Source organism: Panthera leo, chromosome B1, assembly GCF_018350215.1.
Source record: "Panthera leo isolate Ple1 chromosome B1, P.leo_Ple1_pat1.1, whole genome shotgun sequence".
Taxonomy (NCBI): domain Eukaryota; kingdom Metazoa; phylum Chordata; class Mammalia; order Carnivora; family Felidae; genus Panthera; species Panthera leo.
This window is the reverse complement of record NC_056682.1, coordinates 175,929,940-176,002,028: the sequence shown is the minus strand read 5'-3', so window position 1 is coordinate 176,002,028 and position 72,089 is coordinate 175,929,940.

Sequence of the window (72,089 nt, the reverse complement as noted above, 5' to 3'; positions counted from 1 at the left end):
GTTAATTATACTTAACTTAAAAAATTAAAAACGATGTCTACTGAATTAAAAAAAAAGTATGGGAACAGTGTTTCAACAAACAAATATCAAGAAAAATATAGAAATTAAAAAAACAGAAATTCTGGAGTTGAAAATTTCAATAACTACAATGAAAAATTCACTAGAGGAGGTCAACTGAAAATTTGATCAGGCAGGGAAAAAAAAAATATCAGTGGAGTTGACGATAGCTCAATTGAAATTATTCATTCTGAAAATTGGAAAATACTAAGCAATCCACAAAAAACAGAGCTAACAAGTGAGTTCAGCAATTTCCCAGAATATATCATTAGTATACTAAAACTAGTTGTATTTCTACACATTACCCATAAATAATTGAAATTAAAACTGATAATTCTATTTATGCCATCAAAATAATTACATACTCAGGAATAAATAAATCAAATTAAGCATTTACTTGTAAGCTTAAAACTACAAAACATCATTGAAAGAAATTAAAGAACATGTAACGAAATGGGGAGACTTACCACATTTATGACTGGAAAACTTCATATTGTTTAATGGCAAGATAATCCCCCAAACTGCTCTACAAATTTAATACAATGTGATACTAGATTGAGGATAAACACATCGATCAATGAAGTAAAATTGAAAGTCCAGAAATAAACACTTACATTCATAGGCAATGAGTTTTCAACAAAGGTGCCAAGATAACTCAATGGGGAATAGAGTTATGTTTTCAACAAATGACATTGAGACAACTGGATATCCATATGCAAGGAATAAATTTTGACTCTTATATCACACCATGTAAGAAATTAACTAAAAATGATTATCAGTAGGGATTTGCAGTGGGGAGGGAGATATATAGGCAGAGTACAGAGAATTCTTAGGTCAGTGAAATTACTCTGTATAATATTATAATAACGGACACAAATATTATATATTTGTCCAAATCCACAGAATGGACAGGAAGAGTGAATTCGAAGGTAAACTATGGATTTGGGTGATAAAGATGTGTCAATATAACAAAATGTACCATTGAAGTAAGTGATGCTGAAAATAGAGGAGGCTAATACAGGGGGTATACAGGAAATCTCTCCCTTCCTTCCTTCCTTCCTTCCTTCCTTCCTTCCTTCCTTCCTTCCTTTCTTCTTTCTTTCTTTCTTTCTTTCTTTCTTTCTTTCTTTCTTTCTTTCTTTCTTTCTTTTTTGCTACAAACCTAAAATTTCTCTAAAATTGTCTTAAAATGAGATTACATATAACATATGATGCTACTTCTTTTTGTTTGCTTGTTTCTAAGGAATAAAACCATACACAATTTTAGAAACGTTGGAATTTGGTTTTCCCCCTTATTAATTACCTGTGGAAACTTGAAAATTTCTAGCAATCTCCTTGGGATTCATTATTTTCACAGAAAAGAAAAAGTGAATTCAAATGTCTAAAAATTATCTCAGACCAAATAATATCTTTGTTCTGTCTCTCCTCAGAGCAATCGCAAATATGTATGTTTTTCTGTTTTTGTTTGTTTATTCTTGTTTTGTTTTGTTTTGTTTTGTTTTGTTGGCCTTTTAAGGAAGCTTGACTGCATTCTCCTACAAATGGACAGTAAAAGTTTGTATGGAGGTTCTAACAGAAGTGCAGTTACTAATACATCCTTGACCAAAGATTGATTCTTCTCTACAGGGGGATGTTGTCCTCTTTGGCCCAACATACAACTTCACCGGGAATACACATGAGCAGAGAGTAAAAGGGGACACCAGCCTAGCCAGCCAGGTCAGCTGAACCAATCCTAGAGATCAATGGAGTGACAGATGTGACAGGCTGCCCTCACATACAAGCCTCATTCTTTAAAAAGTCCCAGAATCCCAACCCCACCTATATAAACAAGGGAAAGATGATTTTTCATTCTTTTCGTTTCCATTTTTTTTTTCCTGTCCTATTAGATGACCTTACCTCCTGTTTGACTTCACAAAGTTTGTGCTTCTTGGTGAGTATCCCATATTCTGGACTTCTTTTTTTTTTTTTTTTTTTTTGCCATATCTTTCCCATTAATATGATATTGTTTTATGTCAGATCCCCTATAATTAACTGAAATATTAATCATATGACTTCTATCTTAATGTCTAGCACACCAGAGTTGAACTTTTCTATGCATGTGTCTCTAATGTCATCCTTCCATGACCTGTGGTGCCAAAATGGAACTCTTGAAACTCATATTTCCCCAAAACATCCATTATACATTTCTGTTTCCTTTGTTCACATTTCTCATACACCTGTCATGTGTTTCAAAAAAATTTTTTTTTTAACTTTTATTTATTTTTGAGACAGAGAGAGACAGAGCATGAACGGGGGAGGGACAGAGAGAGAGGGAGACACAGAATCGGAAGCATGCTCCAGGCTCTGAGCCATCAGCCCAGAGCCCGACGCGGGGCTCGAACTCACGGACCGTGAGATCGTGACCTGAGCCGAAGTCGGACGCCCAACCGACTGAGCCACCCAGGCGCCCCAAAATTATGGGTTATCTTTATTTTTAAAAATTTTTTTTTAATGTTTATTTATTTTTGAGAGAGAGAGAGAGAGAGGAGGGGTGGGGGCAGACAGAGAAGGAGACACAGAATCTGAAAGAGGCTCCAGGCTCTGAGCTGTCAGCACAGAGCCCGACGCGGGGCTTGAACTCACAGACCGCGAGATCATGACCTGAGCCGAAGTCAGGCACTCAACCAACTGAGCCACCCAGGCACCCCACCTGTCATGTGTTTCAATATGTCATGCTTTCACACTTTCAAGACTCAGCTGTAAGGTCTTTCCTCGTCTTCACAGATAGATATAAATGACATTGTGTTTCTTAAATCCCACTTTATATAGTGGCATATGTTTTCGTGCCACTATAATATATTTTATAAGCTTATATCCCTGTGTTTAGATTCTAGACACTTGGTATTGGTATTGGGTCATGTAAATAGTTGGCTTCTTAGCACCTGGCATTAATAGACATATAGCAAATATGTTTATGTTTATGAATAAATGAAATAGTTAAATTAGAAAGCAATTGGGTATGCTAAGTTATTCTAAAGATATATTAATAATGTACCTAACCATTTATTTGTTGCTTATATTGCTATAGATACCTGTGAGGTGTAAAATGTGTGCCGTGATAGAATGGGAGGTGCTGAAGGTAAGTAAGAGGAAAGATCACAGGCTTACCTCTGAAGTGTTAATGACTTAAATAAGCACGAAAAATCAGGGAGAATCCATTGTTATGATAACAACTATGAAACATGTTACAGAAAAAAAAATATACCAGCACATGAACTCTAAGATTAGAAGGAAAAAACAATAATAGGAGAAGAATTTACAGCTTAATTGGGAATCTATTTTTAACACAACTACTTTTGTCTAGCTAATATTAGACACAATCGATCGTCTCTTGTGATCATTTCATATTGAATTTCAACTCTTAGATGTCAATGCATGCATTTTGCAAACTAGTTGGGAAGTAGCAAACAAAAGTGGCTTTGTTCTGTGTAAGAATATAACCACAGATATTCAATTAACAGCCACCAGTTTTGCCACAAACACTGAAGAAATATCTATTTTCTGCACCCAGAGTATAACTTTGGGTAGCTCTGAAAAGACCAGTTGTACTATAACATAGAGTTTTTATGTTTCAGTGTATCTTCAAAATGCCCTTTCTTCAGGTGTCATCCGCTTTTTGATTTTTCTGCTGAAATAAAAACAGTTTTAGAAATCCTGATATCTCACATGTGTACATATTGACATTTCAAGTTCAAGATACATCAATGCATCTACCTTGAAAGCCGCAGAAGGTTTTGAAATAGGAGATATTTAAGTATGACAGTCAGTTGCCCTCTGAACCTGTGAATATCACTTTGGGTCTGGGCAATGATTGTACAATGTTAGACAAATATTTACATGAACTGTGTTGGATCCATTTTATTATTTATGCTTTGCTATTTGATTTTTTACCTATAACCCAAAGAACATCATGCATTATTAAAATCTTCTTGTACAGCTTTATAGATACTAGATAGAATATACTTTCTCCACAAGTGTTGTGATCATCTGACCTCTTCTATTAAATTGTTGGCTTACTCTTTCCTAAAAAAGTTATTTCAAACAGCTAGAGTAACTTTTGATGTTCTGATATACTTTTCTCCCTGAGGGAAAGCAATATCCAGAAGTATAAGAGAGTTTTGAAAATTGTGGACCAAGAAAGCTCTGCAGGGTATGTGGACAGAGAAATTAAGTGACTTCCCTATTCTTCACTCCCCAGTACAAGTGCCCTGTATGGTCACAGAGGGACCTATTAGTAGACAGACACAGTCTCTTCTTGGAGGTCCTACTGGTGTCCATTAGCTGGATGCTGAAAGGCTACAAAGTTATTTATTTGTTTTTACCCAAAGTCTGTTTCTGTCATGTCTACTGTTACCATTTCTCAGAGCAAGTCCATGCTACCTTTTAGCAGTTAGCCATTTGTGTGACATTGTTTTCTACAGGGGACCCCAGAGGGTTCACCATGCTTAAAGATATCCTTCACATGTAGCATTTGTTCATGTATGTGTGGAGTGTACCCCCAAGCAGTTTCCAGTTATGTTCCCTTATACTCCAGCATCAGAGGCATGGGTTTCAGTGTTGGGAAACACAGCTGCATATAATACCAACCCAGTCAACTGAATCAAAACTAAAAGACATCGCTGCTATAGAATATAGTTACTTTCAATTTTTCAAAATATTTAAGGAATTATTAGTATGCTGATTAATTTTCAATCATCCTCATTTTTTTGTTTTTAGAGAGGGAGAGGGAAAGGTCAGGGGAGAGGGGATCTTAAGCAGGCTCCACACTCAGTGCAGAGCCTGATGCAAGGTTTGAGCCCATGACCCTGGGATCATGACCTGAGGTGAAGTCAAGGGTGGGATGCTCAATCAACTAAGCCATCCAGGTGCCCATCCTCAGTTTTTATCCTACCAGATCCTAAGTCAGAAATAACAAGGTGCAATATTGAATCAACATAAATAAGGATAAAGCTGATATCACATGTATATAAATAATGCAGAACTTACCACAAATAATCTTTGCTTCACATTATATACGGATAAAACATTTAATTTCTTTTACTCTGCCATTTTATGCAACCAAAATATATGTATTAAGGACCAGTTCTGTGATAATCACTATTCTAGACACTTGGAACACCTTAATTAACAAACCAAGAAGTTATGAAGATTAAATTCTAAGTGAGGAGACATAAAACAAACAAATGAAACATATAAATTGCATAGTAGTTAGACAATGATAAGTGTTCAGGGATAAAATGGAGCCAAGTTAAGAGTCATGAGACTGCTTGGTGGGGTAAAATGAAAGGTAAAATTTGGGTCAAGGCTATATAGAAATGAATCAATAGCCAGTAGATATCTCAAGAGGAAATATTTCAAGCACAGCAAAAGCCAGTGCCAAGTCCCTAAATTAGGAGCAAGCCTGATGTTTTCCTGAAAGAATAAGAGAGGCACTATCGCTGGATTAGGAGAGCAGTGGGCCAGACTGCATGGATCCTTGAAGACAGTTGCTAGAACTTGGCCTTTTGCTCTGAGTAATGGGGACAAACTGCATGATTTTGAACAAAGAAATTCTATGGTTTCACCTCATTTCTAAATGGAATACCACAGTCTCTGTGTTGAAAATAGGGGACAACAGGATACCAGTTGGTTGAATATTGTGTTAATGTAGGTACTAGAAGATGTGAGTGTGAACAATGATGGTAAAAGGGAGAAAAAGCAGCAAAACTCTGGATATATTAGTAGTTATAGCCAATTTGCTATATGGATTATATTTTAAAATGTATTATATCAAGAAATCTATCGGCAAAGAGTTTTTTGTTTTCTTTTTGTCATATAACACTTCAACAGAATTTGGAATTTAAAATATTCAGTGAAGATAATAGTACTCTACTATCTCACATTCCCTCTGTTGGAAACAATCTTTGCCAAATCTTTATTGTATTTTTCTCTCATTATCAGACCTCAATTCTAATATTACATCCTCAGAGATGGCTTTCCTAACCAGTCTGTTCGGAGGGTCGTTTTCCATCACTCTTATTTCCTCTTAGTCCACTGTCTTTTCTTCCCTTTATAGTGTATATTACTATTTTTTTTAATTTTTATTTCATGATTATGATGTTTTGACAATTTTTTAAAATTATTTTCTTAATTACCAAATCCCCAAAGTTTCAAATAGTGTCTACCATATAGTAAATTATGAATGAATATCTTAAACAAATATATTTCTAAATTTCTAAACCAACCTATTTTTCTTAGCCTTTTATCCTATTTATAGATCTTTATATTATATAATAACTATATATATAACTGGTGCTAACTCTATATATAATAAACTGCTATATCTGTGCTTTCCGAACATTGTCTGAGTTCTGATTTGCAACTATATTCAAAACCATTTTCAAAGCTGCTGCATTCTACAGCAGCTAGGCAAATAATTCAAGTAGAAAATAATAATCTGAATATATTTCTTACAGAGTAGACTTAATAAATAATCATGAGATGTTAGTAGTATTTTATTTTCTGTGAGCACTATGTTTTGGCAAGGTTTATTGTCGGGCTTTCTAAATATGTTACACGGTACTTCTTGGTGTAATCCTTTTTATATCACATAAATAATAGCATTCATCAGGCCAACCTTTTCAATGACAAATATTTACTGTAAAATATACCTTAAAAGAGCTAAGAGCAAATAAATCTGAAAACAAAATATCATGCTAAAAAAAATCCTTTGATGGGACATGTAAGTCATACAAAGATTTTAAACATTTTTCTTATTTTTTATTGAAGTCTAGTTTACATAGTGTGAAGTATAGAGACTTGACACTTACTGTTTCATTATTTTTAGTGAATGAAAACTCTGTGCAACCCACATTGCTATCCTGTCACCGTATTGTTGAATGTCGTTTCTTGAATTTTCTAAGCGTTTTTCTTTCTTTTTTTTTTATGAAGTCAGAGTTTATTTCTATTTCAAATACTTACGCATCTTTAAAATGTCTAAAGTCCCAAGGACATCCAGGTTTAAGATGACATTACAGTCGTGGTGACCAGTGGTTCACCCATTCATTGCTAAGGCCTCAGAAGCATCCTGCACGATTCTATGCCTCAAAAATTTTTCTTGTATGAAAGGTGATGTCTCCTTTGCTTGACACAAACACATCAGCTAGTGACAAAGAAAACAATATTGGGAACACTAACTGTCGTTGCAAGGGAGAAAGGCAGGTGATCAGAGAACAAAACCATCAAAACTTTGCTGAGGGGCAATATTACTGCAGTAAAGAATACAAGTATATGTGGAATCTCCATGAAAAACTGTCCTGCTTTATCTGTGAAACGAGGTCCTCCAATTATTGGTTTGAAAACCTGGGAGCATGGTGAGTTTCAGTATTAAATGCAACTTTTTTTTTTCCCTGCAACACCTTCAAGGATGAAAATCATTACCTGGATTTTATACCAAAGTTAAAAACCCTCAGTAAAATGTTTCAGCTATCAATTTTTTTCTGGGTTTGTGGCAGTTTCTTGGTGTATATTGTTTAACCCCTAGTGGCCGCTCATGTAGAAAGCTGTGGATATTGGGGCGCCTGGGTGGCTCAGTCGGTTAAGCATCCGACTTCAGCTCAGGTCACGATCTCGCGGTCTGTGAGTTCGAGCCCCACGTCGGGCTCTGGGCTGATGGCTCAGAGCCTGGGGCCTGCTTCCAGTTCTGTGTCTCCCTCTCTCTCTGACCCTCCCCTGTTCATGCTCTGTCTCTCTCTGTCTCAAAAATAAATAAACGTTAAAAAAATTATAAAAAAGAAAGCTGTGGATATTAAAAAAAAATAACAACTCTTGATATAAATATATGCCTTAGTGATATTATATATCTTAATGATATATAATATTAGAGAACTAGAATTCTGAAGAACTAAATATTTTATTTTTGAATAGAAAATTGTTGTAGTAGATGATTTAATTTGGATATCATAGGTTTCTTAAAATGAAAATATTTATTTATCTATTTGGATAACTTGAAGGAAAAAGGCCAGCTAAAGATGTGTGGTCCAAAGTCCTAGAAAATAATACAGCAATTAGTTTTCTTTTTTTTTTAAAGTTTATTTATTTATTTTGAGAGAGAGGGAGGGGGGGAGAAAGAGAGAGAGAGAGGGAGTCGGTGGGGGGGAGGGGCAGAGAGAGGGACAGAGAAAGCATCCCAAGCAGGCTCCACACTGTCAAAGCAGAACCTGATATGGGGCTTGAACTCTCGAACTGTGAGATCATGACTTGAGCTGAAATCAAGAGTGGGACACTGGGGTGCCTGCGTGTCTCAGTTGGTTAAGCATACAACTTCAGATCAGGTCATGATCTCACAGCTCCTGAGTTTGAGCCCTGCATCCGACTCTGTGCTGACAGCTCAGAGTCTGGAGCCTGCTTCGGATTCTGTGTGTCCCTCTCTCTCTGCTCCTCCCCTGCTAATGCCCTGTCTCTCTCAAAAATAAAATAAACATTAAAAAAAAAAAAAAAAAAAAGAGTTGGACGCTTAACAGACTGAGCCACCCAGGAGCCCCTCTTTCTTTGATGAGAACAGATGAACAAAAACACTGACTTTCCCTGCCCTGAAAACATTGCTAAAGCTTATAAATAATGACACACTTAGCAATTATTGAAATTTACTTTTCATGAACCAATTTCTGCAATATTCATTTCTATTTTGATATATCTTCAACTCACCTGGTCAGTGTCCATGAGTCTATTCATTCTATTCTTATAAAGCATATTTTTGGATTCTTTATCTGCACTTTTGTGTAGAGGTCAGCTTAAACTATTGTGAACTTTAGAGGTTTGGGAATTGTAGAAAACTGTATACTTGATTTAAGTTGATGAACTTCTAGAAGGATTTTAGTCATCATCTTGTACTTGACAGTGGCCTCCTGAAGCTTCTAGAACTTTTGAAATAATACCATATATTCTAACGTTTACACAAATCAATATAGCCAAAGAAACTAAGTCAAAAACACAAGAAAACATAAGGAAAAGCTCTTGACAAATAATTGAAAATATGCAAACTCTGCTGGACTAGATTTGTGCGTGTCTGTGCGTGAGCGTGCATCTCCATAGACCTAACAAATTCTGCTAAATATTAACAGTATCGTAAGTTTTTCAAAGTAAACAGGAAAAAATGAATAAAAAAAACCCTCAATGTTGTCACAGAAATATGAGAAAATAATGGTCTTTTACTAAAAAAAAAAAAAAAAGGCAACTTAAAATACTTCCAGATATGTATAATATGAAGTAATAAAAAGTAATAGTAAAGAAATTGCATGGCCAAATCACCAAGGGAAATAAAATTTAAAAGATGACAGTAACACACAAAGCTGCAAAAGGAAAGTTAATCTCTATGTGCTCTCTAAGCCCTCATTTTTGGCGGTCTGCAAGATATCTCTACTTGAATATCCTGCTGACACTTAAACTTTACATATCTATAGCCAAGCTCATTATTTTCTCTATCTTCTCTGTGTTCCTATCACTGTCAATATCATCATTATACTCCTGGCTCTCCAGGCTATTAAATATATAGTCATCTTTGATTTCATCTTTTCCTTAGTCAGCCATATCCCATCTATCAAAAATCTTCTTCCAAAGCATTTCTTCAAATTTAGTACCTACTTTCAGTTATTATAGTCAGAACCTTTTACCATGTCATAACCGCTCTTCAAGAATAACCACTATAAAATTGCTTTTGCTGTCAAATTATATCTCCTTTTATTTGGCCAAATAATACAGCAAAAATAATTTTAATCTGGTACTACTGAAGTCTAAATGTAGTTCTACTGTATACCTTTAATCAAATTAAAACCATAGTTAACTGAAAACAAATCAAAACCATAATAAATGTCTCCAGGTTTCAGTTTAGGTCTCCTCATACATTTTCTTCTTGCATAATTCTGTGCTCTCCCCAAACCTCAACTAACTACTTGCATAGTGATGACAACAAAATGTATCTTCCTTACAGATAAGAGCCAGCAGTTGGTCTTTGTTATCACAGTCTTTTAAACTATGTACATATCATACTCAACCTTTTAAGTTAGACATTATTATTGTGTATATTATGGAGAAGAGAAATAAAGGCCCAACCTGATTGAATTAATATGTGGCAGAGACCGGATACAGAGTCAGACATGATGATTCAAGAGTCCACAGCTTATTAACAATGTGCTCTTCTCCCTTTCCTTTAGTCAAATAAACCTATAGCTAGTTTCTGACAGATCATCTGCATTTGATTGTCCCATGTTAACTTCTAAATACCTTTATTCAGAAAAGATTTATCTTCACAGACACCCTATGTCAAATGCTCTCACCTGTTAAGCCGAAGGACACTAGAACAACATTCCCTTGATTTACCTTATAGCTCTAAGATTTAATAGCTCTGCAATTTTAGGCAAGTTTTAGGAATATCTCAATGCCTCAAATTCTTCAACAATACATCTCTTCATTCAGAAAGTCACAAGTACGGATTAAATAGAATATTTAAACAGGGAAGCAAACAAAAACTCTTACTTTTATTTTTCTCAATGTAATTTATTTTCCCATCCCTTCCTCCCTCCCTCCCATCTTCCTTCTTGTTTTCTTCCTTTTATCCTTATTACTACTTTTTAAAAAAGTTTATTTGTTTTGAGATAAATACACGTGTGTGCAAGCGGAGGAGACGCAGCGAGAGGGAGAGAATCCCAAGCAGGCTCCGGGCTGCCACACACAGTATAACGAGAGGGCTTCGTCTCCCAAAATACCAGATCAAGACCTGAGCTGAACCAAGAGTCAGTCCCTTAATCCACTGTGCCAGCCAGTCTCCCCTTTTATTATTACCTTTTCATATATGGGCCTAAAAGGATGTTTATAATATTAAGTCTTATCCAAAATGTCACTTTGGCAACAAAAGTCTTTGCAGCTTGCTAGATTATAATAAGGGACGGTTCTCAAACTAGTCACGATTGACATTTTCCTTTTTAATAATAGCATACTGATATATAACTAATGCAAAACTTCCCAGTTTGAAATGTACAATTCGGTCTTTTTAGTGTATTCACAGAGTTGTACATTAATCCCTCCTACTTAACTGGAAAACATTTACATCACAACATAAAGAAATCCCATACCCGTTAGCAGTTACTCCTCATATCCTACTACCCATTGCTTCCAGGAAATGCTAACATGCTTACTATTGGTATGCATTTGCCAATTCCGAATATATCATATCAGTAGGATTATATAATATGTAGCCCTTTGTATCTGGTTTCTTTCACTTAAAACATTGTTTCCAAGATTCATCCATGTTGTAATATATATCAGTATTTAAGTTATATCTGTATTTAAAATGTTTAAACTTTAATTAAATTTATATTATTTATTTATTTTTATTTATTTTTATTTTTTTTTTTATTTCTGAGACAAAGACAGAGCATGAGTGCGAGAGGGGCAGAAAGAGAAGGAGACACAGAATCAGAAGCAGGCTCCAGGCTCTGAGCTGTCAGCACAGAGCCTGACGCAGGGATCTAACTCAGAAACCATGAGATCGTGACCTGAGCTGAAGTCGGTCACTCAACCGACTGAGCCACCCAGGCGCCCCTAATTAAATTTAATAAATACATAGGGATATTTCACAAATTGTTTATCCATTTACACACTGATAAACATCCAATTGTTTCCACTTTTGACTATTGTCAATAATGTTGCTATGAAACATTAATGTAGAAGTTTTAATATAAACCTATGTTTTTATTTATCTCAGGTATATTCCCTGGAGGGGGATTGTAGGGTCACACAGTAGTGCTATTTTTAATATCTTGAATTTAGAAACATCTTGACAAACAGTTTTGAAAAGTGAACACACAATTGTACATATCCACAGGCAAGCTCTGAGAGCTCAATTTCTTCAAATCCTCATCAATACTGAAATTTTTATTCCGTTTTATTAAGTCTTAAGAGCCCTTTATATATTCTGGATATATGGCTCTCATCAGATATAAAATTTGTAAAACTTTCTCCTATTATGTATGTTCTTTCACTTTTTTGTGTCCTCGAAAATACCAATGTTTTAATTTTGATGAAATCTAACATATAATTTTTCTTTGATATCCTGAGCTTTTTTCATATTTAAGAATGAACTGATTAATCCAGTATCAAGAAGATGTATTCTTATATTTTCTTTTAAAATATATACTTTTTAGTGTAACATTATATAGTTTTTAATAGAACTTTAGCTTTTTCTATTGTGTACATGATTCACTTTGTGTTAATCTTTGTATATGAATGCAACTTCATTGCATTACATGTGCATATCCAGCTGTCCGATTTGTTGAAAACATTATTCCTACACATTGAATTGTCTTGGCACTCTTGTACACAATCATTTGTCCATAAACCTTAGGGTTTTTAGTCTAGTCTCTCAATTTTATTCCTTTGATCTATATATCTATCCATATGCCAGTTCTACATGGCCTTGATTACTGTATCTTTGTATTAAATTTTAAGTTTTGTATTAAAATCAGGAAGTATGAATTTTCCAGCAATTTGTTTTTCAAGATGGCTTAGTCTATTATTAATTTCTGTATAAATTTTAGGATTAACTTTTCAATTCTGCAAAAATGGAAGTTGGGGATGTGGTAAGATTTGCGTGCAATTTGTAGATCAACTTGGGGACTACTGCCATCCTCACTCTATTAAGTTTTCTAGTCCATGAACATGGGACTTCTTTCCATTTATATAGCTCTTTAATTTCTTTTGCATGTTATAGTTTTCAGCATAAATGTCTTGTATTTTTTTTGTTACATTTATTCATAAGTATCTTATCCTTTCATGCTGCTATAAGTGAAATTATTTAATTAATTTCAATTTTTTTTGGAATTAATTACACGATTGTTCATTCTTAGTGTAAAAAAGTACAACTGAATTTTATATACTGATTTTATCCTACAATCATACTGAACATTAATAACTCTGTCTTTTGTAGATTCCTTAGGATTTTCTGTATATTAAGTCATGTCATCTGAAAGTATAGTTTTATTTCATCCTTGGAATCTGAATGTCTATCCTTTGTTTTGTTTTATTTCCCTGACTAGAAGTTGGGACAGCAGATATTGTTTTATTCCTGGTATTAGAGGGAAAACTCTCAGCCTTTCAGTATTAAGTGTATTAGCTAAAGACCTTTCATAGATGATGAACTGTACCTTATTGACAAAGTTCACATTAATTCTAATTTGGTGTTTTTATCATGACAGGTATTGGATTTTGTCAAATGTATTTTTTCTGCATAAAAATAATCATGTGTTTTATCATTCATTCTACTAACATGCTATATTCCACAAATCGATTTCTGTAAATTAAACCAATCTTGCATTGCTAGCAAAAATCCTATTAGTTCTGGTTTGACAACATTTTGCTGAGGATCTTTGAATCTATGCTCATAAGAGATATTTATCTGACACTGCCTTTCCTTGCAATGTCTTTGCTTACTTGTCTCAGGAATATTGACCTCATAGCATGAGGTAGGAAGTGTTCCCTTCTTTGTTTTTGAATTAGTATGTGAAGAAGCTGTTGATTTTGTTTGGTAGAATTTACAAATAAAGCTATAAGGGACAGCTTTTTTTTCTTTGTGGAAAGGTTTTGACTACGAATTCAATCTCCATTCCTGTTATAAGTCTTTTCAAATTTTGTATTTCTTCTCAGGTCCGTTTTTGTGGTTTGCATCTTTTAAGATTGCATCTTCTCAGTATTGATTTCATCTAGGTTTTTACTTCTGAGGGATACAACTGTTCACACAGTATTATGTAAATATTTTTTAATACATGTAAAATAGGTAGTTATACCACTCTTTCAATCCAAATATAAGTAATTTGAATCTTCTTTCTCTTTTGCTTGTAAGTCTAACTAAATGTCTCAATTTTTTGATCACATCAAAGAACAAACTTCAATTTGGTTGATTTTCTCTATTTCTTTTCTACTTTTTATTTTATTTAGTTACTCTAATATAGGCATTCCTTAATTTATTGCATTTCATTTTATTGTGATTCATAGATTATATATATATATACATATATATATGTGTGTGTGTGTGTGTGTATATATACACACACACACACACACACACATATATATATATATATATATATATATATATTTTTTTTTTTTTTTTTTTTTTTTTACAAGGTGAAATTCAAGACTTCTGTGGAGGAAGTAACTACAGTTGTGGTGGAGATGATTAGATAATTGGAATTAGCAGTGAAGCCTGGAGATGGGACTGAATCACTGCAATCTCAAAACTTTAACAGATGCTATTTTTTTTCCACTTAGTAACACAGATTATCCATATATACAAATTACTTAGGGTCCCTCAGTTGTTTGGAAGTTTTTTTGTCTAGAGATTTTCAGATATTTCTCATAATTTTCATTTTAATTATTTTATTGTTTAAATAGTTTGTTTATTAAATCTTTTATATTTTCTTATCCCTTTTTTTAAAAAAATAGAAAATTGTTATTTTAATAGATCTTTTAATTTTAATTTTTTTTTATTTTAGAGAGAGAACACTAGAAGGGGAGAGGGGCAAGAGAGAGAGAGAGAGAGAGAGAGAGAGAGAGAGACTTTTTTTTTAAGTTCACTTATTAATTTGAGAGAGAGAGGGAGCAGCAGAGAATCACAAGTAGGCTCTATGCTCAGTGCAGAGCTGAGTGCGGGGCTCCTTCTCCTGACTCTGGGGTCATGACCATAGTCAAAATCAAGCATTAGTCACCCAACTGACTTAGCCACCCAGGTGCTCCAGAAAATTTATATTTTAAATTAGTTTGAATCTAATATCTTCCTTACTTTCTAATCAGAATGAATATATCAGCAATTGTATGTATAAGATTTTTCTTTTAAATTCGTATCACCTGCAATCAATAAAGGATCCTTCTAACTAATTTTGAATATTTTGGTTTATTATTCTGTCATAGTGAATTTTATTGGACAAGTATTCTGCAACAATTTGAGGTGATAATGGAAAACCTCAACTAAACTCTTATGTTAATGAGAATTATTGTATTTGTGTTTTACTGTATGAATGAAGTGACTGATTGTTCAAGATACTTATTTAAAAGAGCTTTTTAAGAAAGTATTCTGTATATCTAAAAAAGCAGTATTTTTCTATTGAAGTTTTTTTTTAAATTTATTATTTATTATTTGAGAAAGACAGAGAGAGTGCAAGCAGGGGAGGGGCAGAGAAAGGGAGACTCTCAGGCAGGCTGCACTCTGTCAGTGCAGAACCCAAGGTGGGGCTTGAACTCATGAAACTGTGAGATCATGACCTGACCCAAAAGCCAGAGTCAGACGTTTAACTGACTGAGCCACCCAGCTGCCCCTAAAAAGCATTCTAAACTTGGAAAATGTTTTGTTAGATTTTGTTCAGAGCATTTGATTTTTGACAATTTGAAATTTTATTTTTTTCAAATTTCTATAATATTTATTTATATGGTAAATATGTTTTTTTTTCAGTTCTTTCTGACATATTTGATAGTTTCCAAATTGTGTAACTTAAAATTAAATGTAGAAAAAAATTAACATGTACTGAACTAACTCTACAAAAGACACCGTTCAAAGCACTTTACTCATAGTCTAATATCTAAACTTGAGACAGGTACAATCCCAACTTTCTCCACTTCACTGATGAAAAAAATTGAGCCATAGGTAAAATAACTTGCTCATTGTTATATAATAACTGATAGAGCCAAGAGTTCATCTTTAAGTAGTTGGATTCTAGAGCCATAATGCTATGAATTAATATGTATAAACATTTATATTTATCCTTTATTTAACAAACAGGTAATTATGTGTTTCACTTTAATAAGGAGTTGTGAAATGTCCAAGCAATACAGAGATCAATGTTTTCACTTTCTTTAAATGATACCAGTTTCCATCACTCTATAAAATGTTCTTACTCTATACAATTTCAAGTCATATTGTAAGAAAAAAAAAAGAAATGAAAATGATATTTTAAAGATAACTTCCAGAGAACACTACCCAGTACAGTCTCTATCTTGATTGTTTTCTATATTGCAGAAATTCGTTGCACACACATACATGTAATAAAGCACCTACTGAAAGCCTTTAGTCATCACAAGCATTTAAAAAAAGACATCCTGAGATGCAGCAAAAACATGTGGTGTCAGCTTCTGGTATGACATTGGAAACTGAATGGCTCTGTCTCTTATTTTGTAATAGAAGAATCATCTAACCCCAGGTTGGAAGCTGAAACATATCCTACCAATAAGATTTTAATAGTAAAAATTCCTTGATTCTGGATGCCATGCATGTTTTAATGGCCCAATATTTTAATTGCTTGGAGTCACATGAAATATATCACATTTTAATAAGTTAGAATGCAATGCAAGTTCTTATAATTGTTTTTTAATATGTTATATGTCCCTAGAAATTTGTTTTCCTTCTTTAAACACACACACACACACACACACACACACACAATTTACTATTCCTCCATTGATTCAGTTCAAAGATGAAAAGAAAAAATATACATTTTAATCACAATGAATTTTTCTGCTCAGTTTGCACAGCTTTCTTTCTCAGCCTTATTTATTTTTTTCTTAAAGTCACCATGCTGATACTTTTACTTTTTAAGAGGATTTTAGAAGATAGAAAAGCTAGAAATGAGATAAGTAAACAGAAGCTCAAAAATAGGGAAAAAAATGCTAACCTCTGGGGCATCCAATTATTTTCACTGTGGGATAACCTCTTGGCATTCATCTGTAGACCCTTCAAAACCGTGTTTTGTACTGCATAGTTCTAAAATGAGTGCTTTTAATTTTTTCAGTTTATGAAGCAGTGAGAATAAGGAGAGCATATGGCCTCAAATAAACTTTATCCTTTCGTGTTCCGCAGAATAAACTGCTACTGGGAAATGTTTCCTGCTTTGTAATAACTGATTTGATTTTTCCCCCTACCTACTCTGTAAGTGAAATTTTATTGTTCTGGTCCTTGATACTAATTTATCATTTAGCATTATGTTTAAAAAAGGACAAGAACCTATATTATTGCCGATGCTTGCTTTGCTTCACATCGTGGCAAGTGCTTTCAACAGGAGAATTTTTTTTTCTAAAGACCATAAATAAGCAATAATTCTGCAAATTACACATATCAGACTTTTCCTACAACTACAATTGGGTTGTGAGATATGAAATGCTCAGAAGTAAACCAAACGACATTCACTAGTAAAATCTATCCAGGCTTAAAGGAACGAACTGTAGCATAAAGACAACTGATTTATAGTTATTGCTAGGAGATAATATAGGTATCTTTTGGTACTAAGATAAATGTTATTTGGATGTGATTACTTTCGTGTCATTTCAAGCATTTTTTTGAGAAGTAGTAGACATTTGTTAATCATTGCTGTTTAGAGTTCTCAGCATTATTTGTACAGGGAAGAGTCTTGACTTCTCAAAACAATTCTTGTTTCAGCTTCTCAGAAAATTTTTGGCCTTCTTTGTTCTCAGACAGCTCAGTTTGCCTTGCACTTTTCATCGTACACCCAGCCCCTAACTCCTGTTGCTCCTTAAGGTTCCATTCTGAGCATTCTATCTTACTCTGTCTAGAATTTAGTTCCTACTATTAAACTTCTCCATTCATACGTATTCAAGGCATCCCCCAACTATACCCTTGACTTGCATATGCTCATATACACACACTTGCATGTGTTCTCCATCTTAGTCAATTTCACCTTTCTAGAACCATCCGTACAAGCCAGAAGGCTAAAACTCTCCTCTCCCTTTCCTTCTCCCTCTCCTGGACTGTGATATATACTCCTTCCTAAATGTTCTAATTTTTATTTTTTTGTCTTTCCAAGAAAAAAATTAAAGAACAAAAGTATGTGGAAGAGACTGTTCACCAAGTTTGCTTTCTATTTATAAATAAATACATTAACTAAAAAACCTAGACTTCTCAGCTTCCTGTACAGATGGGAAAGTCTATTGGGCAAATATCCGCTCAATAGAATGTGAAATACAATGATGTACCTCACTTCCAGATCTGGCCATATGAAATCCTACCAGATATTAATGACCCTCTTCATTTGTTGGCTGGCCAGAGGAAAAGAATCTGGGGGAGATTTTTAGGAGATTCTAGAGAAGTTCCTAATCAGAAATTTTTTTGCAGTGAAGGAAAAAGATTCTATGTCTGTACTGTTTAATACACCTACCACCAGCCACACATGGTTAATGAGCACCTGAAATGCAGGGAGGGACACTGAGAACAGAGAACTAATTTAATTTTTTTTAATTTAATTAAATTAACAGCTGTATGAGGCTAGAAGCTACTGTAGACAACATAGGTTTAGAGGATGGTGGGCCACAATATGTGAAAAATGTGAATCTCTTCTTTATTAATCACTTAAAGAAGTTTTCATGAGAGATACCCTATCCATATCAGAATGTGACATTAGAGAGAAACAGATCTTGATTATATATTAAGCTACTGAGACTAGGAGGCTGTTCATTATTGCAACAAGTATTCATTCAGAACATGAGAAAAATGTCTTGAAATGAGTTCTAATAGTGACGAATATAACTGAGTGTCACAGGCTTAGCAGTGGAATTAGAAGCAGGGGAGGCAAAGAAACCAATATATCAGTCTAGGAAGCTGGATATACAGATTATGTGGTGGCAAAACAATGAAGCCCCACCTGTAATTCCTAAGACAGGACAGTGGTCGCTACAGCAGCTAACTTTATGGGACATGGTGAGAAAGAATGAGAGCACCGATATGAATGTTGGCTGCCTCTGGACACTTTTCTTTTTTTAATTATTTATTAATTTAGAGAGAGAGAGAGAGAGAGAGAGAGAGAGAGAGACGGAGGGTGGGGGAGAGGGAGGGAGAGAGGGACAGAAAAAATCATAAGCAGGCTCTGTGTTGTCATTTCAGAGCCCGATGTGGGGCTCAAATTCACGAAAAATGAGATCATGACCTGAGCTGAAATAAAAATTCAGACATTCAACCGACTGAGACATCCAGGTGCCCTGCTCCTGGACCCTTTCAACACGGTGTTCCAATAAGAAGATGAGAAGAATCAGCAGTTTGCAAGCAGAAATAAAAGGGAATCATATAGATCAAATGTTGAAACCTGAAAGGTTTAAACACATGGCTTCTTGGTTTCAAAGAATAAAGTATATTTAAATACTTTGAAAGATGTTTATCTCGAGGTGTGGCATTGGTGTTTGTTAGAATAAGTCTCCTGGTAATAATAATCCTAAGACCTGGAACAATAGGGAAAACAAAACAGGTGTTAAAAAGGCATTGGAGAATACCCAGTAATAATTGAATGGAATAATTGAATGGTTAGGACTCTGGAAAAAGGGAGTATATTGAGATGACCCCTACATTCACTGGTACTTTTCTCCTCAAGCCATTTGCTAATTTACAATGTTGGAAGCAAAGTAATTAACAGAGGCTTACAGTTTACAGCAGCACCACCTGCAACTAGGGAGACAAAAGTTTGAGATAAAGACTACGAAAATGACCTGAATTTAGGAATTGTGAACCTAGAAAATATGGAATTTGGAAAAAAATTAATCCACTCTTCTGTCTCTAGTTTCCCTTCAAAGCATTTTTAATTCAAATAGGCACATGTACAAAGTAAAAAAATGGAAAAAAAATCAAGAAAATATCAACTCATAAGAGGCTAAAGAAAACCACTAAATATATATTTCAGTGGTTTAAATTATAGAGAGATTAGTATTGTAGAGACTACCAAAATACATTTCACACGTTTCTAGTCAAGATTCTTAAAGATCTATACCCTTTATTAAAAGGGAAAACCAGGGGCGCCTGGGTGGCTCAGTCAGTTAAGCGTCTGACTTCAGCTCAGGTCATGATCTCACGGTTCATGAGTTCAAGCCCCGCATTGGGCTCTGCACTGACAGCTCAGAGTCCGGAGCCTGCTTTGGATTCTGTGTCTCCCTCTCTCTCTGTCCCTCCCCCGCTCATGCTCTGTCTCTCTCACTCTCAAAAATAAATGTTAAAAAAAATTTTAAAAGGGAAAACCAGTTTACTTACATAATATTTATACTACTATTTCCCTTGACTTGATCAAATTAAAATGTCATATACTAAAGTCCTAAAGAAAAATATGGTGTTTATGAAGAAGATAACATCATTCAAATCATCTGGGAATTTTTGATACATTGTTTGGCTTTCAGTAACCAATCACTAGGAGTATCAGAGACAAGGACAAATAAGCAACGCTTTGCAGTCTGTATAAGACTTACCTCAAATAGAAAGTCAAAGATGACCTGGAAAAAATTGATGGAAAAATATATCATTTAAACTGTGAATGTAAAAAAAAAAAAAAAAAGAAAAAAGAAAAATAAACTACAATTTTAAGAAGGCTAGAGTAATTACAGTAATATCATGAAAATAAATCTCAAGGAAAAAAGTGTTTTCCAGGTTAAGGAGAATCACTTTATTACAATGAAAAAGTCCAGTCATCAAAAAGGCAGAATGATTATAAATGTATATGTGACAAAGCTAATGTTGATACCTAAGAACAGAACTTCAAATTGTTATTGTATATAAGTATAATTATGTCATACTTAATATATTTATGAACTATTATCATAATTACATAAAATATATAAAAATATATAAATATGTTTACACATAAATTTTATATTATATTATAATATATATAATATGTATATAAATATAATAATATAGAAAGAATTATATTTATATAATAATTAGTTAGAAAGTTTATGGAAAAACTATATCTAACATAATATTTTGGTGAAATACTGCTGTTTCTTTAAAATAAAGAAAAGCCAAGATGTCCATTTTTGCCACAAGTAAAATTGCATTTAGGTCCTAAGCAGTGCAATAAAGCATGCAATAAATAAGTATGTAAATAAATAAAAGGGATATAAATAAAAAGGATGGTATAAAAGTCTTTGTTTGCTGGTTATGTGATCACTCATGTAAAAAATTCTAAATAATACACAAAAAACCTACTAGAACTAACAAGTAAATTTACCGAGTTCACAGGATTCAAGTATATAATGTATATAGTATATAAAACTAAGTCATATTTCTAAATGCTATTGGTAAGTGATTATACACTGCAGTAAAATTAATGTACAATAGAATCAAAATTGATGCATTTAGAATATATTGTTTTTTAAAGTCCAAAAACTCTAGACTGAAAACTAAAAAGCATTTCTGCAGGAATCCCAAGATCTAAGAGCCACACCCTATAATGGATTGAAAGACTCAATGTTACTAAGAGTGCAGTTCATCACAAAATGGTCTATGGGCTCAACTCAACATAAATAAAATCCTACCCAGTGTATCTGCGAAAGTCAGCAAGATTCTCTTTGAATATATATGCAAAGTAAAGAATCTAGAAGAGTCAAAACAACTTGGAAATTGAACAAGATTGATTTACACTACCTACCTTCAAGATTTACTATGAAGCCACACTAATAAAGACAACATGGTTTATCTGGTACAAAGGCGAATAGAGATTTTAGTACTAAACCTACTTTTATAAGGCCCATGAATATTCCACAGAAGAATCACTTTGAAATAAATCACATGCCTGAATATTAAGCTTATAAAAGGAACCAGAAATCTTTGTGACATTGGTTTTGGAAAGGGCTTATCAGTTTATAGACAGCAAAATTGTAAAAAGATGAAATGAATATTATCTGCATTAAAATTCTTCTTCTCAAAACATAAAAATCAAGGACTGTACAAGTCACAGAGAATACACATTTACAAAGTTAAATTTGCAAGATAATTGTGTCCAGAATATTTTTAAAACCTGTATACACATTGAGAAAACAAACCTCATATTAAAAAAAAAAAAACCTGATAAAATAACTTGGATAGTAATTTATAAAAGCAGATATGCAAATAACCAATAAGCATGAAAAGACGGTCAATTTCACTAGTCGTGAAATAAATGTAAATTAAAACTATAATAAAGTATTCGTACATACTCACTGAATAGAATCTGTTGAAATCTATAGACTCTACTGAAAATAAAGTCCTTTTCCCTAAATATTTTCCCATAATATGTTTCCCCTAATAGGTTTCCTTTTGAAAAACAACTTTTTTTTTTGCTTTAACAAACATTTTATATTTCTTATTAGCATCTCTGAAATATTTTTATTATTATCCATCTAATTATGTCTATTTAAAAGGGATTATTTTAAACTTCTATATGTCTTTTCATGCATCTTTAGAGAACAACGAGTGAGGGCATGTGATATATTTAGATATGATTCCAAATATTAATTCCATTTTTAAAAGTCATTATGATGTTTAACAATATTCATCTTTGTTTGTGTGTGTGTGTGTGTGTCCAAAGGTTTGATAACATGTGACTGCAACCATGAATTTCACTTCAGGGTTCATAAGAAAAATTTAAATTTAGAAGGCACATTGACTAGCTTTCCCTGTTGCTATTCTATTCTGGGAAAGCTTACTATTTATTATTTCCAAAACATGTCTGCTAAAAACTAAATCTGTGACCAACACGGTAGTCTGCCAAATCAAAAATGAACCCATTGGCGTTCATTTTTGAAGTGGTACATGGGGAATTATATGCTCAATAGCTTTTACTTTTATTAATATGATTCCTCATGCAAAGCTTTGCAAAATGTCTCACTATGTGAAAATCCTTTGCAATATCTGTCATGTCAGCTAATGCCCATCACGCCCTAAGGCCAAAAAGGAATATAAAACATCCTCCATAATCTTTCCTAATTAAACACAACAAAACTCAGTAGAAGTAAATATCTGCTCAGCAGGGGCCACTAAAAGCAGTTACTTACAAAAAACTCAGAGAGTCATTTGTGAACTTAGGGTGCTATCATTTACCAATCATAATAGAATTATCATTAATAAGGAAACTTCATTGTAATGTATTGTGAGGAGTTCTAAAAACAGACTATAATTGTTTAAAAACAGGAATGAATACAAGCAAGTAGAAATCACGTATTATTTACCATTCATGTCCCATTCCTATTTTACCACTGTTGAATTCACTAGCTTAGTGTCTGAAGAAGAGTAGATACTCAGATAATTTTTGAGTAAACAAAACTGTAAATTGTTCTTTATTTAAAAATCTAAGTAATTATAGATTACAGGATAATTTAACTTGCTGCTCTCCAAAGCTGATTCCATCGTACAAAACAGATCTGATACGAAAAAAGGTACTGTGTCTCAGTTGCTTCGTCTATAAAATGGGTAGAATACTGTAACCGACCTAATTTTAAAGGTTAAGTGAAATAATCTAACTAATGTGTGTGCCATTTTGTAGGTCAAATATATCTCCTAAATATATGTTTGCTTATTGTTATAATTATTATTGAAGTTCTCTAGATGCCCAACACCTGTTTGGCAAGTTATCAACTGAATTTCTTCACCTGAAGAAATCACAAAGGACAGAGTACTTCATTTGTATCTGGACACATTCAGTGGTAACACAATGAATAGTCGCTACTTTTTATTGATTTCTATGAATTTTTTATACATTTTGGATATGTCTTCTGTCAAATATGTATTTTGTGAATTTTTTTCTCATTGATGAATTGACTCCTTCTTTCTATAATAAGGTATTTTTGTAAAATGGATATTTTTTTTGATTAATGTAATTCATAATTTTGTATCACTACGGCATTTGTACCTTAAGAAATCTTAATCTTATCAAAGTAACAAAAATATTCTCTTATATTTCTTGTAGAAAGTTGGGATTTCCATTTTTCTTTATGGCCATGATGACAATTAATTTAGTGTGTGTTTTGAGGCAGGAGCCAATATTTTTTACATAAATCTATTTAGTATCATTTGTTGAAAAGACTATTCTTTTCTCATATGTTCTGGAACATCGGTTAAAAAAGAGTATATCTCTATCTCTATCATCTCAATCATGTCTATCTACCTCTATTATCTCTATCTCTATCATCTATCTATCATCTCTGTATCTATCTATACGCCACTTGTTTTATGGCACTTTATGGACTCTCCATTCTCTTCCATTGATTTATTTGTGTATACTTACATCAGTACCACAGTATCTTATTTATTGTAATTTTTTGTAAACCTTGAAATTGGGTAGGGTGGGCCTGCCAATTCTGTTCCAATACAAAAACAAAAAACATGCTCTTTAAGGTGTTTTGTGAATTTGTAAATTTTTTTAGAAGAAGCAGGGGCTCCTGGGTGGCTCAGTCCATTGAGTGTCCGACTTCAGCTCAGGTCATGATCTCGTGGTTCGTGGGTTTGAGCACCACATGGGATTCTGTGCTGACAGATGGGAGCCTGGAGCCTGTTTCAGATTCTGTGTCTCCCTATCTCTCTGCCCCTCCCTCGCTCGTGCTCTGTCTCCCTCTGTCTCAAAAATAAATAAACATTAAAAAAAATTGTTTTAGAAGAAGCATACAAATGTTTACAAAACAAGAAAACCACGTGAAATTTTGGCTAAAACAGCATTAAGTCTACAGCTCTGTTTGGGAGAGAGTAGACATCTTGCTGACTGATTCTTGGGAACTACCTTCATGTCCTATCTTTCTACCAGCAACACTTTTTATTCTTTCTGTTGGAGTCCTAGAAATCTCCCCATGCATCACTTACTTCTTCATCTTCTACAAGTTTTTAGGATTTTGCTTCATTTTTACCTTCCTGTTATTTTTCCTCCTGTGCTTAGTGCCCATGTTTATATCCAACAGGAAATAGGAGAAATACATGCAATTATGTTTATGTTTATTCACATAAACTCTCACAAGAATATCTCCGTGTCTAAGGACAGATACTTTCCAATATTATGGGTTTGGCTTTCAGCTTTGTCCAGCAAAGCCAAGGACAGCAGAAAAGATTACTCAAGACTCCATGCAAGTCAAGAGAGGCGAGAGGGTGGCTTAGGGAAGTCTCCCTGAGCTGCTCTCAAACTGCTGTATTTATTGAGCCTACATTTAGGCAAACATTGCATAATACTTTAGTTGGTTATATGCCAGTAAGAATGTATAGAAAGCGTGCAGAGAAACAAGTTAGGACAGGGTAAAATATTCCATGTGATAACATGGTCTAAGGAATTTAGGAGCATAGGCAGGACCTAACCCTTAGATAGGCCAAGCATGGTCTGCTTTTTCAGCAGGGCCAGAAAGCAGTTTTCTACTGTGCAATGAGTTCCCTATTATCTCCTAACCCAGGACATAGCTATTTGATTTTCCACACAATACACATCTCCAGGCTATAATTTTCCTATCGGGATTTTGCCTGCATAATTTCGGTGGTGCTGTCATTTCTGAGTCCTCTCTTTTTCAACAGTCACTGCTGTCACCTTTGTTATCATGTTCTCCTGGACTGAAACGTCATTATTCCCGTGATCATCGACTCCTCGGCTGTCCCAGTGATCATACCTTTCATTTGAGGTTTGGTCACCTACTTCTCATCTGCTATAAACAAATACTGAAACTTTTTATTTAGTTAAAATTGCTGACAATAATCTAAGGTATTAAATTACTAAATTACTTCAGGCTTTCTGTCTGTTATTTCTGACAATAATCTAAGGTATTAAATTACTAAGTTATTTCAGGCTTTCTGATCTATAAATTTCTGATTAGCTTAAAAACTTTTTATAATGTATCTTATACCCAAAGTATTTTTAATCAAATCACCACTGTGCATTTTTTTAAATTTAATGTTTATTTTGACAGAGAGACAGAGCATGAGTTGGGGAGGGGAAGAGAGAGAGGGAGACACAGAATCCAAAGCAGACTCCAGGCTCCAAGCTGTCAGCACAGAGCCTGACACGGGACTCAAACTCACCGACCACGAGATCATGACCTGAGCCGAAGTCGGACGCTTAACCAACTAAGCCACCCAGGCACCCTGTCACTGCGCATTTTTTACGTACAAACATTTACATTAACTTTACTTTTACTTTTTTTTTTTTAGTTTATTTATTTACTTTGAGAGAGAGAATGAGCTGGGGAGGGGCAGAGAGAGAGAGAATCCCAAGCAGGCTCCACACTACTAGTGTGGAACCTGATATGGGGCTCAAACTCATGAACCACAAGATGAATCCAGTGTTGGACGTTGAACCAGCTGAGCCACCCAAGATCCCCATTTACATTAATTTTAAAAGGCAACACTTCATTAAGATGTCATTTATTTTTTAGGTGTACTATTAAAAGTATTTTAAATCTTTTGTTATATTTTGTCTTGTGGCAAAGGTATAATTTAATGTGTCTAGCATTCTTTTTTATATTTCTTTTTGTTTTTGTTTATTTCAAGTTTTTATTTAAATTCCAGTTAGCTAACATATAGTGTGATATTAGTTTCAGAAGTAGAATTTAGTGCTTAAACACGTAAATATAGTAAACACCCACTGTTCCTCACAACAACTACCCTTTAACCCATCCCACAGCCCACCTGCCCTCCAGCGGCCCTCAGTTTGTTGGATTAAGATATCATTTAAAGCTATTTTATTTATTTATTTTTTTTTTTAATTTTTTTTATTTTTTAAATTTTTTTTAACGTTTATTTATTTTTGAGACAGAGAGAGACAGAGCATGAATGGGGGAGGGTCACAGAGAGAGGGAGACACAGAATCTGAAACAGGCTCCAGGCTCTGAGCTGTCAGCACAGAGCCCAACGCGGGGCTCGAACTCAAGGACCGCGAGATCATGACCTGAGCCGAAGTCAGCCACTCAACCAACCGAGCCACCCAGGCGCCCCAAAGCTATTTTAAAATTGTACAGAAGTAGTAAATATTGATATGGGATGTAGAATAGTATATTATTAGCATTCATATCAGAGAGAGTATACAAATATATATATGTGTGTCTATGTGTTTATAACAGAGATTTTCAGTACTTATATGTGGTAGATATCAGAAAGTTTCAAATTTATATCAAATTACTTTCTTTTTTTATTTTTATTTTTTTTAGCGTTTATTTATTTTTGAGACAGAGAGAGACAGAGCATGAACAGGGGAGGGTCAGAGAGTGGGAGACACAGAATCTGAAACAGGCTCCAGGCTCTGGGCTGTCAGCATAGAGCCCGACGCGGGGCTTGAACTCACGAACCGCAAGATCATGACCTGAGCCGAAGTTGGACGCTCAACCGACTGAGCTACCCAGGCGCCCCTATCAAATTACTTTCTAATGGTGGTGGATATAGCAGGACTTCTTATTTGCTGAGTTCACAGCAACACTGAGAGGCTGACTGCCTCCGATAATATGAATTCTTCTTTGCTTTTGGCTCCATCATGCACTCAGCATCCGCTATCTCCCGAAAGAAAGAAAGAAAGAAAGAAAGAAAGAAAGAAAGAAAGAAAAGAAAGAAAAGAAAGGAAAAGAAAAAATGTAGAAATACTTAAGGATATATTAGCCTGGGTCTCATGGCCACATACCCAAAAAATGAGAACTGGATTAAAAAAAAAAAAAAAAAAGGCAGGCAAGTGTGACAGAAAAACGTGGAAAAACTACTTAATGTTTTACACACAAATGTAAGATTACATATCCAATTATATTATATAATGGTGATTCGATGTCAAATTCTTCTTTCTGTCGAGTAACATCTCATACCATTGCTGTGCACAAAATACTAAATTTTTTGTTTAGTGAATGTTCTTTATATCCAAGATTTTTTTCTTCCAGTACTTCAATATATTCAAGTTTCCAGGCATTTGGTGTTAGGATATGGCATTCTTGTATCAGGTCTGTTATTACTATTTGCAGACATGTCTTAGTCTTCCTATCGTTAAATGTCTAAATTAAACTTTAAGAAGATTCTTTTCCGGAGTTTGTCTTCTCTACTGCCTGTGGTTCACCTTTGTCTGTGTGTGTTATATGTATCTAACTTCGTATAGTATCCTGGTTATGTTTTAGTCATTTCAAACGGTATAACAAAATACCATGTACCGGTTGGCTTATAAACAACAGAAATTTATTTTTCATAGCTCTGGAGGCTGGAAGTCTGATCAGGTTGTAGTGAGAGTCCTTTCTTGGTATGCAGACTTCCAACTTCTTATGTCTTTATAGGGCAGAAAGGGTAACAGAATATTCTGGGGTCTCTTTATAGGTCATTCATACCATTCTCAAGTTCCAATCATTTCCAAAGACCTCGCTTCCAAATACCATCATCACATTGGGAGTTAGGATGTTGACACATGAATCTTAAAGATTCAAGCCATAACAAGATTATTTTTTCTCAACCACATTTTAGATATGTCCTATCCAATAAAATACCATTTAGAGGAATTTCTCCATGAATATGTTAAAGTTTCTGCATGGTTTGGGGTTTCTGAGCAAAGGGCACTGACAACCCAATTGAATGGCAATTATATATTGAAACTAGGGATAGTGCATCATTCTAGAGATATTTAGAGACTTACATCCCTGCAGCTATTTGCAATTACATGATAATAAAGCTATACGGATTTCCCCCTTCATTCTCCGGATAAAATTTGTTTAAATGTCAAAGTAAAAGTCTCTATCTTTTGTCTTTTTTTTTTGTCTTTCCCTCCCCACTCAGAGGATAGAATTTGCAAATGTGACAATTACCTTATATGAACTTTAATTGTCATAATCCTGGGGTTACTTTCTTGAGAATCAATGTCACTACATATGGAGGTGATGTCTTCATCCATATAACTAACCCTGGGGAAAATTGGGAAGTGACACAAAATATAAATAGTAAATGTCTTTTAGTCTGATCCCTAAAGCTTATGTCTCTTGCCAGAGTATACATGTAGTTCATTGTTTCTCGCTCCCTCCATTGCTCCACATATAAGGTATTTCCATACAGACTTATGTTTCACATTTAAATGTAAAATTGTACTGTACTTTTCCTGAGGATCAGCTATTCTGGAATTTTCCTTGTAATTAAATACATACACAACTTGTTAGCTTATTAGCTTGCAAAGAGGGCGCCATTCAGACCCCTCGTAATTTTCGCCTTTACACTAGCCATTAGCCAGATGAGGTTATTGAGCACTTGATAATGTGTCTTTTCCAAATTAGGATGTGTTCTAAGTATAAAAGACAATTTTATTTCTAAACCTTAGTATAAAAATGTGAAACATCTAATGAATAATTGTTATATTAGTTCCAGGTTGAAATAGCAGAATATTTGATAAATTAGGTTATATAAAATCTATTATTAAAATTAATTTACCTATCTACCTAGTGCCTTTATTTTCTCCCTTAAATGTCCCTACTAGAGAATTTATAATAACATATATTTGCCTTATATTTCTGTTGGGCAGTGGCTCGCTCTAGATTTGCTAGAGTTGCTCTAGACTCTGTGGCCTTAGGAGAGGCATTTTAAATTCATTTCGGCTTCTGCAAGATGTTGTTTTTACTCAGAGACAAAGATGAAAACACAGTAATTCCATGGCACTTCATGTTTAACACTTTTAATACTACTTGTTGGTAGTATTAACACAGCAATGGCTTAAGGGCATTACTATTTAATTATTTCAAGCTCTCTATCTTATGGGTAGCACATATTCTAATCACAAATTTTTTTTCCCCTTGCTTTCGTTGGGGTTTACACAAACTAAAATAAAATATCACAAAAGATACAGAGATATTTGAGGATAAACTTGAATTGAAAGGACAGGAATTGTGGTAAAGTACAATGAGAACTTAAGTCATTTTGAGTATTTTATATTAAAAGTTATAAAACTCAGTGAAGTTCTTAGTGGCAATTAGGGGGAGAGAAAAACAAAAACAAAAACAAAAACATCTGATCTCAGTCACTGCGAAAAATAATATACAAGTTTTTTCATCTTTAGGATCAATGAGGTAACACTGGAAACTAAAGCAAAAAGATCAGCATGTTAATGGGACAAGGGCAGATAAACTGCGACCTCTACGCTGCCTAAATTTATTGTTTTTCTCCAAAATTACTTTTACCTTCAATATCCATTTTTCCCTTGATAGAGTATCTCATGCATTTTCTAGAAACAAAAAGTATTTTTTGAAACTTTTTAAAAGAGACAGAATGCCAAGAAAAAGAAATGTTAAACGCAATTAATAACGAATCTTTATGACACTTTAGAGAATATAGTAAATACATCATGAAAGTATACATATAATTGTTTTTACTTTAATCTGAAAATGGTGGCATGCAGTTTTAGGACAAATTTTTGACTTATAAAAAGGGCTCAAAAGAATGCCAGTGCCGATGGTGCAAATTCTCCTTCCACGGTGAGAATGTGGGTAGTCAAGGAATTAACAACGTCCATGATAGCTTAAAAAATTCACAAGTGATAAAGTCTCCGTGAGAAAAGAATTCCTGAAATGAAATAAAAAATTCAGAGCATATTAACCTATGTTTTGTTGTGCCAAGTGCTTCATAAAGCTCATTATCGGAATTTTAACCCAAATGATTTACATTGTGCCAATCCAGCCTTTATGTAATTGATGAGTATATGCTTTTACAAAATAAGATTTAAAAGATGTGAATGAGGGGTGCCTGGCTGGCTCAGTCAGTAAAGCATGCAACTCTTGATCTCAAGGTTGTGAGTTCAAGTACCACTTTGGGTAAAGAGAGTACTTGAAAGTAAAATCTTCAAAAAAAAATAAAAATGAAAAAAATAAGGGATGTAAGTGAAAAAACAATTCATTAATGTTAAAGACTTTTTAAAACTTTTCTTGCATTGTGATTTTAAACAGATTATTTTCAATATCAATCTCAATATCAAGATTTTTAAGGGTATAATTTTCATTTTGTTGGCTTATAATGGTCACATTGAAATGTCCATGTTGGGGTGCCTGGGTGGCTCAGTCAGTTGAGCATCTGACTCTTGATTTCAGCTCAGGTCATGATCCCCGGGTTGTAGTATCAAGCACCAAATTGGGCTCCTCACTGGATGTGGATCCTGCTTCATATTCTCTCTCTCTCTCTCTCTCTCTCTCTCTCTCTCTCTCTCTCTCTCTCCCCCCCTCTGCTCCTCTCTCCTGCTCATGCTCTTTTTCTCTCTCTCTTAAAAAAAAATTGTCAATATTGGGAAAAGTTTCAACTTCATCTTATAATTTCATTTATTCACATAACTAACAAGAACTTAGACTAAAAAAATACTTTTTCACATCATATAAGATATCTTTAATACTTCACCCAAGAAAAATGGCATTTAATTTAAAAATACTAGAATATTTTTGACAAAACTGATTTTCAAGTAAAATAAATAGGCTACACAGCAAAATAAAATACTTTCTGAAAATCCCCATACATATATGAGGATTTCAAGGGCTTTTTGCCTTTATCTTGTAAACCCCAAATTAATTTGATAGCTTCCATAGGTAGATGGATGACATCATGTATCATGTTGGGTAACTATGACGGACATGGTTGTCTTATCTGTTGCCTTGTAAGTGAAAGTACTCAATCAAGTTGATTTAATTTTAGATGTCATTCTATTTTGGAGTCAACATAGTTATTAAATGGTTTCTTAACCTTTATTGAAATTCTCATTTACTCATTCATTCAACAAATATTTTTGAGTCTCAGCTATGTATTGGCATTTTATTAGGTGCTGAGGATATAGCATTAAACAAACAGAATTCTCAACTTTATGCAATTTATAATTTAGTAAATATGTGATAAGTTGAAAACAGAAAAAACTTTATATTTTTATTATACTTTATAAAGCTGTTTACTCATTTGAAACTGTAATAAAAGTAGTGATTGTTGGTATTCCATTTGAGCTTAGGTATTTCATGGCAGAAATACACAAATATTGACTTCATTATTCCCAAAATAATGGTTATTCTAATGTGTTGCTTTTAAGCCTATGATTCTCTATTTCTCACTTTACATAAATAAGACATTTAAATTTAAATTTGTACTATACTCTTCCCTGAGAGTCACTCATCCTGGATATTTTACTTGCAGCTAAATGAATTTTGGGTTGATTTCTATCCAATGTATTTATTTTTAAAGATTATTTTATTTGAGAGGCGGGGGGGGGGGGCAGTGAGAGAGGGAGGAACAGTGAGGGAGAGAGAGAAGCCCAAACAGGCTCTGTGCTGTCAGTGCAGAGCCCAACACGGGGCTGGATCCCAAGAAACATGACAACATGACCTAAGCCAAAATCAAGAGTTGGAGGCTTAACAGACTGAGATACTTAGGTGCCCCTCTATCCACTTTAGATAGAATTATCTTCACCTTTCCTTCATTGAGCTATTTCAAGAACTTTTTCTCTTTCTATCATTACTCTTCAGTTATTTTATTTGCCCCAACAACTTAGCCCTATAATCAACCAATATTTTATTTATGACTCCCTGGACATGAAGTAGATTGAACAAAACTCCATTAATTACATTTTTAAACAGAAAATGTTACTCTAACATTTTCCACATAAAAAGAAATATAATCTATAGATTATGGTCTACAAATTGTCTGAGTTCAGAAGCACAGGGAGTTAAAGCAAGGCAAAGAGGCCGAACACAACATTCACTTTCAGATTATTATAAACTCAGGATCTCCCCCAACTAAGAACCCCACCTCTCACTTTCTGGCCAGTGTCTAATTTCTCCACTCATTCCTCAGCCCTGACAGACAGAGAGGAAAGAGTAAGGGATTTCAAAAACTTTATGACTGTATCCCCTCCCTATAGATTCTCTGGAGGAAGTAAGTCCACCTACCTCTATAGAGAAAGCCAGTTTTGAAATTTTCACATAGACACAGACAACTTCTTCTTATGAAAAATAATTGCACTAGCTAATATGTAGCAGGTATCTTCTGGGTATCAAACATATGGTAAGTACTTCACATGCATTTTTCACATTTAATCCTCTCACATTAAGATCAGTATATAGATAATACTCAATTTTACAAGTGAGGAAGCAAAGGTGTAGGCAGAAGAAATAACCAGCCTGGATCACAGAGGCAGTATTTGAAATCAAGACTTATTTTTAACCCATTAACCTTTACTGTTAATCACAATTATGTGACATATAACTAGTTATCATTTGTCAGAATATAAGGAAGTTCACTTTTATTCTAAAACTATAAGAAACAGCTTATTGGAAGGTCACTTAAGAAAGATTTTAAATTAAAATCTTTTAATTTAAATTATTAAATTATTATTAATTATTATTAATTATTATTAATAATTAATCTTTTCAATAAATAAAATTAAATAAAATTAAATAAATTAAATCTAAATCTAAAATAAAATAAAATTAAATTAAAATAAAATTAAATAAATTAAATCTAAATCTAAAATAAAATAAAATTAAATTAAATCAAAATTAAATATTTAATTTAAATTATTAAATTATTATTAATTATTAATAATTATAATTATTAATTTAATAATAAATTATTATTATTAAATTATTAAATTATTTTTGTCCTTATACTCAAGTCAATTTTATCTATCTGGAGAGAAAGCACTACAGGGCACTTAAAATTTAAAATACTAAAATAAACATGGATGTTTCACTAATTTTACATTTTCATTTTTTATATTAATGAAATTAGTAAAATACATAAAATATAAATATAAATGTTTATATTTATTAGTTTCTTTCTTTTCTCTTTTCCTTATTTCCTTATTCAATTTTTTGTTTATCTTGTGTAACAAAGTTCACTAAGGTTAAAAATGACTTTTTTAAAATATGTGACAAATGTTTTGAGGGGAGAAAATATAAAGAAAACACAAGGGAAATTGAGTGTGAAAGTGTCTGAATTAGTCAATCAATGACTCAGGTAAAATGAGGTATGCCCGAAAGTTTTTCTCTAAGATGTAAGCTTATTTTGAAAGAAGCCTGTTATACAGAATGAAAAGAACATTAAGTGGAAGGCTGAGATTAAAATGTAGAGAAAGGGACTTTGTAAGTATGGTAGGTCATTGAGTTTGGGAAGGACAATAAAAGATTGCTGAATGTCAGAGAGCATGGAGTGTAGAAGTAGGATTATTATTTTTTAAGTTTATTTATTTAGAGAGTGGGGGAGGGGCAGAGAGAGAGAGTGAGAGAGAGAATCCCAAGCAGGTTCTGTGCTGTTAGCATGGAACCCAACTTAGGGCTCCATCTCACAAACCATGAGATCATGACCTGAGCCAAATTCAAGAGTCCGATGCTTAAGGGACTGAGCCACCTGAGCGCTCCTGAAGTAGGATTATATACTTACATAAGAAGTGGCTGAAATATGATTTTTAAGAATAATATTTTAAGGAAATATTGTGATAAATATGAACAACAGTGTACAAAGTGGACGAGAGTAAGAAGATCTCAACTGTTCTTGGAGTTTTAAGCATTCTTATTGGCATTATTACTACTTACGCTATTTTTTTAAAATTTCCTTTTAATGTTTATTTTTGAGAGAGAGACAGAGTATGAGCAGGGGAGGGACAGAGAGAGAGGGAGACACAGAATCCTAAGTAGGCCCCAGGATTTGAGCTGTCAGTACAGACATCATGACCTGAGCTGAAGTTGGTCGCTTAACCAACTGAGCCACCCAGGTGTCACTACTATACTGCTTTCTTACCCTGGTGTGCTTAGAGAAAGCGATTTGCATCTCTTGTCTATCCTAAGTAACCAGAACATAAGGAAAAGTTCAAAGCACTGGCAAATTAAAAATCAGGAAAAATTAATGTCACATGGTCAAAGAACATTTATTTTCTAAGATAACCACTAAAAAACATAAACAAAATTGCATGAATCGGGTAAAGTCACAGTGTATCAAACACATTTGTATTCGTTTACAGGTGAGAGAGACATTGAAATACCAAATAACAGACGTTTTACTGTAATTTCAGCCTAAAACAACTTAGTGTAACCTTAAATCATAAGCAAATTTCAAAATGGAAGACACAAAAATTAATATTCAGTTTAATTAAGGCATGCTTTAGTAATTTATTACGGAGACCTAAATAAGCAATTGAAATTATATTTTCTCATTATGAAATTAGGCTTTACATTGTAAATTTAAAAAATAAAATAGGGGCGCCTGGGTGGCGCAGTCGGTTAAGCGTCCGACTTCAGCCAGGTCATGATCTCGCGGTCCGTGAGTTCGAGCCCTGCGTCAGGCTCTGGGCTGATGGCTCGGAGCCTGGAGCCTGTTTCCGATTCTGTGTCTCCCTCTCTCTCTGCCCCTCCCCGGTTCATGCTCTGTCTCTCTCTGTCCCAAAAATAAATTAAAAAACGTTGAAAAAAAATTAAAAAAAAAAAAATAAAATAAAAGTAAAATAAAAAAGGTCTATATTGAAGGACATAAAATTGAGAAAAAAATCCAGGGACAGCTTGAAAAAATTTTCTAATATTTAATGGTAAGCAATTAATAATGACAGGATACTTATTTCATGGCAACTGTTTATAACAAATGTAAGCATAAAATCATTTGTTCTTTTAACCTATAAAAATGTATTTCATAATTAACTATGAGCAGCATTAAGGTCAATGATGTCACTTCAAAATTTAACCTACTTTCAAATATCTCCAATCTATCAAAATAGAAACATTCAAGCATAAAGAGAAAAATGATCTCTTCAAAAAGTATACTTTTTGAAACTCAAGAGTATACTCAAAAGTATACTTCAGATGAAGATGAAATCCAATTATGAATAGAATAAAAATATATTCTCCATTAAATAAAGGGGTAACTTTAGTATTTCTATTGCTTAAAATTTAGTTCCACTCATTTTTGCTACCTTCTTGATTTTCAGAACTAAAAATTCTAAATTATCTGTAAACTGAGTTTGAGTTATGAAAAAATTTTAGGCTTCGTTCTTTGTCCAAAGGCACACACTAATAAAATTTTATCTTGTTTCTTTTTATTCTCATTATTTATTATGCCAATAATTTCACCTAAATGATGCCAAACAGTTCCCCCATTTAATCAATGGCTTTCAGCTCAGAGTATTAATCACTCTTAAAGACAAGAAAATGAGGTTGAAATAAATTAGGGAAAGATGATGAGCTGAATATTAAATTTATAAATGGCAGTAACATCTTAGAGGAACTCTGAATAGCTCAAAACAATTTTTAAAGCATTTTAAATACCATATAAATCCTTTTAAATACCTTGTAAATGTCTTTTAATAAAACTATAAATTTCTTAATGACCTCAAGTATTCAAAACACCAAATTTCTGATTCTTGAGTTAACGTGTTCATTTCAAAGGACATGTTATATGTAATAAAGAGCACAATATTATTAATCATAATTATATTAAACAATTTTAAAGTGAACATATTTTAATAGATTTAACTATAAAACATTCCAAATCTTTAAAATTTTAACTTACAAAAATAATGACTTCTGTAAAATATGCATACACACGCGAACAATTTTACCACATGACAGTCTTTCCAGTTGACATTTCATTAGTCTAATGAACTTTTATTTTCAATTAGCTTAATGAAGCTTTTTTCACTGGTGTAAAAGTTTGAAATACTTCATTCAAACCTAATGTTTGTTTACTTTTATATAGTCTGTGTTATTTCTTGGTAATTTTTTTATGCCTACACTTCTATGTGTTCAATCCATGAATGTTGTTCGAATACCATACGATGATAAAGAATTCTGTAAATATCTAAAGAAATCCTGTCAAAAGGTAATATGTGCAGAAAAAATATTCAAGTTTATGAATTAAGGAATTTCTAGTAATTGTATATTATTCTATTATATATAAGATAATCTGGGAATTGCTAACATTTGATGAATGCCATTATGTCTGTGACCCAAAATATCTCATTACTGATAAGTCTGAATTCTGAATATGTTAGTTATCGTATGTGATATAATATTCTTTTGGGAACTAAAGAGTCCAAGGGTCATTGAACCAAAAGTTCATAACACTTCCTACTATTGATTGAGGTAGAATACTGATATCTAGCTGTAGACCCTTTTGCACGCTCAACTACAGAAAGCATAGGGAAGTAATCCCTGAGAAAAGGGCAACAAACAAGTTGAGGTCTATAGTCATCTCAACTTGCTATCTGGAGAGAATTTGTAGAGCACAGGACAGGGAGAGCAAACCCAAATGTATCCTGGCAGTCTCCATGAATTGAAGAAGACAGAAGAAGAAGAAGGAAGAAGAATAGAAAGAAAATGGTGAACTAGCTAGAATCTTCAGGACAGACTGTAGAGGACATCGCTTCACAGTGGGGAGAGGTGCAGCCAGAGGGTGTTATGTTATGGAGATCTACAAAAGGTGCTACTGAAGTCTTCACATGAGAGCTGATCAGTTTCAACACAAGAGGAAACTACAACTGCTAAATGAAAGACCACCAGAAAAGAACAAATAGAAGCTCCAGTGCTCACAAAGTTCTAGAAATAGTGTGTGTTCTAATCAGCAATTGTGGGAAAACCTCATAATATATGGAATATTGAAAAGAATATTCAAAAAGGTATTGTCTCCCTTGTAGAAAAATTATCCCTATAGATTGCTCTGTTCTTTCCAGATGGATAGATAGATAGAGCAAGCCAGACTGAAAAGTGTCAAACTGTCCCAAGTAATTTAACTGTATCCTCGTACAAAGCACAGAAATTATCAAGGGTCTCCAAAAGTACCTAGCAACCACTTAAGTAAATGACAATATTTGGAAACCAACCAAAATTTCCAGGCACTCAAAGAAGCAGAAAAATATGGCATGTAACAACAACAACAACAAAATCAATCAACAGTAAGAGAAGCAGACATAGATGATGATTTTTCCAATTAAAGATTGCCCTGTTTAAACAGTTTTGAAAATATCAAAGAGCAATACTTTTACTGTTAATAACCATCCCCCTTGCTCTAGTTTGAAAAATAATAAAATGTCATATTTTCCTCTTGCAATCTAGGTATCATTTGGGGTCCCTCTGTCCTTTGGAAAAACTTAATTCTCCACTTCTTCCAAGGCCTGTAGAATTCTACATCCATCTTCCGCTAGACTTCATCAGTAACTAGAGGATGACTTTCCCCTAGTTTTTCCTCCTCCTGGGTTGACTACGCTTTTTCCAAGAATACCAGGTATTCAAAATTCATCCCTTTGACTGGGTAACAACTGCCATTTTTAATCCAAGAATTTTAGAAATTTCAGCAAGGATTTCTGAAAGTTTGTAAGGTGACAAAAGGGAGAGGTAGAAGAGGTTTTGGACTTCTGATATCTCTAAAGTCCCATTTCTGCTTTTCTCCACTCATTACCTTTTTTACTCTGTCCCTTCCAGAATTGACCTTAGTAGCTTCAAATTCTCTTGTATGTTGTGAACATGGCTGCTTTTTCCAACATATTCACCCAATGCCTATTCCCAAACTTATCAAAAGACTCAGCAAAATAATAAAACAAGATATTTTTTTTAACCTGACTCATAACACCAGTCCTGAGGGGGAAGACTGCAGGCTGCATTTTATCAAGTTTTTATTTAAATTCCGGTTAGTTAAGATACAGTATAATATTAGTTTCAGGTGTAGAATGTAGTGATTCAACACTTCCGTATAATAATCAGTGCTCATGACAACTGCAATACTTAATCCCCAACATTTACTTTTCACCCATCTCCCCACCCACATATCCTCTGGTAACCATCAGTTTGTTCTCTATAGTTAGGAATCTGTTTCTTGGTTTCTCTCTTTTTCTCCCTTTGTTCATTTGTTTTGTTTCTGAAATTCTCCATATGAGTGAAATCATATGGTATTTATCTTTCTCTGACTTATTTTACTAAGCACAATGCACTCTAGTCCCATCCATGTCCTTGAAAATGCAAGACTTCATTCTTTTTTATGGCTGAGTGATATTTCATTGTGCCATTATACACATATACCACATCTTTATTCATTAAGCAATCGATAGTCATTTGAGTTGTTCCCACAGTTTGGCTATTTAGATAATGCTGCTGTTAACATTGAGGTGCAGGTATCCCTTTGAATTAGTATTTTTGTGTCCTTTAAGTAAATACCTAGTAGTGCAATTGCTATATCATAGGAAAGTTCTATTTTTAACTATTGAGAACTCTCCATAACATTTTCCAGAATGGCTGCACCAGTTTGCATTCTCACCAACAGCGCAAGAGGGTTCCTCTTTCTCCACATCCTAACACCTGTTGTTTCTTGTGTTGTTGATTTTAGCCATTCTGACAGGTGTGTGGTAATTTTTATTTGTGTTTCTCTGATGATCAGTGATGTTGAGCATCTCTTCATGAGTCTGTTAGCCATCTGCTTGTCTTCTGTGAAAAAATGTCTATTCATATCTTCTGCCCATTTTTAACTAGATTATTTGTTTTTTGGTGTTGAGTTTTATAAGTTTTATATACATAAAGATACATATATTTATAAATTGGATATGAACCCTTTGTCAAATATGTTATTTGCAAATATCTTCTCCCATTCCAAAGGTTGTTTTTCAGTTTTGTTGATTGTTTCCTTTATTATGCAGAAGTTTTTATTTTGATGAAGTCCCAGTAGTTTATTTTTGCTTTGTTTATCTTATCTCAGGAGACCTATCTAGAAAGAAGTTGCAATGGCTGATGTCAAAGAGGTTACTGATGTGTTCTCTAGGATTTTTATGGTTTCAGGTCTCACATTTAGGCCTTTCATTTATTTTGAATTTATTTTTTGTGTATGGTTTACGAAAGTGGTTCAGTTTCATTTTTCTGCATGTCCCTGTCCATTTTCCCCAACACCATTTATTGAAGAGACTATCTTTTTTTCCATTTGATATTCTTTCTTGCTTCATCAAAGAGTAACCATATATGTGTAGGCTCATTTCTGGGTTTTCTATTCTGTTCTATTAATCTATGTGTTTATTTTTGTGCCAGAACCATAATGCTTTGATCACTATGGCTTTGTAATATAACCTGAAGTCTGGAATTGTGATGCCTCCAGGTTTGCTTTTCTTTTTCAAGTTTTTTTTTTTGACGATTTAGGATCTTTTTCAGTTTCATTCAAATTTTAGGATTATTGGTCTAGCTCTGTGAAAAATGCTATTGGTATTTTGACAGGGATTACATCAAATGGGTACATTGCTTTGAACAATATAGACATTTTAACAGTATTTCCTTTTCCAATCCATGAGCATGGAATGCCTTTCCATTTCTTTGTATCATTCGCAATTTCTTTCACTGGTGGTTTATAGTAAAATGAGACAATCTGCAGTATATATATCTATATATCTATATATCTATCTATATCTATATCTATATCTATCTATATCTATCTATATCTATCTATATCTATCTATCTATCTATATATATATATATATAAAACTTTTATTATTGAGAGACAGAGAGAGGCAGAGCATGAGCATGGGGGGGGTGTAGACACAGAATCTTAAGAAGGCTCCAAGCTCTGAGCTGTCAGCACAGAGCCCAATGTGGGGCTCGAAACTTACAAACCGTGAGATCATGACCTGAACCGAAGTCGGACTAAGTGTACCAATTGAGCCACCCGGGAGCCCCAAGACATTTGCAGTATAGACATAACTATTTGTTTCTCCTATGTTCTCATGGCAATTATATATGTGCTTTATAAAAACTTAGGGAAATATATAAAAATACAAAGAGGAAAACGTTGCTAATTATCTTGGTATAGTTTTAACATTTTGTCTATTGAGGTTATTTTATGTAAATATCTCACTATATGTGGTCTCACTATATTTGTTCTGACTTTACATCTAATCTTTTAGGAATGATCCATCTTATTAAATTCATTTAGGGAAATTGATTATATGGGCTCCAGAATACATTATTATGTACTTTGAAACAAAATCTTAAATCATATATACTTGGAATCATATCTTAGGAGCTATGTGCACAATTATTAAGCTATTTTTCACATGTGAATTTTAGAATTATCTTCCAAGAAAAACTATTCTTATATAGTATTCAAAACAACTACAATTTGTGAAGAGCCAAGCACCATGCTCATTTTCTTATTATATAATTTTTATAATATTCTTGTGGGTGGTCTGTATTATATTCATTTCATGTATGGTAGTTCTGAATCTCATTATTATTTAACAAAATAACCAAGACAGAATCAGTTTCTAGCCTGTCTTCCTGACATAAAATCCCACTATACCGTGTTTATATTTTCCACAGAAAGGTACAGATGATGTGTATGTGGGCATTGTAGGTATCTGTTAATTTTGTCTTCATTTTAGGAACATTCAATTTATTGAATCAGTTATACAAATTTCAAGGATGGTTTGTATTGATTCACATGTCTGCAATTTAGACAGAGCTACTATCAGCCTAATCTTTTTCTTGGATCATCACCAGCAATTTTAATGAAGTCTTATCTAAGCCTAATGGCATTATAGGTATTAGCTATCATTGGCGAAATGAGTAGCTGACTTAATTAGTATACTAGATTGAGGACTGTGTTTCACTGGTAAATTTTTGTGTTCAAAAGCTGGGAATTAACTAGAAATATTGTAGAAGTATACTGTTACTGCACCTGAAAAAATGGGCTTAGGTCAGGTGGTGACAACTGTCTTGTTAATCCTGTAATGTACAGTTTCAATGTTGGAATTTACTAATGAGTTAAAAAAAAAAAAAACCTCATCAATTTGTTTAGTTCATTTTGATGTGCTATTTTTTTCATACAAATTTCTGGAAAGAAGCTCCAGATCAGTTCTCTACATTTTCAACAATTTACACCACAATAGAATACCTTTCCTCACTTCCATAATTTGTGTAGCTAATTTCATGTTTCTTATTTTAGGGGTATGATTTGAATGACCTCCACAAGACTGAATACATCTCTACAATGATTCCTAAGTTCTCTTAAGGCTATAGTGATGACTTCAGATCTAAACCTAACTCTTTGAGCTGTATACCATAAATGTTCTATGGTTACCAAATATTTCTCTGTTGTGTCACATAACACTTCTTCTTAAAGCTAAATACCTTCTGTAATTTTCAAAGATTAATATTTTTTAGAGAGAGGGAGAGCGCACATATGAGCCAGGGAGGGGTAGAGGGAGAAAGAGAATCTTAAGCAGGCCCCTCGCCCAGCACAGAGGCCAATGCAGTGCTCAATCTCATGACCATGAGATCATATCCTGAGCTGAAATTAAGAGTCAGATGCTTGACTGACTGAGTCACCTAGGCACTCTTCAATGATTAATTTTTATGTTTTCAAATCTGCAAAGTACGTTTTCCCCATATGTTACATTTCATTTTTCTATATGAATGATTTAGGCATATTTATTTACCATTGGAATATTTTTTTATTTGCTTTGTGTAATTTTTACTCAGAAAATACTTTTAACTCTATTTGTCTTTTATAATATTTGTCTTGTATTGAGTTTCTATTATTCATTGTTTATATTTAAAACTATTCTCTTGCTTCAATCATTTTTGTGTTTTTCCCTTAATTAAGGGAAAACTTCAGAAGTTTATTCTAGACACCATTAAATGCAAATCTTTTATGTTTATTGAACACTTTGCCATATTTTATGATAATTTTAGTTGGCCATTTTCTAGTCCTTGCGTTCATGATTGCACTTAGCTACTTGTTCATGTGCTCTCTTCTGTTCAAATGCATTTTTTTTTCTAAAGAGACATTTATTTATCCATTCTCTACCAAAATATATACATTTTTTCTAAACAAAAACATCTATTTCAGCCTATTTTTTTCCTTCTGTAAAAAATGTTTAGTTTGTCTCTAAACTATACACATACACACACACACACACACACACTATTTGGATATTGGTTATGTCTAACTCTTGGATATAAATAAAGGCAAAATGCCATATGACTACCACACATTAATTTTTGTTGCCTAAAGGAAGTATTCCATTCACGAGGTGCGTGGGTCACTCAGTCTGTTGGGCTTCTGCCTCTTGATTTTGGCTCAGGTCTTGATCTCGCAGTTTGTGGGTTCGAGCCCCACATCGGGCTCTGCGCTGGGTGTGGAGCCTGCTTGGAATTCTGTCTCCTACTCTCTCTGCCCTTTCTCTGCTCATGCTCTCTCTCTCAAAATAAAAGAAAAATAAAAACTTAAAAAAAAAGTATTCCACTCACATCACATAGTCTTCTGTCAAGCTAAACAATGGTGTACTTAAAGCGTTCCCCCTGCTGCCATTTTTTTTTTTAAATCTATATTTCCAAGAATGCTTTACTACTAGAGTTTTATTTTAGATTTAGGATTTGTTGGCTTTTTCCTTTCCTTCTTTTTTTTTTCTTTTGTATTTGTTACTGCACATTATGGAGAACACCACTACTGCAAGATCAGAAGTTTGGTGTACTTGACTTCTCTGCTCACAAGCCTGAAATCAAAGAGCTGGGCCTGGACTGATATTTGTTGGGCTTATCCAATTGTTAGTAGTATTCAGCTCTGTGCATTCATAGGACTGAGGTCTTAGTTTCTTTGCTGTTGGCTGAAAGCCTCTTAGCTTCTGCAGGCCACCTGTGTTTCTTTTAATTTTGACCCCTGCATATTCAAACCAGCTACCGGGCACAGAGTCCCACATTTTGAATACCTCTTTCTTCTCTCTGTAGCTGGAGAAAATTCTCTGCTTTAAAGGCTTGGGTAATTAGATTGGGCCAATCCGGATAATGCTACTTTAAGTCTGTATCCTTAATTACAATGAGAAAGCCACTTTTGCCATGTAAGAAAACATACAGGTAGCAAGAATTAGAGTGTGGATACCTTTGTGGGTCGTTTGCTTACCATAGTATTTTTTTGTTACTTTTGTTTTGTTTTGATTTTTAATATGAAATTTATTGTCAAATTGGTTTCCATACAACACCCAGTGCTCATCCCAACAGGTGCCCTCCTCAATACCCATCACCCACACACCCCCTCCCGCCCCCTATCAACCTTCAGTTTGTTCTCAGCTTTTAAGTCTCTTATGGTTTGCCTTCCTCCCTCTCTAGCTTTTTTTTTTTTTCCTTCCCCTCCCCCATGGTCTTCTGTTAAGCTTCTCAGGATCCACATAAGAGTGAAAACATATGGTATCTGTCTTTCTCTGTATGACTTACTTCACTTAGCATAACACTCTCCAGTTCCGTCCATGTTGCTACAAAGGGCCATATTTCATTCTTTCTCATTGCCATGTAGTATTCCATTGTGTATAGAAACCACAATTTCTTTATCCATTCATCTATAGAAAGCTTATGAAGGAAATTGAAGAAGATATAAAGAAATGGAAAAGCTTACCACAGTATTTTATGGGAAAGTTAACAAAGGTAGTGAAAAAGGTTACTGGCCAACCATTCTCAGGTTGCAAATTCTTGCTCCCTGACACTCCCGATCTTAGAGGAAAAGCATCCAGCTTTTCACCATTGACTATGATGTTAATTGTGGGCTTGTCATTTATGGCCTTTATTATATTGTAGTACATCCTTTCTATACCTTCTCTGTAGAGTTTTCACCATAAATGGATTTTGAAGCTTTCAAATGTTTTCTGCATCCATTGAGATGCTGGTAGGATTTTCATCCTTCATTTTGTTAATGTGATATATCACATTGACTGATTGGTGGATGTTGAACCGGCTCTGCATCCTTGGAATAAATCCCACTTGATCATCCAGTGTGATCCTTTAAGGTATGGTTGAATTCAGTTTGCTAATATTTTGTTAAGAAGTTTTGTATGTGTGTTCATCAGGGACGTTGACCTGTAATTTTATTTTCTTTTGGTATCCCTATCTGGTTTTGGTATTAGTGTAATGCTGGATTCACAAAATGAGTTTGGAAGAGTTCCTTCGTCTTCAATTTTTTGCAAGAATTTGAGAAAGATTGGTGTTAATTCTTCTTTGAAAGTTTGGTAAAATTCACCAGTGAATCCGTCTGGTCTTGGAGGATTTTTGAAGGGGAAGTTTTTGATTACTGACTGAATCTCCTAATTAGTAATTGGAGAATAAAATATTATAATATAAATGAAAGATAAGTGATGGCTAAAATATGAAACATACATTTACAAATCATGAAGAAAAACTCAAATGTATCCATAGAAAATAGGCAAAAGATATATGAAAAGATGGATCCCAACATAGAATTAGAACTGAACAAAGTACCATGAATGAAAATGCACAATACCTGGGGTAATCAGAGAAATGCAAATTAAAGTCAAAGTAGGATATCGTTTTCTACCTATCAGACTGGCAAGCATGAAATACACAGCATTTATTTCTGCTAGGGATTGGAATAAAATGTTTGTGCTTACATACAGTGCCATAAAGGAGAATAATTCTGTAATTTTTGAAATCAATTTGATAACACCTATTAGAATGTAAGAATCATCCATAAAATCAATCCCATATTGATACAAACACGACCACCTATATTTGCATGTAGGAGAGCACATGTACCTATTGCAGCCTTTTTATAATAGAAAAAATGTTAATCAAGTGAATAATTGTTTATAAAACCATGAATAAAAACATAAAGACATGTAAACTGTTACATACTGTGCAGTCCCTAACAATAACTGATTAGAGGATTATACAAATTGATATGGTGACCTTTCCTGGATTTTAAAAACTAAGAATTGCAAACTACAGAGAACTAGACAGAAGTGTGTGTTTCCTATCTGTGGATAGAGATTAATATTTGAGAGGAGCTTAGACAACATTGTTTTCAAAATATTAAGAGTTGAAAAAGATGGCTGTTCCAAGATTAAATTTTGACTTCTACAAATTCATGACTTGGTTTGTATGCTACGGTGAGATGAAGAACAAAACATGTAATATTTATAGATATTTCTTATAGGGAGTGGGAACAAAAACTAGACCAGCATGTCGCACAAACATTTTTAAGAAGAGGGCAGGTCAAAATGATCTGTTGCTTAATTACGCTCATGACATGATAACCAATAAACAGGAAGGTCTCATGCCCTGCACTTAGAATTAATCCAAGCAAAGTAAATGAGTTTCTTCCTTGCTATTGGCCTTACAACTCTATTAAAGTTTTCTAACAGAGATAAACATCAGTGTGAGCAGAGAGGGTTTAAAAGCGATTTTTAACTTCTGACAAATTAACAAACAAATGGTAAGGGACACTTGTTTCACCAGTTCTGTTTCAGACAAAAAAAATAGCTATAAAAGCTAAATAAAGACTCTGCTTTTTATTACTTATTTATTTATTTACAAGTTTGTTTTAGAGAGAGACAGAGACAGAATGAGCGAAGGAGGGGCAGAGAGAGAAAATCGTAAGCAGCACCAATATAGAATCTATGCACCACCAGCATAAAGCCCGATGCAGGACTGGAACTCAGGAAACCACAAGATCGTGACCAGAGCCAAAAACAAGAGTGGGAGGCCTAACCCATTAAGCCACCCAGGTGCCCCTACATTCTGCTTTTTTAAAGCTGTATCAGAGAAAGACAATACCTACTAAAGTTAAAAGGATTTTACTTTTCCGTGTTCACATCAATGAAATAGAAATGGTGAACATAATTAACACACAAATCCATGAAAGCACAAACAAAAACAAAAAAGAAAAAAAGAAAAAGCAGGATATGTTTTCTCCAGTGTAGCAGTAAATGAAATTTGGAATGCGGTCACTTTTGCTTTTTTGCCTAAAAGTTTTTTTATATATATATTTTTAATTCATAGAACACACTGTTGCCAAAGTTGAGGCAAAAAATCGGTTCCACCTTTATGGAGGAAATATTAGCAATATATTTAGGTGTCGATTTCAGTAACCATTAGTTTCATCGCTAGGCATTCACTCTAAGGCAAGAACTAAGGACATAAGCCAAGATTTGCTTACAAGGATGTTCATGACTATATAATTAATTTGTAATTCAAGAAAAAAAAAATCAATGTTAACAAAAAATGTGGCAATTAATATGATTAATCCATGCAAATATTAAACACCATTTCAAAAATATAATGGCATGGATTTCCAAAGTAAATGATTTAAAAAGTAGTCCTAAATTCAGAGAACTGATTTCATTTATACTCATGTATCTATGTATAAAGTCACACTGAAAAAAATGCATAGAAGTTTTGGTATTAAAGTGAAGGTAATTTCTCTTGTTTTTAATATTTTCCAGAGGATACATATTACTTTCGAAATTATGAAAATGTTATTGGTAAAAAAGGAAGATTCAGATGTGGTATCTCAATTCAAAATTCCCAACATCAAAAGCCTATTTTCTGTGATTGTTTTGTTTCCCCAGTGATGTCCCCTCACGGATGTTTGAAGTGGCTTTAACTAGCATTTCCTTACTTTGATAAGCTTTTCCTTTTAGACCAGTTGAGGTACAGTGAATAATTTCTTTCAGCTTATCTCACATTAAAGCGTGAGATTTCCTTGTGGGATTTAAAAAGCCACAAAACTTTATAAACATAAGAATTACTTCCACATTAAAGGACTAAACACAGCAGGATAGTACTTGTAGGTGCAGGGAATGACTTAGTCATTGAATTGAAATGGAATACTCCCCCCCAGGTGATTTAGAAAATGTCATAATCTTTTCAATATGATGAACTGAACAGGCTTAGGGAGATCAAGGTAAAAGCCAGTTTGGAGGCTAAAAGGTGCAATCATCACAATTTGAACTTTTAATCTGAAAGACCTTCAATTTCCTCTCCCATTGGCATCTATGGGACAGCTTAACTATAGGATTCACCTAATTCCAGCTCAACTATTTGAAGGTACCTTGAAAGCATCTATAAAGCATACAGGATCATTCAAGAAGCGAAGAGATTTGGGCATTCAAAGTCTCCCAATGCTAGCATCACAGATTGTAACTTTTAAGTATCTTCATGCTTCAAATATAAGGATAGGCCCCTTAAGATTATTGCCAATGAAGACATAAATGTCAAAATCTGTTAGACACTTATAGATTGCTATAATTGATGGGATGTGGATAAGGCCGCGTAGACAGATGTATGAAATTTGTGATCTTTTGGATGACAGTGTGCAACTGCTATAACTGTGACCCAGAATCCTTTAATTGGAACCATAAACTTAGCAAGTCAAATGGAATAGTAAAAAATAGCAGCCTTTCAGGGGACATAGATTAAGGATCGATGTGCAAGTCTTAGAAAAATGCAATAGGCTGCAGTGACTGACAGGGATGTCCCACTTCAAAGAATGGGTAAAAGAGCTCCCTCTGATGCACAGAACCTGTACACAAAGACATAAAGGGATTTCACCCAATTGTCAGGAAAATGGAGTGTCGGGCACATTGTTACACTCTGGAAGGCTAGCAAAGCACATCTGTCTGGCTAAGATAAAGTTCTATGCTCCTAAATTGGGAGACTGTGCCAATGACAGATGGAATATGGAAAAATGCCATTCGGACAAAAGGAAAAAAGTGGATTATAGGATTATAGGAAATACCTGTCCCAAATAAAAATGCCAAAGTTTATTGGGTATCACTCTAAGGGTTCCTATGGAAATTAATTTGAATTCCTAGGTATTTTAGGGAATATAGAAAAGTAGGACAAGGACTCCATCTGTGTAATTATATTCACGAATACATACACTATCAATTCCAGTAATGAATTCATAAAAATAAGACCTAATATTAAAATTTTACTACAGGTGACCCTGAACAACAGGGGGGTTACGGGCATCAATTCCCATTGCAGTGGCAAATCTGAATATGCCATTTGACTCCCCCCAAATTAACTACTAAAAGTATGTTGTTGACCGGAAGCCTTACAAATAACATAAACTGTTAATACATATTTTGTATATATATCATATACTGTATTCCGACAGTAAAGGAAGCTGGAGAAAATGTGTGAAGAAAATCATAAGAGACCATACATTTACAGTACCCTAGTTTTTGAAAAATCCATATATAAATAGAGCCGTGCAGCTCAAACCTGTGTTGTTCAAAGGTCAACTGTACTTTTTGTAAACTTTTTAGGTATTTAAAAGTATTCATTTGTCTAATTCTCATAGCAAACTTACAAGTATCATTGATGTCTCCATTTTCTAAATCAGTAACACAAGCAAAGCATACTGAGTAATTGGTCTGATGGCATACTGTTAGTAAGTGGGAATTAGGAGTTAAACCCAGGCGGTATGTTTTCACTGCCCATATACTTAACCAATACTCTGGAGTTCCTACTCAGGAAACATGGTAAATCCGGTGTCATTATATCTTGGCTGTGAGAACAAAAACTGAATTCTTGGCAATCTCTTGGACTCCAGATTTCAAATTGCCTGGTACATGTAGATATCATTACATTTGGCGAGATTCAATTACTGTATTACTTACATGATTTTTCTACATATAGGGTAGGGGGACACACATGCACATTCAAGTGTGTGCACACACACGCAAACACACACACACACACACACACACACACAAGGACCTTACTTATTCTTTCCCTATGTTGTTCTGTCCTCTGACTCAGTGGTTCTCAGAAGACTTAGCATGCATAAGAAATACAGGGGAGTCTTTGTTAAAGACACAGATTGTACAGTCTTATCCCATGAAAACCAGATTCAGTAGGCATGCAGCAGATCCAACAATTTGCATTTCCAGCAAGTTCCCAGATAATGGCAGTGCTGCTGGACTGGAAATCACACTGACTGGTGTTCTAGTGCTTCTCTAAGCACATTCATGACTTTTTCATTAGTTCTGATTTTCTATGTCTGTGAACTCCCAGTATGTGGAATTTCCCCCTTTAAATTTCTGAAATCATCACTGAAACCAAGCCCACAGATTATTTATCAAACAACAATATTCCTGTTTGTGTTTATCTTTGGTCTACTCCAAACAACACACAAAACAATTAGTGTCTGACATGGCTTCATGTAACTTTTGAGGGAGTTTATGATCTCTCTAACATCATGGGATTATCAACGTTCTTACGTTTTGGTAAAAGTTTCACTATTAACCATTATCTTCTAGATGCCTACTCCATTCCTTTCATATATGTTATATTCTTGGAATATTTTCTTTTCAAAATTTATTTTTGCCATGTTTTTCGTCTTTATCGTTGTTTCTCATATACTACTGGAGATGAATAAACCAGAAAGAGCAGCCAACGTAAAAAAAAATAGGTAGAAGGAAGATGAATGATAGAATGATCCACAACCCATCATAATACTAAACATAAAATATACAATGGGCACAGTTCTACACACAAAAGACATTATACATTTGCTGACTTTTACATTAAATTAAATTTTATTGGCAAAAAAAAAAGAAGGCTTGCAAACAGGCTTAAGGAGTTAGTATGTGCAAAAGATGACCTCTACTAATTTCTACAAAGCTTCTTAACCTGATTCTGTAGATATTTACATTTACCAATCCAGAAAGAAGCCATAGTATTGGGGTTAATGGACACTACATACATACTTGCAAATTCAACAGTAAGGGATAAACAAAGGGACTCTAGGAGTTGTATTTACCAAAAAAAAAATGTGTTCCTCAAAAGTTAGTTATAATAAAGAGAACAGGGCTGAGACAGAAGAAGACAGATGCCCTATACATGTTAAAATGTTAAACCACTTCCTTCCACTGGCCCGGAGCTGCTGAGGCCACAGGATTGTTTTGGACCTGCACATACAAATAAATCCAACTGAAACAGCAAATAACTAAATTGAAAAAAAAGGGAAATTGTTAAGAGATACAAGGCTAATGTCATAAAAATATAAAGTGCACTTAAACATCATAGGAAATAATCAATAGAAAAATAAAAGTTCTGGGTACAAAAATGATAATTCCCTAAGAAAGAAATGCAAATGTTCAAGACACCTAGAAATTATGCATATGATGTTTTACACATCTCAAATAGGGAAAGAGTACAATATTAAAGGATAACAGTAAAAAATAGGCATTTTCATCTTCCTAAGACTTGGAAATAATTCTAAATAAATATTTCAGACACACCATCATCCATCAGGTGCCAGAAAAGACAGTATTCTTAAATATTTTTCTGAAATACCCAATCAACTTGTGTCACTTTTGAAAAAGAAAATATTTGTTTTTCTAATGCATTTGAGATATACGGTTGATCTTCACTATTCATGGATTTAATATTTGAGAATTTGGCTACTCACTAAAATTTATTTGTAACCATAAAATTAAGGTTCATAATGCTTTCACCTTGAACGTGTTGCAGGTCGGGTGACAAAAAAAATTGTCCCTCAAAATGCACTTTCCAGCGTAGATGGAGCAAAGTAAAGCTCTGCCGTCCTGTTTCAGCTCTAACACTGTAAATGAGTATGTTTTTTCCAATCTATTTAGTGCCACTTTTCACTTTATTTTATTTATTTATTTATTTATTTTTGCTTTTGGGGGATTTTTTTTAATGCCTCACAAGCATACTGCTGAAGTTCTGTCTAGGGTTCCCAAATGCTAAAGGACTGCAGGGTGCTTTATGGCATGAGTTACAGTGCCGTAGGCTATGAGTTCAATGTTAGTGAAACAACAGATATTAAATAAGGTATGTTTAAATAGAAATAGACATGTTAACTAACTGGAATGTAAATAAATACTTATTAAACCAAACAAACAGAAACGAACGTAAAACAAAGGTATGCACGGGTCAGTTAACTAAATGCTGCGAACAGAGGCTCTTGAATTTCCACATTTTCTAATTCAGGGTCCACAACACTCAACAAAACATAACCACTATCAGTGATGAGAAGCGACTGTATCTGATTTTATCAGTTTCCTCATTTCTTTCAAAAGTCCCATTGTATGTTTGCACATTTAGAAAGTTTCATATTTCACCTTGATAACTGGATTTTATTTTCTAATCATGAAAGTCACCTCAAGAGCAAACAACAATTCCAAGGAATGGACACAACGGAACTCTAAATGCGCCATTCTTGCCCAACTGAACAGCATGCAGCCTGACTTATCAATAATTCTTGGGGGGGCTTAATCACAAGACTTATGATACAGGCTCAGGGACAGAATGCCTACTGTACTCAGGAGGCCGTTAGCACCTGGACTGGTATAGCAACTCAATGGCCTACACACCACCAAGATAAACATAGGGCAGAATTCGGCCTGAGTATAGACAAGTAAGGTGATCAGGTCCCTACAAGGATTTCACCATTTTGTGGTTATTGTTCAGGGCATTAAACTTAAATGTCAATTCAGCACCATCGTTCCTTTTGAAACCTTATTTGGTATAGCTAGAATCATTTTGTTATCCATCAGCAATTATCATGTTAATGATAAAGTTATTGTCCATGTTTTAATGGGTCTTATGGAAGTTAGAGTCAGGACTCTCTTGTCATTCAAAAAGCTGATGTTAGGAGCATCTGGGTGGCCTCAGTCTGTGAAGCATCCGACCCTGGGTTTCAGATCAAGTCATGATCTCACAGTTTGTGAGTTCAAGCCCAGCGTCGGGCTCCACACTGACAACAGTAAGCCTGCTTGGGATTCTCTCCCTCTCACTCTCTCTCTCCTCCTACCCCACTCGCTCTCGCTCTTTCTCTCAAAATAAATAATTAAACATTACAAAAACGTTCATGTTAAACTTTGGGCTTTGTGCATTCGAGTAATTGATGTGAACATCAGATCATTTTGGATCTTCTGGGAATCCCTTCATTTGAGAGTAGGAGCCCAAAACTCCAAGAAAAGTACAGTATTGAAGTTGTGAAGATACATTTCCAGATGCCTTTCAAGTTTTTTCTTTTTTCTTGCATTTTCTTCCCAACCTTCTCCAGGGCTTTAGAAAAGGCATTATAAGTAAAGTCTTTTAAAAATGGCTACTTAGTACATCTTTTTTCAAACAAATAAGTGAATACATTTTGAAAGACGGATGGAAGAGCCCTTTATAACATTTTACTATTTAACCCTTAACAATGTATTTTGCATCTCTAGATGTGCTTTTAAAATAAGATGATTTCTGTGAAGAATACCACACTCAAGGTGAGCATTAGCATTCAAGAAACGTATTCTATCATTAAACATTAATGAGACCTCAAAACACCTGCAATTGGAAAGAGTAAGGGACAATTTGAAGTTGAAAATCAAAAACATCTGATAGATGTTGTTTTTAAAGTTTATTCATTTATTTTTTTAGAGAGAGGGAGAAAGAGTACAAGGGAGGGGCAGAGTGAGAGGGAAAGAGAAAATCCCAAGCAGGCTCTGTACCATCAGCTCGAAATCAAAAATAGTGAGATCATGACCTGAGCTGAGATTAAGAGTTGGATGCTTAACTGAGGGAGACACCTACGCACCCCCTAGACCATTACATTTTTTTTTTTAACATTTATTCACCTTTAAGAGACAGAAAGCAAGCAGGATGCAGGGGTACAGAGAGAGAGGGAGACACAGAATCAGAAGCAAGCTCCAGGCTCTGAGCTGTCAGCACAGTGCCCGACGCGGGGCTTGAACCCACGAATCATGAGACCATGACCTGAGTTAACTTGAACCCACGAATCGTGAGACCATGACCTGAGCCAGCGAAGTAGGACACTTAATCGACGGAGCCACCCAGGCACCCCACTCCCTAGACCATTTTAAAATGACATGAGGTCCAGAGTAAGTGGAGAATCCAGAGGAATATTCGCAGGGTCACTTCTTTCAGGCAGGTATCAGTTGGTAACATAAATCTTTGACATTCCCTTTCCTACTTTTGCACTCATTCCCCTCCTGATACAATTTTAGCAGAAAGTCAGTTTGGCTACATTATACTCTATATTTTGCTCTCTCTTACCTTGACAGGATTCTCTCCCTTTCCTCTCTTCCACTCTTCCTTCCCTGCAACTCCACATCCCTTTTCAGTATTTCTGTAAGTCCCAACAGGCCAAATAAATGCCTTTTTAACTTCAGCAGTTTTTCTTTCTTTCTTTCTTTCTTTCTTTCTTTCTTTCTTTCTTTTCTTTCTTCTCTCTTTCTCTCTTTTTTTAATTTTTTTTTTTTTTTTTTTTTACCAATTACCTTCTTTTGCATCTCTGGCGCATCCAATTATACAGGTCATGGAACTAAGTATAAATCCTAATTTACTGATGTGTATTCATTTATCCTTGGAGAGAATTTAGAGCTCAATCACCATGACTTAGAGGAGAAACTAAGAATTTAATCCAAAAAAAAACAATTACAAACACATTTTAAAAACCAGTCAAGTAGCTAAGACTATGTAATCAGCTAAAAGTTTGACATATAAGATTAATTAAGTAAATGATGGTAACTCCAAACATTGATGCTATATAACCATTTACATCGTGAATGAAGAGGGAGAGAGGGATAAAAAAAGAGATTAGGCTCCAAAGAACTGATGAGAAGATCACAAAAGGAAAGACAAGTCCACTATGTGACTCTCCAGAGAAACTAACTAAGCTCCACAAAGTTGATATTCTCAGAGGAGGGAAATGTTCTACCTGCGCCAGAACATGGTATCAGGCTAAGTGGATCACCGCTGATGATAACTGTTTCTGGGGAGGGATTGATTAGGGGGGTTCGTGTAAGGTAAAGGGGAACAAAAGTGAAAAGGCAAGAATCATTGATGGAGCACCTGGGTGGCTGAGTTGGTTAAGCATCCGGCTTCCGCTCAGGTCACGATCTAATGGGTCACGGGTTCGAGCCCTGTGTTGGGTTCTGTGCTGACGCTCAGATCCTGAAGGCTGCTTCATGTTCTGTGTCTCCTTCTCTCTCCGCCCCTCCCTGTCTCACACTCTGCCTCTCTCTTGCTGTCAAGAATAAATAAACATTATTTTTTAAAAAAAAATCACTGATGAAAAAATCTAGAGAAAACCTGAACAAAGGGCTTTTGAAAGCATGACTGGACACAGGTGCTCCTTGGGCAGTGAGGGAAATAAAGAGTGAGGCTAGGTCTTGAGAGGCAGTGATGGATCCAAGCCAGTCAAAACAAAATGAAAGAAGAAAATAGAGAAAAAAAAGCACTATTAATTATGTTTTAAAATTAATTTATATGTGTAAAAAGGGAAAAGAAAAATATTGATAGACTTAGAAGGGCTACTATTAACAGCAATCATAGCACTTTTCTGTAATATTTCATATGTAGATAAACAAAATTCAAAGCTGAGGTCCTACTTTATGCCAAATGCTGTTCCAAACATTACAATGAGATATAAAGGTGACTCGAAACAAAAATATATTCCCATCATATACTCAGACACAGACATACACGCACAGCCTACATATATCACATATACTCTCACATCTTCGTACACACTCACACAACATACAATTGTGACAACTGCTGAGAAAACTACCTGGGGAAGGTGAAATGAGCTTATAATAATAGGGTGCCTTGAGTAGTAAACAGTAGGTAGGAAGAGTCCCTGCAGCAAAAATGGGGAGGTTTTGTTAGGCAAAAGGGAAAAGCACCTACATTTGATGTTGAGCGAACAATGGATAAGAAAAATATAAAGATCCCGTCTAAGTGCCCTGTGGAATGTTTAGTTTTTCCTTTATTTATAATTTAATATGGCTGTGCCATTTACAGCAAACCAAATAATGCTGACGTAAGTCTTTAAAGTCTTTTCTATTAAGATACTAATATGCTATCTCCATCCCATTTCCCTGACCCAGTTTTGGAACCCTGAGCACCATTTGGAGCCATTCATGTAATGAGGACATTTTTGTGTTGCCACAGTTGAAATATTTTTTTTCTAGCATTTATTTAAAGTAAGGGCTATTCTGAAAGCTGATGCATGTATTTTTATAGGACTTTAATTAAAGGAATAATTTACTTTTAGTAGTGAAGAAAATCCTGCTCCACTCAAATATATAATGTTTCTCAAAGTATAGTCAGTCAACATGCCCCCAGATGGTCAATGATCAATTTCAGATGAATTCAAATTCAATTTTAGATTCCTCAGTGTGTACTCAAAGATAAACTCAAAGATACCCTTTTTCAAAGTACACTCAAAACACAATTACTGCCCACAGATAGCTTAGAGTACAGCATCTGATTTACATTCTTGACAAAGAAAAGTAAAGGAGCAAGATGCTGGTCATACACATTTATGTCTTATTAAAATCACCACAAAACTGCTGTGGCATGGTTTAATAATTTAATCCTCATTTTATAGAATTGGAATCTTAATTTCTGTGAATTTGAATATTTCAACAAATATCTAACCTAACAGTCCACAGCTACATAAATAGTAAATGTATCTTGAAACCAAATGTCATAGATGTTTATTTATAGAATAAGATGAGCAGAAACTATAATAATTTAATTAAAAAATATAATAAATCTACCTAGGATTGTCATTAGGTGTTTGTTATTCTTACTTCAGGAAATTACATATAATTAAATAAACCTCTGAAAAGAGGGAGAAAATATTTTTACAAGTATGAAAACACTTAAAGAAGCCTTTTGTGTTTGCTTTACTTGATTCAATATCTTCTTTTTTTTCCTTGCATAATATTATGTCACATAAAGAAATCTATGGACTTAAAAAGGAAAAGCATTCTGATGGAATCATTCAAAGCAGTAGTGTAAATTCCCCAGTTTATTTCAAATAAATCGACATTTGAAATCTACATTTAAATAAATCTACATTGAAAAATACTATTTATCTGATAATTTGAGTCTTTCATTCTATGACAAGTATAGTGTAAAGCCCTGAAGACATACTGATGGGTTAAGGGAGACCCCTGATCTCACTAAACTTACTTGCAAGCCAAATAGGTTATATATTTTTTTGAACATATTGAAATTATGGGAGTAGTACTATGAACCACCATCTGTTTTTTATAGTACAATTCTGATAGCTACCAATGAATGAATATTTTTAGTAACGTAGAGAAGTTTCTTGAAACCTATTTTCTCATAGAAATCAAATTTTGCCCGCAACACCAGAATTCAATCTATCTCCATATTATGTCTCTCTCTAGAGTATTTCCTTCCTCTCTAACAGTATTCTCTTTAGGCTGATTAATAGTAATATCTGTTCGCTCACAGTTGATCTCAATCCAGAATTCCTCGCGGGGTGCATCTGCAAGTGTATTAGCTCTTATCATTTTTTGGCAGTTTGTGCTGGTACTTGATCTTCTTCCATGAGTGTGACTCCTGGGTAAACTATAATCTTCACAAACAGGGAAAACTTTTTTTGCAACAAACCACAGATCATGGGTATGACTCCTGGGTAAATAATAAACTTAAGAATTTTCTGTGCAATAGAGCATAACTCTGCGGTGACTAATGACCTTTATTTCTACCTGCAAGTTAGCACAGCAGACCAAGTATTGTAACTGACCACAGCATCATTGCTGGGTGAGCATTAGCCAATAAATCTGTAATTCTAAGGATTATTCACGTTCTCGGAATAGTAAAACAGCTATTACTGCACGAGGATCAAAGAAATTAACAAGACCTGTATCTCCCTACACGTAAACGTCCATTTATACCTTCTTTTATAAACTAGATTCTTTAATAAAATTTTACACTTATCCACAAAGTAAATTGTGTTTTCCAGAGAATATAAATCATATTGACATGTCTCCATTCTTTACAACGAACATTTTTAATTTATTAATACAAATAGTTAAAACTCTATTTTCAATAAATGCTAGCAGTGGAGTTTCTTTACTTTTAACTATTCACTTTTCAATTTTTTTTTATTTTCTTCATACTTGATAGACATGCACCAACCAGCAAGCAATACCCACGTGCCTGGCAATTTGAACACGATGTTTATTTGCTTAATAATGTATTAATTACAAAAATTTGATAGCAATCAGCAAATTTAAAAAGTACTCAAAATGACTACTTGATTAATTTAACAGGTAAAAGCAATGAACAACATGTAAAGCCATGGGTGTATTAAAACCAGTTTTATTTCCATAGATGGGACATTTTGAGAGATTATGTAGTCAAGTGTCTCTGCTTACCTCCATGGCCACACATTAAAGAATCTCCATTTGCTATTCAACTTATGAATCAGAACTCTTCTTGTTTTTTTTAAGTTTTATATTTAATTACATTTATTTATTTATATTTGAGAGTGCAAGCAGAGACGGGCAGAGGAAGAGGTGGACAGAGAATCCCAAGCTGGCTCTGTGCTGATAGCAGACAGATGAAGGGCTGGAATCCATGAACTGTGGAATCATGACCTGAGCCAAACTCAGATGCTCAACTGACGCAGCCACCCAGTTGCCCCAGAACTCTTCTGACATTTACAAAATTATTGTTGCTTTTACTAGATTGTTTTCAAAGAAGTTTCATTCTCAGATTAACTTTTATCTTTCTTCTCAATCTTGTTAAGAGAAGTGACCTATTCTCCTCTTAAAAATTCCCATAAACTCGTTTTTTTTTTTTTTTTCCTTATGTTTAGCTGTTTCAGATTACATGTGGATTCAAAGAAAGTAACCAGTTAAATTTTATTTCCTCAATAGGTAAGTGTCCATTTCCCTGGACACTTACTTTTTTTTCTTTTTTAATAAATTCTTCAACAAAATTTTCCTTATTCATTAAGTCAGGTTTTCCAGAGAATGTAAATCATGTTGAAATGTCCCTAATATCAATAAGGAACATATTTATTTTAATAAAATAAATATTAAAAATACTGCAGATATTAAGAACTAAAATTTAACATAGCTTCATGTTTCATTGGTTGAATAATATGGCACATGGTTAAGATATATATCTTATTACCTAATGGGTCATATTGACTTCATCAATGAGCCAACTCTCAATAAAACTCCCCTTAAAAACTGCAACAGGATTGTTCATACTCTCTGTTCTTTAACTTAAACAAGTGATATAATTTCATATTCTATACCATGTTCTAATCAGTTTTTCTTTTTCTTTTTGCTCCACCTACAATTGTGAACTCTGAGCATAGAGAGTATATCTCTTTTCTCCTTTATATTCCTAATATATAATACAATGGAGGAAGCAATAAATGTGTATTGTATGGTTGAATAAATGAAGGAGTAAATGAATGAGTGAGCTCATCTCTATGGTTATTAGACATCTTTCATTTAGGTTGTTTAAAATGAGTTTAATATTTCATTGGTAAGTAGACAAAAAGCTGCCCTACAGAGTTGTATTTTGGTGAAAGATCAACATCCTGAATGATAATGATGTACCCAAAGCCAAGTCCAGTCTATATCTTCTGTTTGAGACATTTCTTTCTTTCCTGAGTGGTGAATTCCTTACTGAGGGACTTTGAATGACTCATTGAATGTACTCTGTACAAAGCCAGAGAAGTCCAGTGTCAAAAAGTACCCTCTTATTTGCTCCTAAAGCTGATTTTCAGCATGAGAATGTCCCAAAGTTTGATTCTGTTGCTTTGTTTTCTGTTTTATTTTCTTGTTTACTGTGTAGATAAGCAGAAGTAAACTAAAACATCATTGGAATATCTGAAAAATGGGGCTGCTGAGTGGCTCAGTTGGTTAAGTGTCCAACTTTGGCTCAGGTCATGATCTCAGGGTTTATGGGTTCAAGCCCCACAACAGGTTCTATGCTGCAGATTCTCTGTCTCCTTCTCTCTCTGCCCCTCCCCTGTTCTCATACTCTTTTTCTTTCAATAATAAATAAACATTAAAAAAAGAAACATCTGAAAAAGAATTGTTGCTGCCGAAAATTAATCTTCTAAGCTTCTTGTTGGCAAATATGAGAAAAAAGCTTTAGATAATCTATAGAACTTTATCTTCTCACCCATGGGAAACCAAATGTGCTGCAAATTTTACAAACAACTTTTCTCTAACCTGTCATACATTGCTTTCACAACTATGGTTGTATTATGATCGTATAAAACTAAAAATGCATTTTCTTAACAGAACAATGGTATGTAAGTAAATGTCATAAAGCTGTTTATAATATATTGCTTAATACACTAAAATTATGGACTCTGTCTCTTTCTTCCTTTTTCACTCTTCTTAGATCCTTTCTCTATAGATGTGTATGTCCTCCTGCAAATAACTTTAAATTGGAGACTAGTAAACCATTTTTGACATAGCCTCTGCTACAAATTGTCTTAACTTTCCTTTTCACTGAGCAACACTTTCAGTCTTTCAGAAAATTTCATTGGGTATTTGGTAAAAATTAATTCTATAGAACCAAGGCATACTAATAGTATACTCCATATTTGCTAAGGCTATAGCTTTGAGACATAAATGTCTATTTTTCTTCTAAATAGACTATTTGATAAAACCAAACAAATCTGTAATTGATAAAAACTTGACAGAGTTTACCAAAGTTAAATCAAGTTCATCAGTATATACTGTAATGCTGAATTTTGGGGGTGGAGAGAGGAGGCTACACATTTTGACATAGCCATATTGGGAGTCTGTCAAGCCACAACTACTCTAAAGGTGATTTCTTTTTGAAAGTGGGTCAACTTTTCTCCTTCCTTCCTGAGTGCACAGTTTCTAAGAAGCTATAAGTCTTTTCAAGCTCCTCCTTAGGGAACACAAAGCAATGGCCTAAGGTGGAGTAACATAGACATAACAGATCTTAGGGCGATCCTATATAGTTTATATGTAAGATCAATATGTATCAGGAACTGCTTATAAATTGCCCTTTATTATTTTATTGAAACAATTATGTTTGTAAGTTTTTAATTAACTGTAAGCAACCACAACATGTTGAAGTTACAATCATAACAAAGTTCTGAATACAAACTTCCATATACTTAATTAAATTGAGGATATCGAAGTAGCAAAAATAAATGTATCCAATGTCGTATTATATGTTATAAACATGTATATTGTTTTAATTCAGCATTAAACTCTATTGTGCCAAGAAAAAATGTCTTACACTCGTATTTTATTTTTTCAATTTTCCTCATGGTGATATATATTTATATAGATTAAATATGTATTTATATAGATTAAATATGTATGTCATGTATGTTAAATACATGTTTTACATATTTTATATCATGTATTACATATTATATAATCATGTAGTATACCTTACATATCATATGACATTTTAGATCTTTGTCATATATATGATATTTAGTATAAATAAATCTTTGCTAAATCTTATATCCCTACTATGTGCCGGTGCTGTTGCAAACACTTCCCATTTTTAAAATTTTTTTCTTCACAGCAATCTTAAGTGGTAGGGAGCTACTATTATCTTCCCACATTTTATACACAGTAAACTCTGAGACAGAGAGGTTGCATGTATTAGACAAGATCTTCTGGTATACTGGAGGGAAACTGCATATCAAACTAGGCTATCTGTTTCTGATTCTGTGCACTAACGACTATTGAATATGATCCCATGACATAGCATAAGAATAGTTTGCAAGCAATTTTTTAACGTATGTATAAGAGCTTATTTCTTAGAGGGGCACCTTGGTGGCTCAGTCAAGTTAAGCAGCCGACTTTGGTTCAGGTCATGATCTTATGGTTCCTCAGTCCGAGTCCCACATTGGACTCTGCCCTGATAGTGGGGAGCCTGCTTACGGTTCTCTTTCCCTCTTTCTCTGCCCCTCCCTCACTTGTGCTCTCTCTCTCTCAAAATAAATAAATACCTTTTAAAAAGAGATTATTTTTAGATAACAAATCTTTTTAGAAAAAAAATTATGCACAAATTGATGCAATCTCCACAGTAGATAAGGAAGCTTATAACGTAATTACAAACTATTTCTTATGTAGGCTTATATAGGACATCCACATTAGCTCCCCTGCCTTCCATTTAAAGCAGGTCATTCTTTATTATGGGCTAATATAATACAAAAGTGGTTATATGACTTAATTTTTTTCTAATTAGAATCTTAATATATTTTTCTTTCTGACCTCTACATTATTTTGCAGAGAGTAACCTCTTAATAAGTAGTCTTTTAGAATGACTTTGAAAATTGAGATCTTTCAATAAAACTAATTTGAAATAAGTGCTAAATCCACATGTTGATTGCTTTACTGTATGCAAAGAGTCAATAGCAATTTTGAGGTTAACCATCAAACTGCCTTGCTCAGTATTAAAATAGCCCTGTATATTTACTTGAGTGCAAACTGACCATACAATAGCTAAGGGTACCTTCACTGGACAGTTTGATATTGATTTGCTTGTTTGATTTCGATGAGCATTTCACTTTTCTTATTATAAGGTTAATTTTAAAGCGTTTACTTTTAAAACCATTCCTGGGGTGCCTGGGTGGCTCAATCAATTAAGCAAACTGACTCCTGATTTTGGCTCAGGTCATGATCTTACGGTCATGACATTGGGCCCCATGTCTGGCTCTCCACTGGGTACGGAGACTGCTTAAGATTCTCTCCTTCTCTCTCTCCCCGCCTACCCTGCTCGCACATGCCCACACTCTTCTTCTCTCTGTGTCAGAAACACAAAACAACACGAAAACAAACAAACAAACAAAAACACTTCTATTTAATAAAATTCTAATAATCCATCATGATTGAGTTCTACTACAAGCCATAAATAACAAAGTTCACACACTTTCATGTCATTTGAACTCTTCCTTCCCTAAAACTTGTCATATGGGTATAATTGTTTTAGTCGTAGTCTCTCAAAATGACATTTACAAAATGTATATGACAAAACCTTAGACATCCTTACTAGGATTCACTCATTTTTAATGCAAGTATCTGGGTGACATTGCCAGTGGCCACATTGATCTATATAGATGGCAAAATTTTTCTTACAAATAATTTTCGAAGAAGAATATTCTCCATAATAAGGAAAAGGAAATAGTTTGTATTTTCAAATAATATTGCCTTATGATGTTTTCTTTCCATAAAAGTTTCACAATGATTAAAAAAAAAATAGTCTTCAGTTGCAGAAGTCACCTTAGCATTATCCCTAAGCGTTAGGAAAAAATTGGCAAATGTACAACACTTAACGTAATGACTGGCACATTGTAAACACCAAATATGCATTTTATTGTTGTTTCTGCTCTTAATGCTACCACTGCTGTTACTACCATTACTATTTGCAAAAGGCAAATAAATAATTATTAGCAAAATCAATAATAAGTATCCACTGCTAATGTACTTGATAGCATATGGACTTTTATTTTAATTTAGCTAAGGTGAGAGGACATAAAATTATTCCCCTTTGTTAAAGAAAGCATATAGACTTTTATTTTTAATTTAGCTAAGGTGAGAAGACATAAAATTATTCCTCTGACATATTTTAAAAACTTCTTGTGCTTCTCTGTTTTCTGTATGTCAAAATTCTCAAATACAGACCTTATTTATGCCATGGGGTAATTTGAAACTCTGAAGTATCAGAAAATATCCAGTGATAAAGCTCATTTCGATTTCCAAAGGAAAATTTTCAAGTATTATATTAATGTAAGAATGATACAGTGCAATTTAACTTCAAATCACTTAGATGATACAATTAAGGTTATATTTATATCTTATTTTCAAGATCATTTTTTTCAGATATTTCATGGTTCTCAAATTCATCTATAATTTGTATGTACATATGTGTATGGTGTGTGTATAGTTTCTTGATATCACATAACATAAAGGGTATTATATTTAACTCCACTACAGTACTGTTTTAATATTTATCAAATAATTTATAATTATTAAAACTCTAGGAGTTTTGTCATGAGTATTGATATGTAAGATATTTAAAGCATTTTCATATTTTCCCCAATGTCCCTAAATTTACTATTGTATAAAAAACTTAGGGATTATTGATGAGATTTTAAAGAAAAGATATATTGTTATAAATTAACACATTATTTGGATTCCAGAATATAGCTTATCCCCATAGAAATGCAAGGCACAGCCATCAATTTGTACCTCAATCTAACAAGATGTCCTGTAAAATGCCTCATCGCAGTTAGTGAACATTCTGACCATCTGGCTTGCCCTCTGCTGTCAAGAGTCCCCCCCACACAAAAATATCTCGTGTTCAGCAAGCAATCAAGATGCCGGTGCTGGGTTATCATCCTTTCATTCATTCTCTGGGATACTTATTGGCTGTCTACTGCATTACAGTCACTGTTCTGGGCAGTTGAAATGCATCACTGAGCAAAACAGATTAAAAAAAATTTGCTCTCAGAGCTTATACAAACAGCATAACAAACAATAAATTGCATGGCAAAGTAGAAGTAAGTGTCACTGAAGGCAAAGAAATGGAGAAGGGTACATTGAATCATACACACCAATCTGTCAGAGGACGGGGAAAGGTCACAACTTTAAATCAGATGGTTAAGGTGGGGTGTCTTGGAGAAGATGGCATTTATGCAAGGATTTGAAAGAGAAGTGGCTGGTTATGTGAGTATCTGAGGAAAGTTCTGTTCAGATAGGGGGGATATCTGACGCAAAGGGTTTATAGCTGGGGCATACCTGGAATGTTTAAATCACATCAAGGAGAAGATGTAGGTGAACTGGTGATTAAGAGGGAATAGTAGAAGATAAAATCAGAAGAAATTGAAGGTCCTATTATGGTCAAATATTACAGACCATTGTGAGGGTGTTGGCTTGGTTTTTCCTTCTCTGAGTGAGATGGGGAGGCATTGGAGGATTTTGAGCAGAGGAACTGTCTTTGAAGGATCACATTAGCTGTTGCACTGAAAACAGTTTGCAGATGAGAATAGATGCAGGCGAATTAGTTCAAACGGCTTAGCCAGCATAGTAACATTAGAGAAGCAGTAGTGGTTACAAAATGGTAGCATTGTGGATGCAATTTCATGGCTTAGAATTAGGATGACGGAATAGGAAAATGAAGGAAGACTGAGCGTTTTATTTGGATTAAATAGAAAGATGGAATGTTCATGAATAGAGATGGTTAAGAATAAACCACCAAAGTTTTTGCAGTTATAAGACTGCAGATTATCAACTTTAATTACATTAAATGTTATGATTACAGGAATCAATCTGAAAAACAGTATTGTCTTTTCTTTGAGCTCTGTCAATGATCATTTTGTGGATGCTGGACATGGTGCTTTGTTAGCCTTTGACAATGTGCTATTTTCCTGACCCAACTAAGCAATTAACTAATGGTCTAATAAGATCTCTATACAACTTTGCCTAGATTCTAGTTCCATAGGGTTATTACTGACCATAGGCTCAAAGTCTCATTGAGATTGTCTGTTTAAATACTTATATTACAACATTAAGCTAGATGGGAAAAATATGATTTTCATTAGAATTCTAATTAATATACTTGAGATCTTCACAGGAAAATATTGAATGCATGCTTCAAACCTAAGTTTTCATAAATAATGTATTATCTTTGAAGCACAATCACCACTTTTGTCGTGATATGTGTCTCATTTACCAATACATAATGAAAATGTGCTTAAAACCAAAGATATTTCTGAAAAATTTGTTTTCCTCCTTGAAATAACTTTTTGGTAAGTTAGCTTCAATATTTTGAACGGAAATTTGTCTTGTCTCTCAATATAATAGCAAATAGTTAAAGCTGGAGAAAGGAGAAATGCAGAAAGAATAAACCAAAAAAATATTCCTGCATAATCAGAACCATTGTCTACTGCAAAATATAGGAAAAAGATTGAGTGAAATTTAAATGAAAGAAGTATCCAGTCAAATATACTTTTAGAGAGCACTGTTAATATCCATGTGAAGTTGATGCCCGAAAGCCTATCGATTTCCTGTATGAAAAGCAAAAGTCCATTTAGAACATCAAAAACAAAAAATCTTAGAACCTTATATTCTCTCTCTCACTCTTTATATGATTACATGGGCTACAAATTTCGTGAAAGAACTCTTGCTAGGAAGAGGGTTCTATAAAATTTCTGTAAAGAAAAAACAAAAAGCTTATATATATATAAATTTATATATATATGTTTGTATATATATAAGTATATATATAAGTATATATATATATATATATATATATATATATATATTCTCCATCCTCAATGGAGCTTATACAGCTTATTTTATACAGTCTCCATCTGTTTGGCTCAGTTTTGGGCACTAGTATGTGTATGTTTAAAACAAGTGATAACTGTTTGCTCAACAGAAATCCATACTCAGCAACCTCATTTCTATTTCAGTCTTCCATAATTGGGCCAGAGAGTTTTGCTTAAGACAAAAAGATACCACTGTGATTTGTCTGTTTTTGTTGTTGTTGTTATTGTTGTTGTTGTTGTTTAATCTGAATGGAGTTCCCCAAAAGAACATGTAAGAACATTATCCAAAAGGATTAGGAAGTTAAAGAGAATAAAGAAGGAAAAATGTCTTTCTTTAGGAGAATACATACATCAATTAAAGAAAAGTTAATAACGAAGAATAAAACTTTCAAACCACTAAAACCCATGTTTAAAAATAGCTACCCTTGTAAGATGTTCTTCTATGGCTTCTAAGGGGGAAAAAAGCAAACTTCTTTACCTGCTGATATATTTTCATAAATATGTAACTTTAAGGGACTATTCAGGAGTGCATATATATTTACTAACATTTCCTAGCATTTTTACTTAGACTGGCTTAATTATTTCTTAAATTTATGATTCCCTAACTGAATATATAATACACAGGTTATTATCAAGTATGCATTAGGCTTCGCTCTCCATATGAATTCATTTTGCCCACCTTGCTCCCCCATCCTCATAGTATGTAGGCACTACTCTATTTAGTCATTCCATATATTTTGTAATAATATATATATTTGAGAAAGAGAGAGAGAGAGAGAGAAAGAGAGAGAGAGAGAGAGCACATGAACAGGGGAGAGGGGCAGAGGGAGAGAGAGAGAAAAACTTAAGCAGACTCCATGTTCAGCATGGAGCCTGTCACAGGCCTTGATTCCACGACCCTGGGATCATGACGTGAGCTGAAATCAGCCAAATGAGCCATCCAGGCATCCTTGTAAACATTCTATAGTAATTTCCACACTAGTTGTTGAAGATCCACCAGTGTAAGTGAAATATGTAATACCTGTCCTAATGAGGCTTAAAATATGCAGGACAAAAGAATATTACACACATAATTAAGAATAATCACATAGTTTTGAAAGGAAGCATTAGAAAGATAGATATACTACGTGTCATGGAGTTATATATAGGAAAGTATACTTATTCTAGGACATTTCTGTGAAGTTTCACAGGAAGTAGCATTTCTAAGGAAGTAGCGTTTCAACTGAAGACTAAATATAAAATTACATAAAGGATTAGAAGAAATCGTTTACCAGTTGAAACAATAGTAGATGTAGAAAAAAAGAAATAGAGAATGTGGGCCTACCCAAAGAGGTAAGATATTTTTTTATAATTGGAGAAAAACAGCTAGGCAGAGGTTGTATACTATTTAATTCAAACTGTATGATACTGTGGAAAAGGCAACGCTATGGAGATGGCAAAAACATCAATGGTTGCATCAATGGTTTGGGAAGGTGAATAAGCAGAGTACGAAGGATTTTTAGAACAATGAAACTCCTCTGTATGATGCTGCAATGGTGGGTATATGTGATTATACTTTTGTCCAAACCCATAGAATGTACAATACCCAGAGGGAATTCTAAAGAAAAATGCAAACTTTGGGTGATAATGATGCATCAATGTTGGTTCATCAATTGTTAACAAATGTACCATTTCTGTGAGGATGCTAATAATTACAGAGGCTATGCATGTGCAGGAGTAGGTGTATAAAGGAAATCCCTGTATCCTCCACTCAAGTTTGCTGTGAATCTAAAACAGATATAAAACATAGTCAATTAAAAACAAAAAAATGTCTAAAGAGGTGAAATGAAAAGGAAAAGAACTAGTTATAGGGAACTGTGAGTTTTAGTAAGTACTGTGGGAAATCATAATATAGTTTAATTAGCAAAGGGACACTCATAATCTTTTATTTTACTCTGAGAGCAGAGTAGTGAATGCTTGGAGCTGTTGAGGAAGAGAAAATAAATGAAGATCAGTTTTAAGAGACTTTCTTACTAGACAGGGAAAGAAATGAAGGCTGAAGACACTGGCATTAGATTAGTAACTACATTTGTGAGATAACCAGGAGAAAGAACATTCAGATTCGGTAACAAAGGGGTGAAGCATGAGGAATCTAGTAGTCAAAAATGATGTCCAGGATTTGGGCACTTACACCAGTGCTAATGCTGGTGGCATTGGTCAAGCTAAGGGAACGTTGTAAAAAATGTAAGCTCTGAGGACAGAAGGGGAAAGCCCATGGGTTTACTTGTTATGTTTCAGCATTAACCATTAGCAATCTGTAAAGTGTACTAGCAAACAAAAAACCATAGAGAGGATCTGGAACTGAAAATTAAAAGAAAAGATTTCAACAAGAGTTTTGTTCTAGAGGAAGCAGCTCTGATGAACCAGTGGCACCTAATGACCTTACACAAATCATTTAATTCCACTAAACATTACTTTTCTTATCCTGAGAACATTCATGGGCAAACATGAAATTGAATCTTCTTTTTCCAACTACCAAGTGAATGTTGAATCATTTCATCTGCTTCATCGACTTCAGTTTCTTAATTTCTATAATTAAAAATTCTATAATTAAAAATATCCACAATTAAAAAGGATATAATATGCAGCATGGTGACTATAGTTAATAATCCTGTATTGTATATTTGAAAGTTGCTAAGAGAGTGAATCTTTTTTTTTTTTCAATATATGAAATTTATTGTCAAATTGGTTTCCATACAACACCCAGTGGTCATGCCAAAAGGTGCCTTCCTCAATACCCATCACCCACCCTCCCCTCCCTCCCACCCCCCATCAACCCTCAGTTTGTTCTCAGTTTTTAACAGTCTCTTATGCTTTGGCTCTCTCCCACTCTAACCTCTTTTTTTTTTTCCTTCCCCTCCCCCATGGGCTTCTGTTAAGTTTCTCAGGATCCACATAAGAGTGAAAACATATGGTATCCGTCTTTCTCTGTATGGCTTATTTCACTTAGCATCACACTCTTCAGTTCCATCCACGTTGCTACAAAGGGCCATATTTCATTCTTTCTCATTGCCATGTAGTATTCCATTGTGTATATAAACCACAATTTCTTTATCCATTCATCAGTTGATGGACATTTAGGCTCTTTCCATAATTTGGCTATTGTTGAGAGTGCTGCTATAAACATTGGGGTCTTAAAAGTTCTCATGTCCATAAAAAAAGAAATTTTTAACCGTATAGTTGATGGCTGTTTACCTGACTTATGGTGGTGATCATTTTGAAATACATACAAGTGTTGAATCATTTGCCATATACCTGAAACAAATATGTCAATTATGTTTTCATTCATTCATTCATTCAGAAAATTATAACAAAGTAAGAATATGATTTAGGTTTCATCATTCATACCAAACACAGCTGAACTTGGGTCATGCCTCAGATGTAGTTTAGGAAAGGATTCTGAAACCATGGGGATGTCACAACAGAAGTCTCCTCTAGATATGGGAAGAAGTCGTGGAACATGAGTCCAATGTTTGCAATCTTGGGACAAGATTTTACATTTACATTTCTATACATTTATGAGGTATTTGTGAGCCTTTATGTAGATACATTGTGGATAATTCCAAACACATATAACCAAATAAATAACTACATCATGTGTAAAAGCAGCCAGAGTCCTTATTTTATAGACAAAATTTGATGCCCATCACCTCCTTAAACTGTTTCTTAAAGTTCAAATTCCTGCTTACATTTAAACTAGCCCCCCCCAATTTTAAATCTTCCAGTTTCTAATTCTCTGTCCTGTATTTCTCTCTTCAACATCACCTCTTGCCACCCATGTTCTCCCCCTTTGTCTCTCTAGCACACCATACATATACAACACTTTATTTATTTATTTTTTAACGTTTATTTATTTTTTTGAGACAGAGAGAGACAGAGCATGAACAGGGGAGGGTCAGAGAGAGAGAGGGAGACACAGAATCCGAAGCAGGATCCAGGCTCCGAGCTGTCAGCACAGAGACTGACGCGGGGCTTGAACTCACCGAAGGTGAGATCCTGACCTGAGCTGAAGTCGGACGCTCAACCGACCGAGCCACCCAGGCACCCCAACATATACACCACTTTAAAGGTCAGCCCTCATCCTGCCACATTAAAATCTATAAAAATGTACTGAAATGTTTGGTTGCTCAAGAGACTTACCCTAATCTCTGGATCTTACTTCAGAGGTTGTTCCTTCTGCCTAGAACACGTTTTCCCACTCCCTTCCTTGCTTAGCCAAATCCCCTTTGTTCTTCCCTACTCTGTTCACATTACTTTGTTTTTCAACTCTCACACCCGGTCTGTAATTAGGTCCTCCTCATTTTTACATGCCTTAGTGTTGACATCTACTGCAGTATTTCCAAACTTCATCGTTGACTATCTTTACTTGTCTTCCTCTTTTACTCTCATCAAAGTTTCTATTAGCATTGAATGATTTTTAAATTTATTTTTTAACCATTCAAATCATCATATATCATATTCTATGGGATCTATTAATCCATTTGTGCATTTACAACACAAGTCATAATGGAGATATATAGAGAAAGAGATATGTTTAATAGGTCATGAATTAAGTATATATTCTGTGAGAACTTTTATATTGATTAATTTCCTATTTTTAAAATAGTAGGTTAGATGGTCATGATAAATTATTATACATTTTATCAGTAATTTGTTTATGGAGATAGAAACCTGAAGTATTTTGGTGATTTTTATATGCATTTTTCAAGCTGCTTTCGAAAATGCTATACCTATTTGGATAATCAACTATAATATACAGAAGTTCTCAATTCACTGTTTTCTCAGTAGGAGGGATTGCACTTATTTTTAAAAGAATGGTTAGTTGGGTATTATAAAATGTTATATATAATACTTAACTTTTATTTCTCAATTTACTGATGTAAGAACATATTCACTTGTTCTCCCCAAATTTGTGTTTTATCCTTTGTTGCCTATTACCTCATTTACCTGTTGATCTAATGGATTGTAGAGTAACATACATCAATTTTTATATCTAACCGATTATAACAAATGTTATTATAACAAATAATTTTCATGTTATGTGCATTTAAAATTACCTTGAATATTTTTTTGGCATTTAATTCTTTAGTTTACATTGCTGTGTCGAAGTTTAATTTGAGTGTGAGTATTCATGTTTAATACAAATCTCTTCATTGTGTCATTTACTAACTTAGAGAAAATTCTACCCATTTTAAGTTAGTAAGTTATTCCCCAATCTAGAATTTGAAAATATCAATATGGTTATCTTCTATTTTTAACTGAATTTTTTCACTTAATTCTTTAATCCATTTAATATATGATTTGAAGGTTATTTTCTTCTTTAATGTGGAATTAATATCCATTTTTTCAAAATTATTAATCTATTGTCCAAGTTGCTTTTTTCTTTCCAGTGGCATCTTTATGCTTAAACGTTTGTATATAAAGGGTCTCTTCCTGAACCATATTTCTTTTTATCACTGATAATTGTATTTATTTATTTCTCCTCCGTTACCACATGGAACTATTAATGTTTATACGCTATAGGGCAAGTCTCCCATCTTCCCCCTTTCCTTTCGAAATGATTTCTTAAAGATCATCATTTTTTTTAAAGATCTATATAGTCTTTAACATTATTTCTTAAAACTCTCCCCCAAAAGTAATTTTGATCGAATTTGTGTTATACTTCCAAATGCATGTGTGCAATTCAGAAATTCTCCCTTTAAGGAATTTAGTCTCTCTCAATTATTATGTATATTTCTTATTTGGTAGTCAGGAAGGTGATCCGTCTTGCATATAACTACATTCACCTTGTACATTAATTAATTTATATAGATTAAGATAATTTAATTGGGGTTTGTAAGTATTCAGTTTTACTACAGAAGAAAAAATGACACTCTCCCTTTACAATCTGACCCGTTGAGTTTGCTGTTCGTATCTGTAGAGCAACCAAAATTTTAATGACATGTAAAAAAAAAAATATTTCCAGATTGTTTCTGAAGTCAAGGAGATATTCCCGAAATTTTGGTCAAAGATGATTAGCTATTCACTGAACTTCAAACTTGAATACCAATGATGAGATGAGGAGGTATTGCAATTAAATTATTAAAGGCAGACTAATTAAAGATACAGTGCAATAGTGATCAAGAGTGCAGGTTCTGAAGCCAGACAGTCACGACGGATTTTCTTCTTCATCTATACCAACAGTTCCCAAAGTTTGGTCCACAGACTTTCGGTGACTCCTGACAACCTTTCAATCCTTGACAACATTCTCATTCTTGAGCACATGTCTTTTTAATATTCTGTGCAACAAAATGGGAAGAATGAATTAAGAAATTTCTAATCTACACCAAAGTATGATAAATGCCCCAGAAA